Below are 72,089 nucleotides of genomic sequence, written 5' to 3' on the forward strand. Positions count from 1 at the left end.
ATGTTACGGAGATGAAAGAAGGAAATCCTAGAAACCTGTTTAATATGGGATTTAAATGGCATGTCCTGGTCAAAAATAACACCAAGGTTTTTTACTTTATTATCGGAGGTCAATTCAGGTTAAGTGATTGACTAAGCAGTTTCTTTTTTAAAGACTCCGGTTCAAAGACGACAACTTCTGTCTTGTCTGAATTTAGAAGCAGAAAATGTAAAGTCATCCAAGTTTTTATATCTTCAAGACATGCTTGTAGTCTATCTAACTGGTTGGGCTCATCAGGATTTATGGATAAGTAAAGCTGAGTATCATCAGAGTAACAGTGAACATTTATTCTATGCTGCCTGATAATTTGACCTATTGGAAGCATATATAAAGTAAAGAGAATTGGCCCAAGTACTGAACCCTGTGGTACTCCACAATTATCCCTGGAGTTTAAAGATGATTTATCATTTACATGAACAAACTGGAAGCTGTTTCAGTGCTTTGATGAACTCGGAAGCCTGACTGAAACTCTTCAAACAGGTCATTGCAGTGTAAATGCTCATACATTAAAACCATGCCTTAATTGTTCAGGGCTGTTTGGGCAGCATACACAATATTAGACAAGTGGTCATAGTGTTATGCCATATCAGTTTATATTAATTAAGCTTAAATGTGAAAATAATAAAACTAAAAGATAATGGAAGCCTTTTTATGGCATACATTAATACTATATAGTGTAATAATTTGACTAAGGTTTATTAGTAACTAAATGGATTTTGCCCAACGGCCTTTTGATAAATCAATATTCTGTCACAGGCAGCACCAGCATGCCTAAGGTCAACCTCTCATCGTCTGGTAACCCAAAAATGTATGTTTTTGGACTAAAAAAGAGAAAGACAAAAGTCCTAGGAGAAAATAAAAGCATTAAGAGAACAAAAAGCACACAGAAAGGTTGCTTGCAACAAGCAGCTGAGCTTCTCTATAAACTGTAATGTCTAGATAACAAGACACATTGCATATTTTGGTTTATTCCTCTTCTACTGTAGGTTGTACCTGTTCATATAAACCTACAGCCGTCTTCTCTTTTTTCCAGAGAATAACTCAGGAGTTTTATGAATAGTCTTAATGCTTCACTACTCCACGAGTACAAAGAAGGAACAAAATGAGTTGTGAAACTTAATCCCGAAGAAGACTTCTGAGCTTTAGCAAACCATAATTGTGCATCATTCATGTTAGGTAGGTGTGAACATGGGAAACAAACAAGCAATGCAGTGGACAAACTTACTTTGTCGAGTGAGGTTGCACCGAGAATCCTTCATATGGAGCCTATCCATAGTTCAGCTAGTCAGAATAAGCTAACTTACAATTCACACTACAGACTACCTGCTTCCTCTGTGAGCTGACCTGATGTCTGCCACCACCAGATGATGAGGAAGAGGCTGCAATTACTGGAGGCCTTTAAGAAAGCACAAAAAGCCTCCAAAAGAAAGGAGAGATTGTCCCAGACTGCTGATCTTGACAGAGCTTCTATTCAACAACATCTGCTGCATCACTGTGTTTTGTTCCCTGACATATTTAGTAGGCTGGCAAGAAAACAAGATCGTGTCTTTATGTTTTTTCAGTAGATAGAAAACTGGGCACTCAGAGTAAAGTTTTTTTCATGTATTTTTACAATAAATGGCTATGATAAATCACTATTTGATACGAATGCAAGAAAACGTTTCATATTTCTACTCTTCATAATCAATGTCCTGTCAGCATTTAAATATTTGAGATGTATAATGTATAAACCTGTATAAAAAGACAAATGACCTTCACAGACATTAAATCAGACTTAAATTCACAGACAACGTCCTCCTTTGCCCACTCTGGGATGCTGGAGAAAACAAAGTTGTCCCACATGGCCCGAGCTTGTTTATCCAGGTTTGTCTCCCTCATTTTTTTATTTTCTGGTTAGCTGTGTCATTCCATCTTTTTCACTAAGTTTTTTTACCTTATACCTCAGTGTTTAGATCTTGGCTGTGAGCGAAGCTAGTTGTTCCTGGCTGAACTCCAGAGACTGTCAGAGCTTGAAATTCCTTGTGGAGAACCTTCACCAGTACAAGACCATCAACCAGGCTGGTTAGTTCTTGTCAATTGAATCCAGGAGATCAGCATTGGCTACCAGGGGGGGCTGGTTCCTGTGTTTGGCGTGGTGATGTGTGGGAGATGGGGGGACTCTGTGCCCTGTGTTTCACTCTGACTCTTTGGCATGGGGACTAGCTGATCTTGTGCCTTGCTGACAACCTACTTCTTTGGGGGGGGGGGGGGGGGGGGGGGTGCATGGCCGCCCATCTGGGGTGATGCCCTGTGTCTGGTTGCGGTCCTCCGGAGGCAGGTTCATCTGTCCTTTGCTGCTCTTAGGTGCTGTTAGTTGCAGGCCTAACGTTCTTGCCACACTTACACCTATGCACCTCCAGGTGGTAAACTCACTCATATCCACCCATTCAACACAAATGCGCTTATTTCAACATTTGCGTGTACCCATCCACCCATGCACGCACACACGCACGCACACGCACACACATACACACACCGACGCACCACCAGAAAAATAACACAAATGGTTAAATGTCATACATACAGGTTACTATTACCTCAATGTGGCTTGCCTACTTTGATGCTTGATCGAATCTGGATTTAATAAAGTCAATCATGCAAGTAGGATACCGTTTTGAGATATCCTTTTTGTAGGGCAAAACTGCCCTGGCACATGTAGGCAGCCACCTGCTCTATATGCTATACCTGAAATGCCATGACAGGACATGTGAAAAAAAAACTACTTTGAGTTGCACTGTTAGATTTTCTTTTTTTTTTTTTTTTTTTTAACAGAAGAAACAAAAAAAAAATCATTTGTTGAGCAATAATTAACAATACAGCCAGAGCAGGATGCTGTTAGGGGTCCTGGCCGCCTCAGAGACACGCCCTTGCTGTGTGCTGCCTTCAGTTACCATGGTGACAAACAGACCAGAGAACCGATGTGTGCTTCAGGTGTTCTGAAGGTGTCTTCACCTGCACCTCAAAACCAGAGCTTTAGTTGTTTCCTGTGGTGGTGGAGGTCAATTGGAGTAAAGATGACATCATGACCTTGAGAACGTTCATGAAGGACGGCCAATCAGCTCCACTTCAAGTACCAGGATGCACGGCGTGCCAGGAGTGCGCACATCATGACTGGGATACCTTTAGGTGGAGGATGATATTAGATGATATTTGTCCTGCTGAATATTAACAGATGCATAAATGTAATCTGAATGACTAACGTGTGTTAAATGCAGCACCTGTAACACACTTGTAACACACACCTGTAACACACACCTGTAACACACCTGTAACACACACCTGTAACACACATGTAACACACACCTGTAACACACACCTGTAACACACACCTGTAACACACCCCTGTAACACACCCCTGTAACACACGTAAGACAAGCATTTCAGACAGGTGAGTCTCAGCTGAACAATCCTCTGTCTCCCCCTGCAGGACTCAAACAGAACATTAGATTCAAGATTTAACTCTGATAAGCTAAAAGTCCCTGACCAATCATCTGCCAGTGTTTTTCATACTGGAAGCTTTCATTGGTTGTTCTGAATTCGAGGTCTTTTCCTCTGTAACTGCTCTGATTGGTCAGCTTCTCTGAAGCCCTCACACGTGATCTGGTATTGGACAGTGGCATCCATGTGACCTGGGGATTTAACAATGGAGGCCAGCCGCCGTGACTCCTCCCACCGAAGGAGGAGCCTGATGGAGGCCGCGTGCCCCCACATATCTCCTTGGGCGGACACCAGCTGTGACTGGGCTCCCCTCAGCCGCATGCTCATGTGGTTGGTGATTACCACAGCGATGTTGTGACCCGTTGCTGTGGCAATAAGCTGCAGGTCGAGGCCTTGGAGGAGGCGTGTCCTCTGGGACAGATCGTCATGCAGCCGCAGGAACGGAAACGCCACACTGTCAATGACGAGGAGGCGGAGCTTGGGCCTGCCCCTGAAAGTCAGGCAGAAGGTGTAGCTCCGCCAACAGCTCAACATAGTCATGGCAACGCACCAGGAAGATGTTTGAGAGGATTGTCTCCACAGAGAAGGCAGTCATGGCAACGCGCTGCTCCTCATCCTCAGCCAGAAGTGAGCAGTGTCTGACAGCGGCGCCGGCGATGTCCGTGACTCTCTGAAGCTGGAAGCTGCCCTCTGTGTCCACAAAGATCACCTGACCTCCAAGGCCCCCGAAGCACTGCAGCACCTGGACGTCCACGGCCAGCTGCAGGCACAGATTAGATTTTCATCACACATACAGCTAAGCACAAAATTAGTAATAGTCCTGGGAGATTTAAACTAATCTATTAATATGACCAAGATATTTCTTCTGACTACAAGTAATATTAATGCTTTTATAGGGACAGTATTTACCTGCAGAGATGGCCTTTTCAGGTTTATATGCAACAACTTTCCCTTGTGTTGCGCCTTCTTGCCCGTTACTCATCTTCATAATGAAATACACATTTTTCCGACAGGCAGTTGTTTCATTTAAAACGTACAATTTGTTTTTCTTCTTTTTCAGAACAGTGTCTAGTACAGGAGTGAACTTGTCTTTGCTTCCTAGTGGAAAACTGCAGAACAACATGAACACAGACATGACAGTCCAAGACAGAAAGTGACAAGATACAGAATTTGTAGCTGTGCCTTTCAAAGCAAATTATACAGCATGGCCATAAGTAATATATCAAAAGCTCACAAAAAACAAGTTAATATGGGAAAATATTCAAACATTTTGCTACTTTTCATTGCCCGGCCTGTCAGTTTTAGTGGACATCCATGTCTTGGAAGATTTGCAGTTGGCTCATTATCTCTCCATGTTCAGATTATGGATTGAACATAGGTCTGTGAGATGTTCAAAGCTTGGGATATTGTTTTAGAACTAGAGATGGACATGAAGTCCCGAGAATTAATTGGAACAAGGACTAACAATCAGATTCTCCTAGAATTGTTAAAATTTTAAAATTTATATTCCTATTTTCGATACCTGGTCCGCCGATCAGAAAAGGAAGCCGTTGAACACCAACAAAGAAGAATCCACAAAAGTGTGTACTCACCCATGAACGGTGTGTGGTAGCGATGAAAAATGTGGCTTAATTTTAATAAAAGAAATGACCAGTTGACTCAGTGCAACACTTACATTAAGACTGTATTATACAAAGGAGGGTGCATTACCAACATCCAAGATTCAAGATTCTTTATTGTCATTATGTCACCATAATGAAATTTAGCTGAGACCCAGCTCAAAAAATACACATGTAGGTTATAGACACTTACAGAATAAGAAAAAGAGCACATATGTATATGGAATGTGGCATGTAGCATTTTGTTAGGTTTTGTGCAACGGAGGAACCCAGAATGCAGGCAAGCAGGCATCATTACGGTAAGTGAAAAAGGATTTAATAAACAAAAAACTCACTCAAAAGAAGATGCAGGAACCAAAACAATAAACGGGCAGGCAAGACAGGCAAAAACAGACATAGGCAGGCTGGCAAGACAGGCTTGGCATGACGAACAGGACACAGGTGACATGAACTGAAATGTTTTCGCGATGAATACCTGAACAGGTGTGTATATATGGAGTGTGAACCAGGTGGAGCAAGGAGACACATTAGCTTGGAGCAGGTGAACCGAATAAAGATAATTGACAGACAGAACAAAACGTGGCTTGAACAAAACAGAGACTCTTGAATATAAACTAACAGAAACTAGAAACACATGAAACTAAAGCATAACCAGATCCAAAAACCAAACTTGACAAAACATGAACTAGAAGACAAAAACTAAAGCATAACAAGGAAAATAATAAACAGAAGCATGATTCAAAAACTGTGAGAAACATATAAGAAAAAAACCAGAAACCAAACAACCCCAAATCCTAACACATTTAGTATTTACATAAAGTGTAGCTTGTGCTGAAACAGTTTCAGATGGGCTGGTGGTTTGTTAAAACATGTTTAAACACCTCTGGATTTATGGTGCAGAAGTAACAAAGTGCCCCATCTCTGAGGGCACCAGTGCCTGTCTTAGGTAAGTAAGACAATAAAATAAATCTTATGCCAACATTGAGGAAGCTAACAAGTTATACTCGACCTAAAACGGGTACCATCTTAAATGAAAATACCTAGCGAACGTTAGCCCATGTATTCTTTCATAGACAAATAACGGGAAATTGCTCATGTTAACCAGTTGACCAGACCCTGTGATGTGCTACTCCATTGTTTCTGAGGAACCTGTTGCAAGGTGATGGAACAAACAAAAAACTGCTTTCAAGCTTCTTCCGCCCTGTGAATGTGTATTCTCCACTGCAGGATCTGTCCAGAACAGTTACGTAGACAGCCTGAGAAGGCAGATGTGATCATTTTCCTCAATGGTTTTTGATTTTATACTGTACCTGCTGCTAATCTGGACTGGGTTGTACAAGCTGCTCTTTTTTGTTTGTTTGATATTCTGCACCAGGTTAGCCTGTCATTAAGGAGCTCAGTAACAGGTTTAGGTACCTGCAGCATCAAATACTGAATACCTGGAAATGTGTTTAGTGATGTTTTCAGAAATAAATCTCTCCTTTAAATGTATACACCTGTAAAAAGAAAATTCATAACATTTATATGCAAGTTCATTGGTTTGATATTTATATACTGGTTAAAAATTGCCCTGTGGAAAATTCTTTGTCCCTAAAAAGTTCCTAAAAAGTAAAATGTTTATAAAATTAAAATTCATAGACAAGTTCAGACTATTTCATCCAGAAATAACTTTGGTTAGCTAGTTCATTTTAAACATGCAAACTTTTTTAACCCTGTCTCTTAAAAGAATCAAGATCAAGAATCCATAGGAACCAGAATTGAAACAAGGAATTGGGACCGGAATCGTTTCAAATGATGCCCAACCAAGGTTTTAATAGTTTTGCAATTATCATTAGTTTTTACTTTTATTTAGTTTTGACTTCACATTTTTAATTCTATTTTAGTTTTAATTAGGTTTTAGCATTTGTTTGCTAGCTTAGAGATTAAAAGAAATAAATGTTATCAAGATATAATGAAAACATTGGTACAGTTACAGTTTCGTTTATTTTAACAAGTGTCATAGCAGGAAAGTCTATCCACACTGTTGTTAGCATTTCCTAAGAGTAATAAAACAAATAAATAGCAGTAGTAAAGTCTGTCTTCTTTACTCTCCTTTTTCTAACACTCATCTGCTCTTTCCCTGCTCTTAGCTTTACTCTTCTTTCTATCAGTCTTTCTATTTTCCTCCTCTCTCCTCTTCTGTCAGACTTTTACTATTCTAAAAGAGACATAATATAAACACAATCCTCTGCAAAAACATCAGAGCGTATAATATACTGAAAAATTACAATTTAACAAATAAAATTAAATTTTTGATTCAGATACCCTTTAGTAGTTGGATATTTTTAAATACTAGGAAACTATGATAATCCTTTAAATAATAACTTTTCTTTAAATATTTAACTATTTTCCTCAGTTGATGAAATGCCAATAATGCCATATTTAGCTAAAAGAAAAAACAAAAACATTTTTACCTGGAGTTACAGGCTTATACAACAGAAGAAATGCACATTTAACCAGAAGATTCTCTTTCCCTTCTTTTTCAAAAAGCAGTAGGACCACTGGGAGGAACCAGAGGAGCTTTATTATTTTTACAGAATAACTGTCTCATATTGTATTGTCAGGAAATAGTGCCAGTTTTAACTAATTTATATAAAAAAAAACATTTTTCCAAAAGTTACCTGCTGCAGCTTTAAATGCACTTTTTTTAAATGAAAAAACATTATCCTTTCATTCCACAATTAGGCAATATAATGTGTTGGTCTCTCACAAAAGGCCCCAGTAAAATACATTCAGTATTGCAGATGCCATGTGGCAAACTGTATTGGGTATGAATAATTTGGCAAGGAAATATATTACTATATATTATAAGGTCATCTATTAGATACATCGATGAATGTTTCACTGACCATCAAGGACATTTGTTACCATTTACTACTCATCATGGTGTACTTAGAACATGGCTAACCTTTTAAATGAGATTAGAGTAAGGCCATTGTCACTGTGACCTCCAAAACCAGAGTACTAAACAGTAGAAGAATGCACTGACAGATGGTATGAAACAGAGGTTGAGAGAAAAACAGGGAAAGGACAGTGAAAGCCAAAAAGCCCTGGTTATTGAATGAAGTCAAGCCCTTTAAGAGTAGAGATCCTGTCAGACAAACAGACAATTAGTTTGGAAACATAGCCTCAAGTCATACATCTCTGCATCCCTCTCTACTCATTTTATCATACTCCTGGCTGTCCACTGCTTCCTGTGTGTGTGTGTGTGTGTGTGTGTGTGTGCGCCAGATGGAGCCAGGCTCATGTATCTAGAGGCTATAAAGAGGAAAATAGCTGGTGCAGTGAAACAATGAACCTGGCTACATGCTTCTAAACAACTACCTTGGGATGCTGAACTGGACAAGGAAGACAAATGAGAATGAATTTAAGGGAAAACTCAAAAGGATACAGGAGCACTCATGTCTGTTTCTGTCATGTTTGTGGAACCAAAATGAAAATTCCAAGGGCTGTTTTGTGGCTGATGGACAAGAGATGGAGGGTAGGGGTGGGGGCTGATAATAATGATAATTCTACAATTGCTATGATCCTTGGGTGTTTGGGTTTTGTTTTTCATTTCATTTTGTGTTTTCATCATCCCCTTGTTTTCTTATGTTCTATAGGTCTTGCCATATTAAGTTCATTTGTCTATATTCATTATTGTTAGTAAGTTGTTTCCATATTAGTTTATTTCTTTGTCTTTCATTTCTTAGTTTATCCTTGTGTTCTGTTCTTTGCACATTTGGACTTATTTCTCTCAGCTTAGTGATAGGATGATTCTCTTGATTAGTTGTTTGTTTGTGTCTTAGTTCAGCTGCCTTTTGTGTTAAATAGTCTTCATTCCTATTTAGGACATACTGAATAATGGCAGTGTAGAAGATGACCAGTGGCTCCCTTGTATTTCTTGAGTGCCTGGAAGATGTACTGTCTCTGCTGTACATCCTGCAGCACTGGATCTTGATCCACTTCTTGTCTGTATGCAGACTCGTCACTGTCCTGGATCAGACAAATGACATTGGTGTCATCTGCAAACTTCAGGAGTTTCAAAGATGGGTCTGCTGTGGTGCAGTAATTTGTGTACAGGAAGAAAAGGAATGGAAAGAGAACACACCCTGGGGGTCGCCCGTGCTGATGGTTCTTGTGTGGGAGAAGATACTCCCCAGCCTTATCTGCTGCTGCCAATCAGTAAGGAAGCTTGTGATCCACTGACAAGTATACACAGACACTTTGAATTGGGTGAGCTTCTGGTGGAGGATGTCTGGGTTGATTGTACTTCAGGCAGAGATGAAGACCACAAAGAAGATCCGGGCATATGTCCCTGGGTAGTCGAGGTGGTGCAGATGAGTCTTAGGTTGTCTACATCATCTCATGACCTGTTTGCCCAGTAAGCAAACTGCAGGGTGCCCACCAGGGGGCCTGTGATGTCCTTCAGATGTTTCAACACCAGTCGCTCAAATGATTTCGACGTCAGGTCTGTGGTGATGTAATCCATGTCCTGTAATCTTCCAAAACACTCAAATCTGTGCAGTCAAAGCAGACCTTCTCATCATTCCACTTCCTAACAGTGAACCACAGGCTAAGAGGTTTTTAGTTTTTGCCTGTAAGTTGGAAGGAGACAAAGCAGATTGATTAGAGTGTCCTAAAGCTGCATGAGGAACTGTGTGGTATGCATCTTTTAAAACTGTGTAGCAGTGGTCCACTGTGTTTTTATCACCGGTGGGAAACTTAATATGCTGTCTGTATCTTGGAGGTTCATTGGAGAGGTTTGTTCTGTTAAAATCTCCAAGAACAATCATGGGTGAGTCTGGATGATTTTTCTCCATGTTTGTTTTCAGCTCATCGTGCAGTTTTTCAGCCTCTGATGTACAGGCTCGTGGTGGGATGTAGACACTGAGCACCAGTCTCTTCTAGATTAACACGTATTCAAAAGGTGTAAGCTATTAGCACATAGCTCTGTTCATACCTGCACATATAAAATGAAGACTGATAAACAATATTTCTGCATGCTACAATAATCTTTGGACATTTCATATTACATATTAAGAAGAACACATCCATATAACCCTGATATTTTGCTAATTGCTGTGAAATAGGATTTCAAACTCAGCTTGAGGCAGAACATTTAATAGACTGGAACTTTAAGTGAGGCTTATCTAAAAACAAGAGGGAACCAAACCAATCACCAGGATGCAGACATTAGATTGCAGTTATGATGCAATTTGCAGTCATAAATAATATCAAAAATAGATTGTAATGCAGTGCTGTAAATTATTTTTACATAGAAAAATACTACTATGACTTCAGTGACAGAAGTCTGTTGCAGTCAGTTGGAGCTTCTGTTCACAAACAGTTGGGGGAGGTGGGCTATTTAAAGTTATTGAAATTAGCTTTTGTCACTGCCCTGTTTTCAGGCAGAGAAAACAATGAATCTTTCAGTGCTGATTTCTCAGAAAAGTAGTCTGGTGAGTGCAGACATTCAGATAGTCATATCTTCTTCAATTCCTTTTCGATTTCCACAAGTTTGACATCATTGGAAAGCTTAGACCCCACTCTTTCAGGATCTGTAAATAACTCAAAACAACCCCGGGTAGACTTGCTCCTGGTTTTGCCACGGGCTGTCACATATGGTATTGAGTGTAAAGACATAACAATATTTTCTCATAACCCTGTCCTGTCTGACCATTTTTTAATAACCTTTGAGTTTAATTTAACCGAGTACTCCACACCTGAAAGAAAATTTCATCCTAGTAGATCATTATCAGAAAATGCTGTAACAACCTTTAAATAATCTGTTCCACTTTTAATTTCCTCATTATCACAGAAAAACACAGTGGAGGGCAATAATTTTTTTTCTTCCCCTTCTCAAATTGATTTTCTTGTTCATAGTGTTACTTCATCATTGCGTGATGCATTACACAATGCAGCCCCCTTGAAAAAGAAGGTAATTATTCATAGGAGGCTAGCTCTCTGGTTTAATTCAGAACTGCGTACTTTAAAGCACAATGTTAGAAAATTGGAGAAACTGGCGCTCTACACACCTAGAGCATTCCTACTTAATCTGGAAAAATAGCCTACTGTTGTATAAAAAGACACTTTGCCAAGCTAGAACATCTTATTTCTCATCATTAATAGAAGAGAACAAGAATAATCCTAGGTTTCTCTTTAGTAAAGTTGCTAAACTTACACAGAGTCATAGCTCTGTTGAGTCATCCATTCCCTTAGCTCTCAGCAGTCATGACTTTATGGGATTCTTCTTCAATAAAATTGATTCTATTAAAAAGAAAATCTTTGACATACTCCTGAAGATTATTACTTTATCCTCAGCAAGTGAGATAACATTGGAAATAACTGCAGAACCTGATTTGTGTTTGGGCTGTTTTGATCCTGTGAAGCTTCTAGGATTTCCTTCTTTCACCTCCGGAACATTGCCAAAGTTAGAAATATCCTGTCCAGGAGTGACACTAAAAAAATAGTCCATACATTTGTTACTTCAAGGCTGGACTATTGTAATTCTTTACTATCAGGATGTCCACAAAATGCAGTTAAAAGCCTTCAGTTGATTCAAAATGCTGCAGCAAGAGTTCTGATGAAAATTAAAAAGAGAGATCATATTTCTCCTATTTTAGCTTCCCTTCATTGGCTCCCTGTTAAATCCAGAATAGAATTTAAAATTCTCCTCCTCACATATAAAGCCCTTAATGATCTAGCTCCATCATACATCAGAGATCTGATTGGTCCATATGTTCCTAACAGAGCACTTCGTTCTCAGACTGCAGGTTTACTGGTGGTTCCTAGAGTCTCTAGAAGTAGAATGGGAGGCAGATCCTTTAGTTATCAGGCTCCTCTCCTGTGGAACCAGCTCCCAGTTTTAGTCTGTGAGGCAGACACCCTGTCTACTTTTAAGGCTAGGCTTAAAACTTTCCTTTTTGATAAAGCTTATAGTTAGAGTGGCTTAGGTTATCCTGAACTATCTCTGTAGTTATGCTGCTATAGGCTTATGCTGCTGGAGGACATAATGACCACTTTCACCCTCTTTGCTACATTCTCACACAACTCTCCAATTTTGCATTATTTGCTGTTTTTTCAGCTTTTAACTTTGTTCTCTCTCTTTTCTCTTCCCAGAAGCTACACCTGGCCTGACTCTGTGTCTACCTGTGACACCTTTCTGGAGGGGGGCATCGTCCGAGCTTTTGCTGGCAACAACTTAATGCTCACCCTCTACTGATGATCCACATGGCCTGGCCCTGTCTTTCAGTGTTTAACCCTTTCTCTCTCCTATTTGCTTTTAAAGCCCTCCATGGCCTTGCCTCATCCTATCTCTCTAAACTGACAGACTTATACATCTACCTGCTACCTGGAAATCTGTCTTATCTGTCTGTTTTTAAAACTCTTCTGAAAACCCATCTTTTTACCCTGGCATTTGACAGGGTTAAAAGATTTAACTTGTCATAAAGAACTACATAGGTATTTGATATTTATGTTTTGATATTTTATACTTAATTTTATAGAAAGTATATACATAGATAGATTTTTTGCATGATCATACTGTGGTTCTATTTTGCACCTTTTAAATAATAATTTTAAACATACTAATTATTAATACAGATGATTTAGCTTTGTTTGTAAATTTCACCCACATATATCTGGTTTCCCAAAATGTATTTAACACTATATTAAGGGTAAAATTGATTGTTGCACAAGGTACTCGTACTCGTCTTCTTTCGCTTTATCTGGGACTGGGTCGCGGGGGCATCAGACTTAGCAGAGACACCTAGACGTCCCACTCACCAGACACCTCCTCCAGCTCCACCGGGGGAGCCTAAGGCGTTCCCAGGACAGCCGAGAGACATAGTCCCTCCAGCGTGTCCTGGGCCGTTCCCTGGGCCTCCTCCCAGTGGGACGTTCCTGAAACACCTCCCGAGGAAGGCGTCCAGGAGGCATCCGGTATAGATGCCCGAGCCACCTCAACTGGCTCCTCTCGATGTGGAGGAGCAGTGGCTCTACTCCGAGCCCCACCCTATCTCTAAGGGAGTGCCCGGCCACCCTACGGAGGAAGTTTATTTCAGCCGCTTGTATCCGTGATCTCGTTCTTTCGGTCATGACCCAAAGTTCATGGCCATAGGTGAGGGTAGGAAAGTAAACCGACTGGTAAATCGAGAGCTTTGCTTTTTGGCTCAGCTCTCTCTTCACCACAACGGACCGGCAAAGTGCCCCCATTACTGCGGCAGCCGCACCTGTCGGGGTTTTGGAGTCTGTCTTTGTTTTTTGCCTGCTGCTTACACTGTTCCACCACTAGATGCCGTCTGAGCTTCGGAGGTGAGAAGGAACAGGTGCTCGCAATTGCTCATCAGTGAGGAGGAGGATAAGAGAGCAGCTTGCCAGCACTCCTACGCCTGAGTGTTTGCCTATAGTGGTAACAAATGCCTGCCAAACCTACCTTAGCTTTCTGAAGCTCCTTTGTGTTTCCAAGTAACCTGCCTCATCTCTATGTTTTTCTCCAGGCTTAACTCCAGTCCGGTTACGGCTCTGTTGATTCCTAGTTTGTGCTAATTTCCTCGTCTCAAGTTCCAAGTAAAGTTCCTGGATTCCTTTCCAGCTGGCGGCTGCTAAACCTCCTCCTTTCTGGCTCAAGAACCAAGCGAACCCTGTCCACCCTCCAACGTACTTAACTCCGAGCCCTGCACCAATATTCATCTCTCAGTAAGAAAACAAACCTCAGAGAAACCACACCACTGTGTGTTCTGTGTGAAGGAACTAACTCTGTATGCTGTTTGAAGGATGTACTGGAATATAACTTCAAGCAGGCACAGAATTCATCCATCCGGCCTCGCTTTGTCTCTCTCTCATTCAAAGTTCCATCCACCCAACCAGTAAGTCTGAAAGAGTTCATCAAGAAAGTCTGATTACTAATTCCCATCACTTACCAAGCCTTCTCTCCATACAGTGGGTGCAAACCAGTTCCAGTTCCTGTTATCATATCACTTCATCAAAAATAAACTCTTGAACTTTTTCTCTGTCTCCTGAGTGTTCTCTGCATGTGGGTCAGATCCTTAAACAAAAAGATGACAGAACACTCAGGCCAAATTGACCCAGAAGAAACTCTCAGGAGAACAATTTCAGAACACAGCCACCAGATCCAGTCCCACGAATCCACCCTCCGAGCCTTATTTGAGCAACAGAAACAAACTAACCTCCAGCTGAAACAGATGGCCTCTCTCCTACAGCAAACCCAGCTTCCCAAGACTGCCACTCCATCAGGGGGCGCTGTAGGACCTCCTGCGATACAGAAACTTCCTCCGGGACGTGACATAACTCCTCCTAACCCAGATAAGTTCTCTGGAGAGGTGGGTAATTGTCGTGGTTTTTTGCTTCAATACTCTCTTGTGTTCAACCGGTCCCCACACTCATTTCCTCATGACGATGCAAAGATATCTTACTTCTTAGGACTATTGACAGGTAAAGCTCTCCTTTGGGCAGAGGGCAGATTCCCAGATTGTAACCAGTTCGGCAGTTCTTTTGAGAACTTTATCCAAGAGTTTAAGTTAACTTTTTCTTCCGAGTCTGATCCAACTAATGAGAGTCGCCACATGTGGACATTGAAACAGCGAAATAGACCATTAACTGAATTCACAATAGAATTTCAAACAATGGCAGCAGCTTCGGGCTGGGACTCCAATGCCCTTAAAGCTGTGTTTTTTCAATCCTTGGATGAAGCATTAAAAGATGAACTAGCTTTATTGGATGAACCCAAAGAACTCAATGACTTTATTGCTTTGGCAACCCGCATAGACAACCAAAAACGGGACAGAAAAAGATCTCGATCTGAGAGAGTAACCATAAGACCACAAGCCAGCTCTGTGCCTCCTACCCACACCCCTCGTTCTCCGCCTGCTAGCCACTCTGAACCTGAGCCCATGCAACTGGGACATACCAGACTCGCCCCTGAAGAGCGACTGAGACGCAGAGACTCGAAGTTATGTTTATATTGTGGGTCTCCAGATCACTTTATCACCCATTGTCCTGTACAGCCAAAAGATCGGGTCCGTCGGCAGTAGAAGGGGGCCAGGTGGACCGTTCTCACTTAAACCCTTCTTCCAGGTTTACTTTACCTGCTACCTTGTTTAATAATCAAGAAGCCTTAAAACTGTCTGCATTCATTGATTCAGGGTGTGATCAAAATCTAATAGACCAGTCATTGGTCAATTAGGCACACATTAAGGTGGAACCACTCCAAACCCCATTTCTGGTCAGGCATTGGATGGAAGGTCTCTTCACCGCATCACTTATCGCACCAAGAGTATGGAACTTGTCCTTTCAGGCAATCACAGAGAGTACATAACATTTTTTGTTTTTCCTGTCCGTCACAACTCTCTAGTTTTAGGTTTTCCCTGGCTCCAAGTACATAACCCACATTTAAACTGGTCTGAGTTATGTGTTACTTCCTGTTCCGCTAAATGCCTCTTTTCTTGCTTACAGTCTGCTCTTTCCCCCAAGTCATCTCTAGCGGATTCTGTGGAGGAAGAGCTGCCAGACCTGACTCAAATTCCCGAAGAATATCATGACCTGAAAACCTCACCGACATTATGATTGTGCAATCGACCTACTACCTGGAGCACCCCTACCCACAAGTAAACTGTATAACATCTCTCAATCCGAACATCAGACTATGGAGAAATACATCTCTGAATCTCTAGCAGCTGGAACCATTCGACCATCCTCGTCTACAGTAGCAGCTGGATTTTTCTTCATGGGAAAAAAGGACGGATCTCTCTGTCCCTGCATTGATTATAGTGGTTTGAACCAAAAAATAATTGAAAATAAATATCCTCTGCCTTTACTATCCTCTGCTTTTGAACCAGTACAGAATTCAACCATCTTCACAAAATCGGACCTCCGAAACGCCTACCATCTTGTCCAAATCCAAGAGGGAGACAAATGGAAAACCGCCCTCAAGACACCGCTTGGTCACTTCGAGTATCTGGTAATGCTGTTCGGCCTTTTCAATGCACCTGCAGTCTTTCAAGCCCTAGTAAATTATATCCTCCGTGATTTCTTAAACATATTTGTCTTTGTAAATCTTGAGGATATACTAATCTACTCCAAAAATATCTCTGAACACCGCCATCACGTCCGTTTGGTCCTTCAGCGACTTCTGGAAAACCAAATGTTTGTGAAGGCAGAAAAATGCGAGTTTCACAAACCTTCCATCACATTTCTGGGGTTTATTCTCAAGGGTGGACAGGTTCGCTCAGATCTGGAGAAAGTCAAAGCAGTGTTGGGATGGCCTGTCCCTGTCCTTGCTTGCGAGAGGCAAGCAACTTCAACGTTTCTTGGGCTTTACTAATTTTTATATGCATTTTATTCGAAACTACAGTGTTGGAATTATGATTATTGATTAATTAATATTTATCAAGAATTATAATTAACAATCATAATTTGACAAAATACATTTTTTAACCAAAATCCTCATTTATGAATCGAAGAACAGGGATGTTTTCTGGTGTTGTAACTGTTGCTCAATGCCTTTGATAATTTCAACCGTTAAATACTCGGTAATAATTGATAACTATTACCAGAGATGTCACTGTTTAATCAACCGTTTCTACCGAAACGTGTGGAACTTTTAACCTTATTTTGACTGACGAATAACTTTTGCACAAAATAAACACAAAACGCCTTCTCTTATCTATGTGAATATTTATTAAATCACAGCATGATACAATTCGCTCTTCCGATTTAATAATCTTCACCTAATCAAGTTTTACGCAAAAGGGGTAAAATATCTAACTAAACAAAATAAAGCAAAACAGCAGTGGGTGTGTATGGGATCAAACCAGCAGTTATGGCAAAAATGATAATATGACAAAAGGGATGTGGTGGTGAGCAGAGGTTGGGAGCATAGCTCAAACTGTAACTCAGTTATACTCAGTCATAAAACATCCCCCAACTCTGGGCGGGGGTGAGCACACAAAGAGTTATAAAACTTTTGGTGGCAAGATAGTAAGCAGTAAAGTTGAAGACAAAGAAAATGGTGAATTTCCCCATGAGGTTATTATAACAGTTCAGTTTCACAGCGCACCTGTGCACAGGTGTTTGCACGGTAAAGACACACTTGCGAGACACGGCAGCCTCCGAAAGTACCAGCAAGTTTCAAAACATTGGCATGCACATACAATTCAGAACACATTAGACTCTAAATGGTGACTCTAATCGCATTAAATTTCCTCTACCCTGCCCAAGCTATTTCTAGATAAAGAAATGGAAAATAAATAAATAAAATTATGTGTTTTACTTTGTTGAAGTCTTCCTTCTGAGCAGAGTTGAAGAGAGGAAAAAAAAAAGTTGGAAGTTAATGTGCGTCCACAGTTAACTTTGGGAAGAGCGGTCAATTTTCGTCCTTTGTCCTCCTTGGCAAAAAGGAAAAATATGATCTGACCGTCAGCAGTCGACTAGAACCGAGCACGGAGGGAAAGTTGCGTCTCTTTGAAACTCCGTGGTTTTGGTTATGTGTTAAACTCACGTCTTCGATCGACAAAGTGAAATTTCTGGCCTTCTCATTCCAGAAACCTCATTCATGAATTTTTTGTTGGCCAACGAAGTAGAATAAATGAAATCCACTTGGGACTCTTCTCCAGAAATTGATGCGCTTCAGTTGCTGGTCCGGTCTCCAGCTGAATAGCAACTGGTGGGTCCTCTCATCCTCTGTTATATAGTTGACGGTGGCCTCAGGGCTGCGACGCCCCTGTCTTATCGGGGCCACTGGGTTTTGTAGGACAGACTATCCTGCAGGACAAAATGGCCAACAACGTGCAAATGGTCAAATATTTAGCAAACAAGTGGTCCAACAACAGCCAGACTGCAGCTCCCCTGAACACTCTGACCTCTGCCAAGTCTGTCTGGCTTTCTCCTCTTCCAGCGGATCCAACTCACAACCAAGTGGTGATCAGTGGACAGCTCAGCCTCTCTCTTCACCGAGTGTCCAAAAATTCCAAAACAATTGCACAATGTTACTATGAATAATACAGTTTGTTTTGTTTGGTGACAAGGTCAACACATGGAATAGGCTGCCTTAAAATGATGATTTTTCACCTGCTAAAACGTTATTTTAGCATCCAATTTGCAAATGAAGGATTTGATTTGACTTATAATGACTTTATTTCATTCCTATTAATTATATTATTGACGTCCAAGCACAATGTGTTATTTGCATGATGTGCAATTACAGTTACAAAGTGTGGCGGATGATCAGTTATCAGGAGTCCCCAAAAAAGAGCCAGCCTTCTTTATTAGCTTGTTGAGCTTTTTCGAGTCCCTGGCTCTGATGCTGCTTCCCCAGCAGATGATGGCAGAAGAGATCACACTCTCCACAACAGACTAGATAGAAGATATGCAGCATCTTGCTGCAAACACCAAAGGACCTAAGCTTCCTCAAAAAGTACATTCTGCTCTGTCCCTTCTTGTAGACGGTTTCACAGTTACATCTCCACTCCAGTCTGTTGTCCAGGTGAACACCGAGATATTTATTCACCTCCACCACCTCCACTTCTTCTCCCATGATGGAAATAGTGTCTGAGCTCTTGTTTCTCTTAACATCTACAATCATTTGTTGTTGATTTATTGATGTTTATGATGAGATGATTGTTTCTACACCATGCCACAAAGAGGTCCACCACCTTCCTGTACTCAGCTTCTTGTCCATCTCTGATCCACCCCCCAACTGCAGAATAATCTGAGTATTTCTGCAGATGACAGGAGTCTGTCTTGTACTGGAAGTTTGAGGTGTACAGAGTGAAAAGGAAAGGTGAGAGTACAGTCCCCTGTGGTGCTCCTGTGCTGCTGACTACCTGGTTAGACTCACAACCCTTCAGTCTCACAAACTGTGGTCTGTTTATTAGGTAGTCTTTGATCCAGGAGATTGTTGCCAGATTTATGTATACAAACAAGTGTACCGCAGTCATATTCCTTGTTTGTGTGCACAAACTTGGCAATAAAGCTGATTCTGAAAGCTACTCCTAAAAGGACTGTTTTTTGCCAAGATTTTTCCAAAGGTTCACCTCTGTGTGCTGGAGCTTTAGCACTTTATACCTATATTATGTAATATATAATGTATATAATAGGCTTTTATTAACATCTTTTTGTGGTTTACAACATAAGGATGACTGTTAAATGTAAAATATTGGGTGGAGGTTCACCTTCCACCTATTGTTCAGATTAATCAGTAAATTGTTATTAAAAATTATCATTAGTGGGTGTTCTAGTAAGGATTAGGAAAACTGTATGGCTACCTTCTGTAATTCATACCAAATTCTGTAAAACTTTTTACTGCATTCCACAAAAAAGCTTTACAAATTATATTTTAATGCTGCTTTGGAGAAAAATAGAGTTTTTTATTTGGTGATTATGTCACATTTCTCATAGGAAGTGGTAAATTAGTTGTGAAAAATGCATTTATTGTGCTCTGCAGGAGGCAAATCCCTAAAATCTCACATTTCTAAAATTTGCTGTTAACAGTGCTGGGTCTATAGAAAGTGTCAGTATATCATACCCAACTGGAAATTAGTTGGCTTCAGGTGTTACCAATTGTGTTGTTTGCTTTAGAAATCTCGGCTTTCCTTCTGCATTACTCTAAATTCCACTCATGGTAGCAAGTGGCTGGAAGTAATATGAGAGCCTATTTTACTAACTCTGCATTTCACGTAGATGATTGCATTTTCAATTCCTGTCAGCTCACTTCCAATAAATATTCTTAGTGCCACCTGAAAAACACAGACTCACACAAACAATGAGGGTGGTGGTGGGGCGGCACTCAGCCTCACATCCTGTTGTGTCACTGCACGCCTCTAAATTATTCAGTGTCACTCAAATATTGATATGGAAATCACAGCTGACTGAACTGACTGAGAGAATGGCAAGGAACCACTGTCCTTTCCTTTCAAAGCCTTTTGGCTTTCTTTGACTGATACCTTTAGCCAGGAGCTGCTCATTCTTATTTCACATCCATCTTATACAGAATTTAGTCAGTCCTTTTCAATGATTTGCTCACTTGTTTATGAAGTATGGTTATTGTGTGTGCAGCAGAACCAGCAGAGGCACACTCTGCAGCCATGTGTCTAAAACTATATTGATCTGGCACCACCAGGCTCTGATTACAGAATCAGCTTATTCTTTTCACACCTCCTGTCTAAATAAATACTGACACAACACAATCACTGCACAGCCAGAAGCTCCTCCAGTGGCAAAAATCAATGCTGCAATGTGTGAGTTTACTCTAGTTCACACTGTCAGATGTATCTAGTCACAATGCAGACTAATTAGTAATACAAAGGCAGTAAAACAAATCGAGAGTTGTAATATGTGTATATATATATATATATATATATGTGGAGTATATATATATATATATATATATATATATATGGAGTATATATATATGACAGCCCCTGGCAACACCAGGAGCAAGTCTACCCGGGATCGTTTTGAGTTATTTACAGATCCTGAAAGAGTGGGGTCTAAGCTTTCCAATGGTGTCAAACTTGTGGAAATCGAAAAAGAATTGAAGAAGATATGACTATCTGAATGTCTGCACTCACCAGACTACTTTTCTGAGAAATCAGCACTGAAAGATTCATTGTTTTCTCTGCCTGAAAACAGGGCAGTGACAAAAGCTAATTTCAATAACTTTAAATAGCCCACCTCCCCCAACTGTTTGTGAACAGAAGCTCCAACTGACTGCAACAGACTTCTGTCACTGAAGTCATAGTAGTATTTTTCTATGTAAAGATAATTTACAGCACTGCATTACAATTTATTATTTATATTATTTATGTCTGGAACTTGCATCATAACTGCAATCTAATGTCTGCATCCTGGTGATTGGTTTGGTTCCCTCTTGTTTTTAGATAAGCCTCACTTAAAGTTCCAGTCTATTAAATGTTCTGCCTCAAGCTGAGTTTGAAATCCTATCTCACAGCAATTAGCAAAATATCAGGGTTATATGGATGTGTTCTTCTTAATATGTAAAATGAAATGTCCAAAGATTATTGTAGCATGCAGAAATATTGTTTATCAGTCTTCATTTTATATGTGCAGGTATGAATAGAGCTATGAGCTTACACCTTTTGAATACGTGTTAATCTAGAAGAGGCTGGTGCTACAGCTATTTAATCTGTACCCATAAAATTTAATGTCTGCAAACCTCTTCACAAATGTGATTTTTATTTACAACTCTATACACATTACAAATTGGCAAAACGCCAAAGTCACAGTGTCACACCATAATCCTCTTCTGTGTGCTATTCTGTGTTGTGCTTTGTGGTGCTGGGCATGTAACGTCCTTCGCTTCATTGGAACAGAAAGGCCTGATCTTTGAATAAAGAGAAGTCTGCCTGTCCGTGGCCAGTTCAGGTGCAGGCAGGGCAGGAACACAGACGACCGGGGGTAAAACTCCCGGGTCACACAGCAGCTGAAAGCTAACAGGCTCTGCTTCGCTCTGAGTCCTAGCTAGGACCACACCAGGTCTTTTTGCATCAAAGCTGTTGATAAAAGCACACAAAAGACAATTAAAATATTGCATGTCTCTTTGTTATTCACAAATACAGATTGTAGAAGTCTGCATAATAGATACCTGAAGTGTAGATAACTCTTGATCTGTGGGAGCTTTCGGAAGTAGGGACTCAGGTGTGCCATCTTCCAGTCCAACCAGCTGTGGGATGTTGAGGCGACTTTCTGGCGAGCTGTTTTCCACTACCTGTAAACAGAAGGACTATAATAGAAATAAGAATATTAGTTTTTATGCATATGACTGACTTTCTTCTTCGATTTTCTATCAGATGGAATAGACTTACTTTGGCGATGTCTGCCAATGTGCTGACCCTGGTCCTCTTGTATGCTTGTTTGATAATCCCAACATCCGGGGCAAATATGGTGTGGCCAGCAATCAGGAAGTGGATGTTTAGTGTGGAGTGAAGCTTGTGTGCGACCCACCAGGTGCCATACCACAACATAAAATTGTTTTTGTCTTGCCCAGTGAAGTTGTCACAATGAAGATCCACATCAGTTTCTCCAACCCCGAAATGAGTGAAGAAGTGGTGCACGTAGCTAATGACTTCATTGCTCCCCTTCCCTGATGACATGCCTTCATCATTCAGGAAATTCACCTGTTTCTGCAGGCCTTCACAAGAGACACCAAAAAGTCCACATTTCCGTGGTGTCAGGAAGTACATTGGCCCAGGCTGCAGTGGGTTCGAGAGGAAGTGCATCTGATGAAGACAGAGGACAGAAAAAACAAGGATTAGATTAAACAAAAGCTGTGTATAGTTAAAGCAGTCTTATGTTTATACTTTATAAGAAAAAAAAGTGCAATGTGGAATAAATACCTGCTGTGCAATGTCAAAGCTGTAGGGCATCCTGATCTTCTTACTTGAAGGTGGGGAGGGGCTGATGGACAATTGATAGTTGTAGCAGGTCTTTTTGCAGGCAGCAGTCATCTTGTTGTAGACGACCCCCTCGTTTTGAACAAGCTGACGATGATCCTGTTGCTACTTGATTGCTGCAGTCTTCCTCTCCTCTGGAAGGTTTGCACTTCTCATAAGCTGGTCATTATTCTGTTGGCACTGCCAGCAGAGGTTGGTGCGGGGCCTACAGCTTCTTATGTGTGGGAATAGCTGGGTTCAAAGTGCCTTGAAGCTTGATTTGCAAATTGCATGCTCATCTGAAAGAAAAATATCACAGGGTTATTAATTTTTGATGAAGTTTTACATCACTGGTTTTTAGAAGAATTTCACTGTTCTATAGAAATATTTTTTTTATACATACCAAGCTCCTTAGCAGACTTCATATAGAGACGCCACAATGAGGCCTTTGAGACATGTGTTGGCAGTAGTTTCACATGCCAATCCCTGTTGCCAGGATGTCGACCAGGCAGCATGATGGCATGATCCTCTGCGTAGTTCATTATGAACTCCAAACTCTGCGGAGTTGCTCACTGCTGATAAACTGGGGATCCTGTGGACGCTGTCTCTTCTTCCTCAAGTGGGGTCTTGCACTGTTCTCATCAAAGTGTCTGATGATGTCAGTCAACGTGGCTTTACAAATTCTGAGCAGGGGAAACAAAGGAAATATTTACCTTATGGTTTACATCGACGAGAGTTGACAAAATTGGTACGACAATATACTACATATTTTCTGCATATAGGTGTGTTTATAGAAATAAACATCCAACACAAAACATAAAAATTCGTATTTGTTTCAACTTCAAACTTAAAAATACAATTTTTGTTGTTCCAGTCGACTAGTGACGGTCCGTCATATTTTTCACCTTTCTGCCAAGGAGGCAGAAAAGGACGAAGACAGACTGATCTCCTGAGTTACCCATGGACGCATGGAAACTCTCCCCCCCCCCTCCTTCTCTCTCCTTCTGCTCAGAGGAGACAACATCAAGTAAAATCCGTTCTTTTATTTTTATTTCTTTATCAGAAATAGCTTGGGCAGGATAGAGTAGAATTTTAGGGCGATTTAGAATCGCCACTTATAGTCTTATGTGTTCAAAGTGTATTTGCATGCCAAGTGTTATTGAATGTTGATTATCGCTGGACTCTGAAGCTGCTGAGCTTCTCAAGTTGTGTTTTTACTGTGTGACACCTGACGCAGGTGCGCTGTAAAACTGAACTGCTATAATAACCTCATAGTGAAATTCACCATTTTCTTTGTCTTCAACTTTACTGGTTTTACTGGTTTGCCACCGAAAAGTTTATGATCCTTTGTCCACTGAGTTTACAACTTTGGGGGAGGGTTTATGACCCTGTGTGAGTGTTACACTGACCTACATTCTGGCGGGCCGTTCCCAAAGCTTCATTCAACACCATATTCCTCTTGTATTTTTGCCATAACTGCCATTACTGCTCGTTTGATTTCGTACACATGCAATGCTGTTTTATTTTGTTTAGTTAGATATTTTACCCTTTTGTGTAGAACTTTGCATGTTTGATTAGGTGAAGATTATTGAATCGGAAGAGCGAGTTGTATCATGGCTGTTGATTTAATAAATATTCACGTAGATAAAGAGAAGGCGTTTGTGTTTATTTTGTGCAAGTGATTTGTCAGTCAAAATAAGGTTAAAGTTCCTCACGTTTCGGCAGTGTTGGACCACTTGTTTGCTGAGTATTGGACTATCTGCACGTTGTTGGACGTCACTGTGCCCCTCCAATGGCATCGGCAATTTTGTACCCAGGACAGCCCGCTCCTACATATCCCATCGAGCATTGCGACTGATATGACTGGGCGTCCCAAGTCTGACGTCACAAGACGCTATATAGGAAGTTGCCCATTTTGAAAACTCGCCTTCTACTAGGACCGGACTAGTGATCGAAGTGCGCCACTTCAAGAGGGCAAATCTTTGCAGAGTTCATTCATTCTCTCTCGTTGGACAACGAACAATTCCTAACTGAGGTTTCTGGAATAAGAAGGCCAGAAATTTCACTTTGCCGATCGAAGACGTGAGTTGAACACGTAACTGAGAACACGGAGTTTCGGAGAGACGAACCGCTATCGTGTTTCATTTCCAAGTCGACTTTGATGGTCAGATCATATTTTTCCTTTTGTCAAGAAGACCAAAGGACGAAGACTGACCGCTTTCCCTGAAGTTAATTGTGGACGCACAATTAACTTACCCCCACTTTTCCTTGCTCGAATTCCCTCGCTCAGGAAGAAGACGACACCAAGTAAAACTCATCTTTTATTTAATCTTTTATTTCTTTATTAGAAGGCCTGGGCAGGGTCAGAAGTTGTAGAAGCGATCAGAATTGCTGGTTAGGATCTCATGTGTTCTGAATGATATGTGCATGTAACCTTGCTTATTGAAACTTTGATGTGTTATTTTGATATCGGGATCCGCCGCGGTCCTGGAGCTGTTTGTGTTTTTACTATCTGAGAGTCAACGCGGGTGCGTTGTAAGACTGGACTGTTAAACGACCTCATGGTAAAATTCTCCATTTCCCCTTTGTCTTCAATCTCACTGTGATAGATTGCCGCCAAAAGTTAGAATGCTTTGTGCTCAGGAGTTAGGGGGAAGTTTTATGATCAGAAGATCATAAAGGACAGTCGAAACAATCGAAACGGTCGATTAAACAGTGACATCTCCGGCAATAGTTATTAATTATTACGGAGTATTTAACGGTTGTAATTGTCAGAGGCGCTGAGCCACAATTACAACACCAGAAACATCTCTGGTCTCGATTCATAAATGAGGATTTTGGTTAGGAAGTTGATTTTGTCAGGTTATGATCTGTAATTATAATTATTGATCAAGATTAATCAATCAATAATCATAAACCCAACAGCAGAAACGGTTGATTAAACAGTGACAACTAATAATAGTTATCAACTATTACTGAGAATTTAATAATTGTAACTATCAAGGGCTTTGAGCCACAATTACAACACGAGAGGACATCTCTGGTTCCGATTCATAAATGAGGATTTTTGGTTAAGAAATAAATTTTCTCAAATTATGATTTTTAATTATAATTCTTGATAAATATTACTTAATCAATAATCATAATCCCAATATTCACATGTCCTGCCACACCCTTTCTGCTGCTAAAGAATCCATCCGTATTTTGTACATGAGCTCTGGAGAAAGTTTGCGGCTACAGGACTATGTCCCAAGTGAAGAGTTCTCCTTTCTTCTTCCGTAGCATTTACAGTCAAAGTTACGTATCTTCTCCATTTCACTGTCTCTTTTTTCCTCAAATGTTGTGATAGCAATAGCTTCTGATATCTTACGTTCTAGCTCCTCAGCCGCCAGTCTAAAGCTTTCTTCGTCATCCTCGTCTTGGGTTGAAGACAGCTGCAAACTAGGAATGTTCTCCAAAGTAATGCAGTCGCTAACATCTTCCGCTTCATCTCCTTCTGATTCAGAATCTAAAGAGAATCCGGCAACGGCGGTAATGCTGAACATGTACTCACACAGCAAAGCGCTGTAACAGCTGTGATTCAGTTCGTTTGCAACAGGTTGAGCTTGGTCCATTGTGAAAAAATATATTATTTTTCATAGGAGCTGTTAAGTAGCCACGAGGTTTCTTGAAGCACGCTGGTTATTGGTCGACAAGCAGAACAAAAGCCAGCGCGGAGCCAAACAAAACCGCTACAGAAATGAGCTGAGGCTTTTCCCCTCCTGAAAATGTAAAAAAAATGTGGCTGAGTTTTAGCCTGAAAACAAGCCAAGTTTAAACATAAAATTTACAATTTTAAAACCTCTGAAACTGTCATTTAAAGAACTGAGTAGATACTACATAATTTCAACTTGCACATTTTGCAATAAAACGAAAATCACTATTTGCCCAACTACTTGTTCCTGGATTTCTCGTGGCGTGTCACATACATATATATATATACAGGGGTTGGACAATGAAACTGAAACACCTGTCATTTTAGTGTGGGAGGTTTCATGGCTAAATTGGACCAGCCTGGTAGCCAGTCTTCATTGATGGCACATAGCACCAGTAAGAGCAGAGTGTGAAGGTTCAATTAGCAGGGTAAGAGCACAGTTTTGCATACCACCAAGAAGGACCAACCACATCCAACAGGATTAACTGTGGACACAAGAGGAAGCTGTCTGAAAGGGATGTTCGGGTGCTAACCCGGATTGTATCCAAAAAACATAAAACCACGGCTGCCCAAATCACGGCAGAATTAAATGTGCACCTCAACTCTCCTGTTTCCACCAGAACTGTCCGTCGGGAGCTCCACAGGGTCAATATACACGGCCGGGCTGCTATAGCCAAACCTTTGGTCACTCATGCCAATGCCAAACGTTGGTTTCAATGGTGCAAGGAGCACAAATCTTGGGCTGTGGACAATGTGAAACATGTATTGTTCTCTGATGAGTCCACCTTTACTGTTTTCCCCACATCCAGGAGAGTTACGGTGTGGAGAAGCCCCAAAGAAGCGTACCACCCAGACTGTTGCATGCCCAGAGTGAAGCAAGGGGGTGGATCAGTGATGGTTTGGGCATATCATGGCATTCCCTTGCCCCAATACTTGTGCTAGATGGGCGCGTCACTGCCAAGGACTACCGAACCATTCTTGAGGACCATGTGCATCCAATGGTTCAAACATTGTATGTTGAAGGCGGTGCCGTGTATCAGGATGACAATGCACCAATACACACAGCAAGACTGGTGAAAGATTGGTTTGATGAACATGAAAGTGAAGTTGAACATCTCCCATGGCCTGCACTGTCACCAGATCTAAATATTATTGAGCCACTTTGGGGTGTTTTGGAGGAGCAAGTCAGGAAACGTTTTCCTCCACCAGTATCACGTAGTGACCTGGCCACTATCCTGCAAGAAGATTGGCTTAAAATCCCTCTGACCACTGTGCAGGACTTGTATATGTCATTCCCATGACGAATTGACGCTGTATTGGCCGCAAAAGGAGGCCCTACACCCTACTAATAAATTATTGTGGTCTAAAACCAGATGTTTCAGTTTCATTGTCCAACCCCTGTATACATATATATATACATATATATATATATATATATATATATATATATATATATATATATATATATATATATATATATATATATATATATATATAAATACATACATGCTTGTTTTGTGTAAGTAAGTACTAAAAACACCATCTGAATATGACTTTTGTTTAATCTGTCTCTGCAGGACAACTTTTACGGCAGTTCAAGGTATGTTTTAAATATGCAGATCAAGTGTAATTATGAACTACTAACAAAGTATAACGGATCGAGAATAAGTTTAATTATTATGACAAATCAATCTTAGTTGCCTATGTTGATGGTTGTCTGAATGTTTGTTTACAAAATGTATTCCATTTATAGGGAGCAGCAATAAATGGAATGGAAGTACAAGCTGTGCCCTGTATGCTTGGACACTAATGCAGAGTTATTTAGGCATTATTGATTGCACCATAGCCTGTACTCAAGATTCAGCCCTGTACCCTGTCCCTACAGTGACTGCAATTGTACTTTCCAGTGCTTTAATGCAGTTAAAGCTAATTTGTCATGGTCTCATAGTGATACAGGCAGAGTAAATGCAACTGACAGACCATAGAGTGCATGTTTACATGTTCCATTTGAGGCCTTCAGCAGCCATTTTCTAAGCCATCACCATTTTATCATTTATGGACTCATTTGGGAATTCATGAAGTGATATTATGTCCGTACAGTCACCACAGTTACAGTACAAATTGAACGGTAATTTTATGAGCCACTAAGATGGTTCATATTATAAGGAAAATGTGTTATTCTCTACCGCAGACGGTCAAAGGCTACCACCCCTTTTGTACATAGATGATCTTGCAATAGCAAACCCACTTTGAACATCACGGAAAGTCCATAAACTATGTTCAGTCTACTGGGGATTTGCTGATCTGCCCAGTAAATGAAGATCATCATTGCATGTGCTTCAGGTAGCAGCCTTACATAAGATGTCTGACATTCAGAAGTTTGGCTACAAAATATTTTTTGGTGCTCTGTTACAAGATCCAAACTCTTGAGCAACACTGTATTTATTAAGTCCATTGGTAAAGCAATAAAGGACATTGTCTTGTGTTTTGTGGCTGATAATCTTGCAGCTAATGCATTTGCAGGATTTACAAATTCAGGCTCATGATGTTGGGGTGGAGAATTCAGTCTGAGGACAAAGTCCCACCATCCATCATAAATACTTCACCCTGGATTATTTGAATAGAAAGATTGTGTCAATCCCATACAAGCACACAGACAAGATCAACCTATCCCAAAGACATTCACGGTAAAGAAAACGATTGATGGGAATGGCCATGAAAATGCTACTTTGCTCCGACTACTCCCATTTATTATTGGTGGTAAGGTTCCAGAGGAGGATGGAGCATGGACAGTGCTCATAGATTGAAAGGAGGTAGTAGAGCTCATGCTTTGCCCAGTATTTACAGATGAATCATTCCAGTATTTGCAGATGAAAGTAGACACATAGACACATGCTGCGAGATATTTTTCATGATTTTGCTTTGCTCAGAGCTAAGCAACACTAAGCATTTCCCCCCCAACCTCATTCGTGGTTTTGGACCCCTTGTCCACATGTGGACAATGAGATCTGAGGGAAAGTTACATATTGAACACATAACTGACAGCAGCATGATTTACAACACATCAAGTCTCAAAGTGTACTGAACTAATTATTGTGTGGAGATGTTTTTGTCTGTGGGATGGAGGAGGATTGCCTTAGTTTTGTATAATTGAACAGATTCTTCTTGTTGATAGCAAGATCATCTTTCTTTGCAAGAGACATACATTTCGCTAGGAAAATTAACTGTCCATATTTTAACAGATCTCAATGACACAATGCCTCTCTCTGCATAATAAAGTAAGTAAGTAAACTGATTTCAAAACTGATGAAAGACTGCTTTCAACACCAAAACAATTCTACACTACTATACTAAAAATTCTGCTTATCTATAGGTAATGGCTCTTAACTTTGTTCAAAGATGGAGCAGATGTTGCCATTAAGCTCATTGTGACCAAGCGACCTGTCAGTAGAAGACCTCAAGAATATAATGCAAGAGAAGTTTAACCCAAGGCTGGACTGTGACTTTACCCTTTAATATAAAGATCCTGACTTTAATGGACAGTTTAGTGTTATTGTAGATATTCAGGAGGTCCATGATAAAGGAACATTGATAGTGGTAAGGTCTTAAAATTATTCATCCCTCATTGGAAGCTCTGACACGACATATTGCTGAATCCAAGCCAAACATAGAAATGTGTAAAATACTAACCACTGTCTCATATTTTCCCAATAAAACAGGAGAGCTACGTGGATGAATTTTTTGATAACATTGTAATGGGCAAGTCACAAAAAACTCCACCTATGGCCACGGCAACATCAAAATGCACCCGTTCAGAGTGCTCGACATGCCCTTCCACTATATCTCCAGAAAAAAGCTACGCAGATGTCCTGGACAAGAAGCTAATAAAATAAAAAAATGAAGGAGACCATCCTGGACATAGAAGCTCGGGGCATGCGGGACAACCTTGTCTTCTCCGGCATCCCAGAACTTTGTCTTATTGCAAGAGATTCATAAATCTGCCACAGCTGCAAATGACCTTAAATCACCTGAGTTTTCTGCCTGCTTTAACTATAGGCAGAGGGGAGTAGCAATTTGCAAATAGAAAAAAAAACCTAAATGCACCTTAATAAGCTCACTTAACAAGGAGATCAGTGAAAATCAAAGTGGTACTTAAATAAATTCCTGCAAGAATTGAGAATGGACATAGAATACAAGCAAGTTTCTTGGATTGCCCGTTCTGCCCCAGACAGGGAGTTATAATCCTTTTATATTTCTCACACAGCTGAAAATGTAATTCACAACACAGGAAAAAGAAAATAAAACAGTCCATGAACATCAGATGTTTAAAGGGGGTCAGCACAATGTGAAGCCCTGGAGAGATGAGAGGTATCTTCTCTTGGGAGAACAAAACCTCAATATCAGGGGAAGGCCCTGCATTTCAGGCGCCTTTAAGTGTGGAATGCTGACCTGACAAGAGTAGATCTGGTCTAAACTGGACATTTCATAGACAATGATTCAGGGCACACATAAGAAGAACAGATGATATCCCGATATATAATACAAAAATACCCGTACTCGTACTCGTATATCAGTGCGAGTATGAGTAAAAGATATGTATTGTCTGTATATATGCCCCAAATGTTGACTATCCTTCCCGTTACTAAAAACGGGAAGGATAGTGCGGTACCATCGTCTTTGAGGAAGAGATGTGCCCAGAAAAAAAATCCTGAATGATTGTGATCGGCGATCACTTCAACATTTGGTGAAATCAAATCGAAGAAAAACAACAGTAGAACTCCGGCCTATGTTTAATAGTGAAAGTAAGAGCATTTCCACACGCACATGTGAACAGCTGAACAGGTATTTAGCCTTAAGAAAACCACTAATCAGTGAGGCTAACAGGAAAAAAGGCTTCAATGTGCTAGGGAGCATAAATATTGGACTCTGGAGCAATGGAAGAAGGTCATATGGTCTGATGAGTCCAGATTTACCCTGTTCCAGAGTGATTAGCGCATCAGGGTAAGAAGAGAGGCAGGTGAAGTGATGCACCCATCATGCCTAGTGTCATGGAGTGACATTTTGGACTTGTTGGTTTATTTTGTAATTTTGATTCTCCTTATGGCTCTTTGTTTATTTCTTAAGTTATTGTTTATATGTTCCCCTCTAGTTTCTCTGTTTACTTTAGTTCATAGTTATTCTAGTTCTTTATTTCCTCCTCTGATTTATTCTCTTGCTTAGTTTGTGTTTTCTGTTTCAGTCCTTTCACCCATCCTCAGCCTTTGTATTTGTTTCACCTGTTCCTTGTCACACCTGTTCCCTGTTTCTTTGATTACCTGCCTTTTGTTCCCCTCTCTGTGCTCTGTGTATATTAGTTGTTCTGTTTGTTTAGTTCCTCGCTGGTTCCTTGTTTCTATGTCGGTGATGTCTATGCTTCGTTTATGCTACGTTTCTATGCTACGTTTCTATGTCTATGCTTTGTTCATGCTTCGTTTATGCTACGCTTTGGATACCTATGCTTCGTTTGGACTATGCTATGCCTTGCTATGAGTACCTGCAGGTTTGCGCAAGTTTTGATCTAGTCCTTGTTTAATCCCTGCAGTGTGTTTTGTTACCTTTTGGACTTTTTTATGAATAAACAAGGAAGTAACTATGATGCGGCTACCGAGCTCTTGTCTGCGCTTTGGTCCGACCCTCAGTCCTTACCTGACACCTAGTGCCTACTCTACAAGCCTGTGGGGGCAGTGCTATGATCTGGGGTTGCTGCAGTTGGTCAAGTCTGGGTTCAGCAACAGTATGTTTTCAAAGAATGAGGTCAGCTGACTACCTGAATATACTGAATGACCAGGTTATTCCATCAATGGATTTTTTCTTCCCTGATGACACGGGCATATCCCAAGATGACAATGCTAGGATTCATTGGGCTCGAATTGTGAAAGAGAGGTTCAAGGAGCATGAGACATCATTCTCACACATGGATTGGCCACCACAGAGTCCAGACCTTAACCACATTGAGAATCTTTGAGATGTGCTGGAGAAGGCTTTGCACAGCGGTCAGACTCTACCATCATCAATGCAAGATCTTGGTGAAAGATTAATGGAACAATGGGTGGAAATAAATCTTGTGACATTGCAGAAACTTATTGAAACAATAACAGCGAATGCGTGCCATAATCAAAGCTAAAGGCGGTCCAACAAAATATTAGTGTGTGACCTTTTTTTTTTTGGTGGTGATTTTTTTTTGGCCAGGCAGTGTAAGAAAGAAAACCCACAAAGCAATGCCAGGAGGTTTAATACATCTTTGCTTAAGGATGAAGACTTTATCAAATATTTTAAAGAAGATTGGACTTCATATTTGGAGTTTAATGACCTCCCGGGGACATCAACATCTGTTCTCTGGGAGGCAGGGAAAACAGTGATGAGAGGTAAAATAATCTCATTCTCATCACATAAGAAGAAAAAAGAAAACAAACGTATTCAGGAATTAGAAGAAACCATTAAACTGTTAGAAGCTTCACAGGAAGAGGAACTGCTGTGCAAACTACATAAAGCAAAACTAGAATTAAAATAAATTATTGACAAAATCTTTTTACCAGCTAAAAATAAATAAAGAAAAGACAACTATATCAATCCCAGAACCCAGTGGTGGACACCGGCAGTAAGGGATGCAGTTAAGCTGAAGAAGGAGTCCTATCGGCTGTGGTTGGCTTGTGGGACTCCTGAGGCGGCTGACGGGTACCGTGAGGCCAAGCGTGCTGAGGCCCGGGCTGTGGCAGAGGCAAAAACTCAGGCCTGGGAGGACTTCGGTGAGGCCATGGAGAAGGACTACTGGTTGGCCTCGAAGCGATTCTGGCAAACTGTCCATCGCCTCAGGAGGGGGAAGCAGTGCTTCGCCAACACTGTTTATAGTGGGGGCGGGAGACTGCTGACCTCGACTGTAGACATTATCGGGCGGTGGAAGGAGTACTTCGAGGATCTCCTCAATCCTGCCATCACGCATTCCGTGGTGGAAACAGAGGCTTGGGACTTGGGGATGGACTCTTTCATCACCCAGCACCCAGGTAAGGCCTACGCCAGGGTATTGGAGAGGAGAGTCTGACCGATAGTCGAACCTCGGCTTCAGGAGGAACAGTGTGGTTTTCGTCCCAGCCGTGGAACACTGGACCAGCTCTATACCCTCTACAGGGTGCTCGAGGGTTCATGGGAGTTTGCCCAACCGGTTCACATGTGTTTTGTGGACCTGGAGAAGGCATTCGACTGTGTCCCTCGTGATGCCCTGTGGGGGGTGCTCCAGGAGTATGGAATCGGGGGCCCTTTACTAGGGGCCATCCGGTCCCTGTACGAGCGGAGTAGGAGTTTGGTCCGCATTGCCGGCACTAAGTCGGACCTGTTCCCAGTGCATGTTGGACTCCGGCAGGGCTGCCCTTTGTCACCGGTCCACTTCATAACTTTTATGGACAGGATTTCTAGACGCAGCCAAGGGCCGGAGGGGGTCGGGTTTGGGGACCAGTGGATTTCGTCTCTTCTTTTTGCAGATGACGTGGTCCTGCTGGCCCCCTCTAGCCAAGACCTACAGCATGCGCTGTGGCGGTTCGCAGCCGAGTGTGAAGCGGCTGGGATGAAGATCAGTTCCTCCAAGTCCGAGGCCATGGTACTCGACCGGAAAAGGGTGGCTTGTCCTCTTCAGGTTGGAGGGGAGTTCTTGCCTCAAGTGGAGGAGTTTAAGTATCTCGGGGTCTTGTTCACGAGTGAGGGAAGAATGGAGCGGGAGATCGACAGACGGATCGGTGCGGCTGCCACAGTAATGGGGGCGCTGTGCCGGTCCGTTGTGGTGAAGAGAGAGCTGAGCCGAAAAGCAAAGCTCTCAATTTACTGGTCGGTCTACGTTCCTACCCTCACCTATGGCCATGAACTTTGGGTCATGACCGAAAGAACGAGATCCCGGATACAAGCGGCTGAAATGAGCTTCCTCCGTAGGGTGGCCGGGCACTCCCTTAGAAATAGGGTGAGGAGCTCGGCCATCCGGGAGGGTCTCGGAGTAGAGCCGCTGCTCCTCCACATCGAGAGGAGCCAGTTGAGGTGGCTCGGGCATCTATACCTCCTGGACGCCTTCCTCGGGAGGTGTTCCAGGCACGTCCAACCGGGAGGAGGCCCAGGGGACGGCCCAGGACACGCTGGAGGGACTATGTCTCTCGGCTGGCCTGGGAACGCCTTGGGCTCCCCCTGGAGGAACTGGAGGAGGTGTCTGGAGAGAGGGACGTCTGGGCGTCTCTGTTGAGTCTGTTGCCCCCGCGACCCGGTCCCGGATAAGCGGAAGACAACGAGTACGAGTACAACTATATCTACTGTTAAAGACTCGACAGGGAATACAGTTTAGGATCCTGAAAGAATAAACAGCACTTTCAGAGATTTCTACGATGCTTTATACTCACCACAGATAGACCTGTCAGATAACATTGATCAATTTCTGGATAAAGCAACACTTCCTAAATTATCAGATAATCAAGCGATGGTCCTGGATGTACCACTGAGTTCAGCCGAAATCCAAGAAGCTCTCACAAGTATGCCCAATAAAAAGGCTCCAGGCCCAGGTGGATTGCTAACAGAGTTCAACAAATAATTCTGGAATATTGTAGCTCCGACATTCCACAGAATGTTGCAGGAAAAAGAAGAAAATGGCAGACTTCCGCCAAATATAAATTCTGCCAACATTACTCTTCTGTTAAAACCAAGAAAAGGCCCAGTAGTTCCTACCAGCTACCATCCCATATCCCCTATTAACGTTGATCTCACAATAATCCGTAAAGCCTTCACAAAAAGACTATAAAAAGTAACTCCTTTCATAATACATCCTGACCAAAGTTGTTTTTTAAAAAGGAGGCATTCATCCAGAAATTCCTGCAGATTACTTAATTTAATAGACTATTCCTACAGTAAAAATATTGAGACTAATATATTATCTCTAGATGCAGAGAAAGCATTTGATAGAGTTAAATGGAAATTCTTGTTTGCAACCTTGACTAAATTTGGTTTTGGAAACTCTTTCATAAATTGGTTAAAAACATTATACAGTTCCCCAGCAGCATGTTTCAGGACAAATAACCAAATATCTTCCAGCTTCTATCTTCAGAGGGGCACCAGGCAGGGATGCCCCCTTTCCCCCTCATTATGTGCTATTTTTATTGAACCACTAGGGGCACATTCAGACAAACTAAAGATATTAAAGGCATTAAATACATGAATATTGAACATAAAATCAGTCTTTATGCAAATGATATATTACTTTTTCTCCAGCATTCGCAAACCTCTGTCTCTCAGGTAATTGGATTGATAAATTCTTTCTCAAGAATTTTGTATTAATCTATAAATTGGTTAAAATCTAGAGTTCTTCCAATTAATTGTTCTTTCCACAATTCCCTTTATACACAACTACAGTCAGGGAATATTACATATTTGGGTATTAATGTTTCTCCTAGATTGGCAGATTTAACTAAATTAAACCATATCCCGCTTTTAAAAAAGTGGAAGATGATCTCGCTAGATGAAAATGTCTACCAATATGACTCATGTCCAGGTCTGCCTTAATAAAAGTGATGGTTTTGCCACAAATCAATTAATTATTCTCAATGATACCAAATAAACCATCATTAAATCTCTGAACTCTTTCTGGAACTTTGGACTTTGAAAAGATAAACCCTTGCGTATTAGCTTAAAAACAATGCAAAGGACCAAAGATAAAGGAGGACTAGATCTAACTAACTTTCATCATTACTTCGTAGCCAACAGGCTACAATACATCTCAAAATAGTTTACAATCACTTTGCAATAATATTAAGATTTCAGATCTACCATTTATTAGCTCAAATATAAAATAACATGTACAGTATGCTTTAAAAGCCTCATTATCAGCACCTCTCTGACGGCATGGTGGGAATATCTAAAAATGACAGGGTCTTCACTAATCCTATGCAGACGTACACCCATCTGGAACAACCCTGAAATCTTACAAAAAAATATTATGATAAACTTTCCAGATTGGAGGACTAAAGGAACTGAATACCTGGAACATATACTTGAAGGAATTCAGTTCATCCCATTTAACAGATTAATTATACAATATGCAATGGACAAGAATATATTTTTACAATATAAACAAATTAAATCTATAATAAAAAATAAATGTAGGCTTAAAAACCTTGGGTTACAAATGCCATCAAGTGTGCTAGAGTTCCTAAAACTCAACCCCCTGAAATTAATGTCTAAAATACACAGGACACTGTCTTATATAGATGAATTAATTTTCCTTCCTATTACGAAATGGGAGGTTGACTTATAAGTCAATTTTGACCAGACAGTCTGGTCTCAGATATGTTCCAGACGTTTTAAAATGACTAGTAACCCCAGTTTACAATTAATACAATATCAAATCATTCATAGGGTATACAGGTTATTCTCAAAATATTAGCATATTGTGATAAAGTTCATTATTTTCCATAATGTCATGATGAAAATTGAACATTCATATATTTTAGATTCATTGCACACTAACTGAAATATTTCAGGTCTTTTATTGTCTTAATATGGATGATTTTGGCATACAGCTCATGAAAACCCCAAATTCCTATCTCACAAAATTAGCATATTTCATCCGACCAATAAAAGAAAAGTGTTTTTCATACAAAAACGTCAACCTTCAAATAATCATGTACAGTTATGCACTCAATACTTGGTCGGGAATCCTTTGGCAGAAATTACTGCTTCAATGCGGCGTGGCATGGAGGCAATCAGCCTGTGGCACTGCTGAGGTCTTATGGAGGCCCAGGATGCTTTGATAGCGGCCTTTAGCTCATCCAGAGTGTTGGGTCTTGAGTCTCTCAACGTTCTCTTCACAATATCCAACAGATTCTCTATGGGGTTCAGGTCAGGAGAGTTGGCAGGCCAATTGAGCACAGTGATACCATGGTCAGTAAACCATTTACCAGTGGTTTTGGCACTGTGAGCAGGTGCCAGGTTGTGCTGAAAAATGAAATCTTCATCTCCATAAAGCTTTTCAGCAGATGGAAGCATGAAGTGCTCCAAAATCTCCTGATAGCTAGCTGCATTGACCCTGCCCTTGATAAAACACAGTGGACCAACACCAGCAGCTGACACGGCACCCCAGACCATCACTGACTGTGGGTACTTGACACTGGACTTCTGGCATTTCCTTCTCCCCAGTCTTCCTCCAGACTCTGGCACCTTGATTTCCGAATGACATGCAGAATTTGCTTTCATCCGAAAAAAGTACCTTGGACCACTGAGCAACAGTCCAGTGCTGCTTCTCTGTAGCCCAGGTCAGGCGCTTCTGCTGCTGTTTCTGGTTCAAAAGTGGCTTGACCTGGGGAATGCGGCACCTGTAGCCCATTTCCTGCACACGCCTGTGCACAGTGGCTCTGGATGTTTCTACTCCAGACTCAGTCCACTGCTTCCGCAGGTCCCCCAAGGTCTGGAATCGGCCCTTCTCCACAATCTTCCTCAGGGTCCGGTCACCTCTTCTCGTTGTGCAGCGTTTTCTGCCACAATTTTTCCTTCCCACAGACTTCCCACTGAGGTGCCTTGATACAGCACTCTGGGAACAGCCTATTCGTTCAGAAATTTATTTGTGTCTTACCCTCTTGCTTGAGAGTGTCAATAGTGGCCTTCTGGACAACAGTCAGGTCGGCAGTCTTACCCATGATTGGGGTTTTGAGTGATGAACCAGGCTGGGAGTTTTAAAGGCCTCAGGAATCTTTTGCAGGTGTTTAGAGTTAACTCGTTGATTCAGATGATTAGGTTCATAGCTCGTTTAGAGACCTTTTTAATGATATGCTAATTTAGTGAGATAGGAATTTTGGGTTTTCATGAGCTGTATGCCAAAATCATCTGTATTAAGACAATGAAAGACCTGAAATATTTCAGTTAGTGTGCAATGAATCTAAAATATATGAATGTTAAATTTTCATCATGACATTATGGAAAATAATGAACTTTATCACAATATGCTAATATTTTGAGAAGGACCTGTATATGTGAAAACACTCAAATTCGATTGAAAGTTCGGCCTTGTTTCTTTAAAGATAAACATTCTCCCACTGTTTGTGGGAACCTGTAAACCCCTCATTGACCACTGACAGGCTTTTATCCCAGTTCAATCATCCCTGCTTGAAGTTTTTAATTACAAGAAGTTGCCAAAGGATCTAACACAGTTGGTCTATACATATGTTGTGATTTGGGGTTGTTTGGTTTTTGGTTTCGGGTTTTTTCTTATGTTTTTCACAGTTAAGGTTTTGACTCGTTCTTTTGTTTATTATTATTTTTTATTCTTCGTAGATTTTGAATCATGCTTCTGTTTATTATTTTTCTGGTCATGTTTTAGTCTTGTTCATGTTTTGTCAAGTTTGGTTTTGTTTGTATATTAGTCTCTGTTTTTGCCGCAGCCACAATTTGTTCTGTCTGTTAATTAAGTTTATTCGGTTCACCTGCTCAAAGTTAATCTGTCTCCTTGCTCCACCTGGTTTTCACTCCATATATACACACCTGTTCAGTTAGTCATCATGGAAACATTTCTCATATCATGTCTTGTTCTCAAACCAAGTCTTGTTTTATGATCATGCCATGCCTGTCTCGTCTGCCCGTTTGTTGTTTTGTTCCTGCCTCCTGCTGTGAGTGAGTTTTTGATATTAAACCTTTTTCACTTACCATCACGTTGCCTGCTCGTCTGCATTTTGGGGTCCTATCTTGCAAGCCTTAACAACATATACAACAAAGGTGGTACCAGCAGCCTCTCTCTGTGCATCAAGGCATGTATTTGCAGACCCAGAGTGCAGATATCATGGCATACAGGAAGGTTTTTAGTTACATAAGCTCTTTCAAAAATGTAGGTATTTTTGTGCTGCTCTCAGCTTCGAACTACAGAAACAATCATGCACATAGAGCAGAAAATTAGGTGATCCAGACAGTTTTCTGTTGGATAACTGTTAACATATTTAAGGGAACCACTGAAGAGCACAGCAGAAGGCAGGGAAAACCAGCATCATATCAATTAACTAATTCAGGAAGATTTAGCTGGATAACAGACTCTGTTCAATGTGTTTTATCTAGCTCTTTGTGTTTCTAATACAGTCATCTTTTGCCTTCGAAGGATCTGGAGCCAGCCAACTGTTTTAAATTTACATAGTTTCATCTTTTCAGCTACACTATTCAAAGTGTTGGTAAGGTGCTTCAAGTTAAGTTTGACAAGTTAATGTTTACAATTCATGTTTAATATTTAAAGTTTTTTTTAATTAAAAATGTTGTGCAAAAACAGGTTTGGTTTCGAAATTAGCAACTAATTATAAATAATGATTAACAAAATGATGAATATTGTTAGAATATTTAATTTTTAGTCAGACTAACAAATTAGTGCATTACTGTTGGGCAAAAATGATTGCTTTAACAATTAGCAACTATTAATATTTATTATTGGCAATTAAATATTAACAGAATTTATAATAAAATTAGAATATAAAAGTTTTAGTCAGACTAACAGATCAGGGCGCCACCTTATCAAGAATCATTAGCCAAACAATTTTCAGTCTGTTAGGTAATGTCTTGTTAAACGCCAGCCCAATGTGGGGTAATATTATTGAACAATAAATGAAAGAGACTTGAGCACTGACATTTGAAAGAGCAAGCCTTGAACACAAATATAAAATAGACACAACATACCTTCGTTCCAAAATATAAAAAGTTATTTTACAGAGTGATCCATCTCCAAGTAAAACTATTTTAGTCAACTGTTTGATTAGGCTAGTAACACTTAACTAACACTCCGAAGCAAAGATGAAGATAATAAGGATTTAACTACAAAAAAAAAGAAATGAGGACAAACTGAAACAAATAACTAATAAAATAATTTAATAATATCACAGTTCAGTGTGGATATTTATGTTTAGGAACTAAGTGTTTTAACTAATTGTCAGTGTCTGAACTGCTGATCATGTCAGTAATCGGTTTCCTCACTAGGCGTCGCAGGATTCCTGGAATCTGGAGGCTGACAGGTGCAGCCTATCTGGTCATCAGCCACGGTGCTATAAGAAGGAGGACTTCAGCGGCTGACTGTTTTGCCCCCTGTGGTATTACACCCAGCTCTCCTCAAATCTTGTGTTTTCAAGTGTTTGTCAAAGCTAAGCTCCTTAGTAACTCTACGCCTTCCACACAGGTCTTACTCTATGCATCGTTACCTTGGTTTCGAAGAATCTTTGGAAAGTCCCACAGACTGTGAACCTCATCGGACATCTTACCTTGGCTGGCAGTCCGACCGGATCAGAGTACCGTTTCAGTTGCGAACCTTGTCCACCCTCCTCGAAGGATTACCTCCGTGGCTCCTGTCGGCACCTCACTCTGGATCAGCACTCAGTCCCGACGCGTTCTCTCCCTGGCGGATACCGACGCCCCATCAGTAAGCATATCTGCAAACTGCGTTTTGTTTCCATTATCTATTACTTACCCTTGTTCCTCCCCATCACAGTTCAGCCTGGCTTCCTTGTCACCGGACACTCGTTCCAGTCTTTAAATAAAATAACTAAAACGTTCTTGGTTTCTGAGTGTTCTCTGCATGTGGGTCAAGCTGGCAGTCAGAACTATGACACTAATAAGTACCAGCAATTTGTATGTGTTCAAACCAGTTCATATTCACTTATACTCATCTGGAACACCACGTTGGAGAGCAGGAGTGGTGAAAAGTTGTGGTCTGGCTGATTAACAGGCAATACACTCTGTCATGTTATTGCTTTTAGCGTAAATGTTATCCATTCTAACCAGGTGTTCTTCTGAGAAAATCCAGTTTCAACCTGTAACATTACTTCAGGTGATGAGACATTTAAGTAAGTGACCAATGATTGAGGAGGTGTGGTTGGGCTAGGAGAAGGGCTAACACCAGTAATATCTAGAACTTCATCAGGAGGTTTAGGTTGATCCACAAACTGAATCAAAACAATCCCAGTGGGTCTCTTCCAGAGACATCAGCTCCTAAAACCTAAATTAATTCATTAAGTTCTGCATGATTAACAGTAGGCCAGGGATTCTTCCACCTTTCTCTGACTGTTTTTACCAGTGGATTATATCTAGTGGTGTCAGCTCGTTGGGTGGACTTGTCTCTAATCAAACTGATGTGTTGCCGCAGGCCCGGTGGAATATAGGTAGAGTTCGGGTTGACATAACCTTTTGGATTTGAATTCCAGTACACAAATCTACACATCTGCATTATGAAACCAACTGTCATAACCTCTGCGGGGTACCACGTCACAGAGGTCAATCCTCGCTGCCACTTTGGTATTCTTAGGGTTACCTTTACGGTTACCTGTCTCAGTTGTTCTGATGTGGAGACAGCTCTGTCAGACCTGATAAGCTTTGATTAAAAAAAAAAACATGGAAAGAATAAACCAACATAACATAACAATGATGAAGACAGAGAACAAACATGCAAAAAGTCCCATCTTCTGTACATCTTCAATTTGGGAGACTTGAGGTAGATAAAAGACATCTTCTCATTTAAAGGAAACGTTGCACTGCCCAAGGGATTATTAAGCCTATTGTAAAACCACTGTTCTTCACCAACCTCTTCAATCACTCTCCAGTGATTAGCTTACAGTTCTTTGGCTTGTGGTGGGCTGTTGTCCTTCATGGGGTGATCTCCTTTCTTTACATATTGTGATTGTTGGAGCAGGCCTAGTGCTCTAGCCCGTTGGCTTGGGCAGACGTCCCTCAGGAGTGGAGTTGTCTGGTGGATTAGGAAACCGTCTGCGGTAAGCAGCCACTGTTCAAGCCACCAGCAGCACCTTGGAATGGACTCTGTTTGTGTTTGGACCTTCGATGTCTCTTCCTTGGCTGGTCCATTAACGCTTGCTGCAGTTGGTGTAATATGACTGCATCCTGCTAATGGCAGACAACTCCACCTGGAGAGAAGGCTCCATTTACGGTTGCAGACAAACTTCTACAGTAATAGCTGTTTTCAGTGGCCTTCAACAGTTCTAGAATAAATAAACTATTCTGTGTTATGTCTACCTTATTTTGCATGAAATTCAAATGCAGTGGTTCATTATTACCCCAGGTGCTTAACTCAGTTTACATCATATTAAAGCTCAAAAATCTTCAAATAGGGATATTTCCTTTGATAAGTAAGACTATTTTATAATTGCGCTAGCTTCAGTTTGTGTAGGTAATGTGGCATTTTCCTTTAAATTTCATTTGAAGTCATGCATATAATGTTTACCTAGTTAGAACCACATAGAATTGATGTATTTAAAATATTTGTAGCTTTTGTTAGCTCTATGTTTTAGCCATTTACATCATTAGAATTATTAATTAAGAATTAATTAATTTATCATCATGTATTTCAAATGAATTAGTATTAATTAAATTGGTCTCAGAGTTAACCACTGTGAATTTACCTAAATACATTTTTGGAAAAAAACAACCTGCTTGTTTCTATTTGCAGTCACCTCAGTTTTAACAATAAAACATTAAATGTTATGAAGTTCATTTTAATGTTTCAATTATAAATGAGTCACATCATCTTGATTTGTCTTGGTTTAAGATGAGTAAATTTAAATCATGCAGATTTAATGCATAAATCCTAGCAATTGAACCTAATCATTAGTTATAGTATAGGATCATGACTCAGGTTTGTTATCAAATATATTCCTTATTTGTGGCATATCTTGAACTTTCAGCTAGTTTAATTTATCGGCACCAGGATAAAGTTTTCAGTCCAATAAATCCCCAATGGTTCTGCAAGCAAAACTAATTATTTGAAGAAGTTTAAACTATTTCATTAACATTTTAATTATAAAACACATATGTAAATTTCATGCTTTATCCTAACTCAGTCATTTTATAAACATGCATTTTAACGCAGTTCTCACAACAAGCCCCCTTTATTATTCTCACTTTCTTTCAAACACTGTTGAACTCAGGAAGGGAGGGGTGAGCGTTTCCATGGAAGTTAAGGTGTGTTAAAACCTGGTAGGTGGGCGGAGCCAGGCAGAACCAACCTCTGATAGGCTGTCTGTAGGTGGGCTGTGGGCGGTCCCCACGGTTCTGTCCTTCCAACCCATCTTAGTGGACCTTAGACTGCAGAACTGTTAACATCAACTTACATCAAAAACACGCTGCTTCTTAGGAGTTAAGAAGCTTTCCTGAAAACTGAAGGTTTTAATCAGTCTGGGTTAGAAAACATTATTCCAAACATGAATTATTATAGAATGCAACATATGAACAAACACTCATTCATTCCAATGAAACAAAAACAAACATCACAGACAGAGACACAGTCGGCCAAAATTATTATTTTTTTCCCGATTAAATCGTAAATATCAAATTTAATAAATGTTTTAATGACGTCAAATCTACTCAGTGACTTAATGAAGTGTTGGGATTATGAATCTGAGAATATCATTTAATATTTAATGTTAATATTTTATCAAATAATATTTCGGTCTGTTAAGGGTTGTCCTGTGAATACCAGCCCAGTAAGGCGATGGTATTAGGACAAAATAGAAAGGTGTGAGACAAATTCATTCCATATATGTGCAGAGTTTATGCTGTTCAATAATGTCAGAGCTCGTCTCACACCTTTCTATTTTGTCCTAATACCATCTCCTTACTGGGCTGGTATTCACAGGACAACCCTTAACAGACCGAAATATTATTTGATAAAATATTAAAATATTAATATTAAATATTAAATGATAGTCTCAGATTCATAATCACAACAGAAGCGTCAGTAATTTAAAGACATTTTCAACAATCTCTTTTCAAAAATGTTTTTCTTAGCATATCTCCAGATGCGTTGATTGATAATAATCAGGATCCTGTTTAAAGATAAGTGCACACCATTCAAAGAGATTTCAAATAATTTAGAAGCACAGCAGCAGTCTTCTCTTACATGAATCCAAATGCTTTGCTGCTGAAACTCTTTGCTAATTCTTCATACTTTAAACATTGTAATGACAGCAGAGTTGCTGTTAAATTTCTCTTTTTGTTAAGTTTAATTTGATCACAGCTATATTTCAGAATTCTCTGCTTAGGTTAAATGCAGACAATTATTTTTAGGCTGGCATTGACATTTTATGGTTTTACCTAGACACTAAACAAACACAAACACTGCAGTGTTAAAACTTAAACAGAAAAATTAGCAATTAAGTTTAATCCCAAACTAGATTTTATTTCATTATAGTGCTTCAAAAGGGACTGGACATAATAAACTTTGAATCGGGTTATTAAAGTTTTGTAAGTTTTGGAAGAAAGTTATTCTCAGGACTCCTCTGTTATAATTCAAATGCTAGAAAATGTTCCATTATTTGAAATATTGGTAATTTGAAATGATCTTTTGTGCTAATTTAAAAATATATTTTGTACTAATTTGAAATTTGTTTGTTACTCCTAGGTAGTGAAGGATTTAATTATTCTTTTACCCTATAAGTCCCCAAAAATGAAACCTTTATTTGAACATTTTCAATCTCATCCAAGTTGTCATGAAATCAAATATTTCTCCCTGGGGCGGAGACTGAAGTTTGAGCCGCTCTTTCTCTTTAATGTTAAAAGAGGAGCCTTTATTTATCCCTAAAATAAAGGATTTTACCTGCATTTATGCCCCATAAAGGTCTTTCCTAGGATTTTAATTCCTGAACCCTAATTACTTCTGCCTTTATTCTGTTATAAAGGACTTTAGTCACTATGAGTTTTAATTTCCTGAATCCTAACCCTGGCTCCAAAACAACCTTCAGCCTCAATCTGTGTTCCCCAGAGTAGAAACCTAATTTGAGTATTAATAGATTTTAAAGCCAGAACCCATCATTGGCTTAGATCTTTTATTTAATAAGTGTAGTATTTTGGGTTATTTTTTTTTATTTGAATGTACTCTGTTCAGTTAAATGGCATATCTTTAACCTTTATTGATTTATTAAATTTTCTTCACTGACCCACAATCTATGGCTCACGGGCCTCAGGTGTCCAGGAACCACAGGTTGAGGACCACTGCTTTAGACACTGATGCCAGCTTTCTGCAGAGATTAAAGAAAATGGATTAAATACCTTAAATATTTTCAGACTAAAGGGTTTATTATTTCTGGCATCAACAATAACAGATTTAGGAGTTTCAATCACTAGTTCACAGCTCTAAATTAGCCCCACGTCATATTTTTTTTTTAACCCAGAGTTCATAAGGAGCTTCAGACATTATAATAAAACAACACAGATCTGTTTTGGATTAAAGGAAAAGCATGCTTCAAAATCTGGTTCTGTGGTGGGAAATAGCTCCACAGTTTCTGGAAGAAGGCCTTTCTAAGCAGAGTCTTTAGAGAACATGAAATTAGAGTTTTTGTGGTACCACTTGTCTAATTAGATTCTTTCTTACCTTCAGAACCAAAAATAAATCTTTCCATTCTCATTGTACAGGTTTTTGCCAGGGAAGATGTGTTCAGCTGAACCCATTACTCTGGAACATTTTGCTGTTGGGGTGTTAGAGAAAATAACAAGTTAGTTTACATTCCAATGCAACACAGAAGTGATTAGATTTTCTTTCTTTTGCCAGAGGAGAAAATGCAGAACCAAGCTTTTCATAGTTTTGTCAGGACCAGATATGAGGTACATTGTAAGTCAGCAGGCTTCATAAAATCAGAAGAGTGGGAAAATCAGCTAATTTAATCTCTTCCCAGCAGCTGCAGTGAAAACAATGAATTTGCACCTTTCATTTAAGCTTCAGTTAACGCTTGTGGACAAAGCTGTACCCCACAGGAAGTACTGTGTCAGACTGTAGGGAGACCCTCTGCAGTAAAACTAACCCTATTCTCAGAGGTCTCTACCCGTTAGATTAACAGGGTTCACTCTGACAACAGGAAACAATGCCTGAAGGAGAGTCCATCAGGTGTTGCACATGCGATGGACTTTAAAATGTTCCGCCATGGGATCTGTCCTGAGGCTGACATAGAAAACACATGGTTACTGTTTTTGAGGAGTTTAAAGTTCCTCTTTCTGTTAAGGACTTTTAGTAGCAATATTTGACCCTGAATCTACCATGATGAGAGAGAGAACTTGTTTCTCTACAACATTTACTTTTACTTTTGGAAAATAATCTCTTTAACACAAGAATAACATTTAACCTCTTGTTACGTCTGTCAACGTCAAAACCACATCAGCTGCAGTTAAGCTTTCTTCATTGCAGAAAAACAGAAAATATATTTGCAAATGTGTGTGTTTGTACGTTACCCTCCTCAGTTTCTTGACTGCTCCAGAGTCGGACAGTTGTGGCATACAGTCCCCTATCAGTCCAAAAACCCAGGCCTTCCCCTGGCCTGTTGGTGGACATTTGCTCTTTCCTTGTCCACTTTAACTTCTTCAGAAGGGTGGGAAAACTTTGCTCCAGCTTGTTTCTCCTCTGCCTGCATAAGATGTGCTCTCAAGATGAGTCCAGAGTAACGCTCTTCTGGCTCTGGCAAACAGTGTGGGTTGTTTCCCATCTCAATGGGTTTTGGGCTTTTTACCAGACTTCTTTTGAGTTTTGCTCTGGTGGAAACTCTCACGCTGTCATCTGCAGCAGGCAGGCAGGACCTCTCCCTTTCAGGTCATGCCGAAGAAGCGTCTCTGGTGGAGAGAAGCCGTGGGGAGGGCAGGTGTCTAATGTCCAGGGAGCGCTCAAATCCCCATGTGTATGTGTGTGTGTGTGTGTGTGTGTGTGTAAGAGGCAGAGAAAAAAGTTTAGTACATGGTTCAGATTTTGCACAAACAGAAGTATTGTCATCAGTCAGTTAGTTTTTCACATACCTGTCATCCATTGTCTTTTTTCCTATTTTTCTCTTTTGTTGCTTCCTCAGTCCTTTTTAATATTGTAGAGCTGCAAAAGTTTTAACCCATATATTGATGCACTTGGTGCGTTGTGGTCCATACTTTTTCACACGTTTCTCCCTGGGGAGGAGGAGGTAATCCCTTAGAACTGAACTACTGTTCCATACTGACAGCCTTGCCACACCCTTTACTTACTGGTAAATGGGGGAATATTCCTTTAAAACATGCAGATGTCTCCACAAGAGTTTAGAGCTTTATGGCACCCTAATCGCCTTCCCCCTAACTTACTCGTTAGGGGAGCCTCACTCAACCGTTCAGGGAGGGGTCTCTACTGGTGAATTACTGTTCACCCGTGAACAGCGTGGCATCATCCACGCCAGCGAGGTCCGTACACCTCGCTCCTGTCCTAAGGCGGGAAAAATCCCAGATCCCCTTTGTCCCCAGTAGAAAACTGATAGTTTTAATGTTTTAGTTAAAATTTAAGAAGTCAATATTATTAACCCTTATTTTCTCTATTTCTGCTTTTTGTTTTAAATATTTAGTAAATTAATTTATAGGCCTTTGGTTATAATTATCAAACTATTAAGCAAATTAATATTGATGATAATTAATTAAATTATGCTGATTCATTGTTTCTCACCGTCTCTGGAAGAAAAATAATGTGGTTCTTTTGGATTCCAGTGCTGAGTCTCCAAGAACACCAAGTCAGCAGTCCTCCTCCCCTTAACACTAAAAGGGTTTGTGGCAGGGAAGCTCTTCCTAGGTTGTTCAGACACTCCTGTTGATGTCCTCGGAAGAACCCAGTCAAGGAATCCCATCCTCGTCGCCATTTGTTGTAGAAACATTTGACCAAGACAGAGACCGATGATTGTCACTCAGAGTCAGCTTTATTTTAATCTTGCAAGAGAGAAGGATTTTTTACAGAATTAGAGATGTGCTCAGTAGTGCTGCCAAATCGTTCTGTCCAGACAAAGCAAAAGTTATCCTATAAGCTACAACAGTTTTCAAGGTGACTCTCATGGGACCTGTTGTCCTAGACATAATCTTAAGAGTGTGGCGTACATATTATCTCACACAGCTGCAAGCAGAAGGCTGAGAAACCATTACTCTAAGAGGACAAAAGAGAAGAATGGAACAACACTGAAGAGTTCTAATACTTTTGTCAGTTCCTGTAGATTATCAAAGAGCAAATCAAGCAAGGCACTAAAAATTTCCATAACTGTGATGCGGGTAAATGACTAGAGACCTGTCATTATGTCGTCATTGGTCAAGAAGTCCTGTGAGCGTCTGGTTTTGAAACATCTTAAGGATGTAACACACCCCCTTGATGGACTCCCTAAAGTTTGCTTACCAGACAAACAGGTCATGACATGATGTAGTCAATTTGGAACTACACTTCATTCTGCACCACCATCTAGGGAAGTATACCAAGTTCCTGGAGGTGTTGTCATAAAATAGAATGCCTGCAAATAACGTTGCTGATTTAAGGTTGAGCATTTCTCCCTTACCCTCGCTCTATAAGGAATATAGCGTGGGTTCTGTCATTTATACATGGTCACTTTTTGATCCTTTCATTTTGCAGGACATCAAAACATCAGGTGCACTAATTTAACCCACATTTAGTTTCCTGAGACCATTCCTTGGTCCACCTCCAAGGTCCACAAAAATGTCAACATCTATTCAGCTGGGCAAGGAAAATCTAGTAAAACAATGTTTAGATGCCAACATTTTTGAGCATCCCTTTTAATAAACTCTTTGGTTTGACCAGCTACACTGTTCCATAATGTTAACTGTATTAGTTGCCGGTGGGATGTACTTATTTTCTATGCTGTGTAAAGAACAACACTCGTGTCATTCTGGGTCTTAAGTCTTTAAGTTTGTGTGACTCAGTCACACAACCATGTAAGCATATGTCAGCATGTCTCTGTGTTGCCTTGTTCCAGTTAATGGTAGCCAAGATATATGCTTTGCATTTCTCCTGCTCCCACAAAATGTGTATCTAAAAAATTTAAAGAAACTTTTGTTCTAACATTAAGGGAATTATAACTGTAGTTGTTCATTTATATTCATTAATCTCACACTTTGGTTGCAATTTGAAAAAGTAATTTCAATCAAACTTTGCTGTCTGGTCTGTTTTCATACAAAAGCAAACACTAATTTAGAAGTGTAGATGTCAAGTTTATATCTAATGCATTCCTCATGCATAAAATACCCAAAAACCCATTCTTACTCTTTCTAAGACTATATACAGATAAGACAGATATAAAAAACAACATTGACACACTTACCAACTGGCCAGTGATCAACATTAGATATTTTTTACTGTTTGATTTTGTAGGTCTGTAAATGCTTCACTAAACAGCATGGCCTTTGATGCACTTGTTTTAGAGTTTAGTTAAATCAAATATATTGGTTTATGCTGTTATGGAAATAAACACCTTTTATAAATGACAATTATCAAGGACGAATTCACTCAAGCAGGTTTAATGAATCTTTGCACAAAGACAGAAGAGCAGAGTGCAGTTTAACAGAGCCGCTTTTACTGACAGAGCCAGCACAGTTCTTTTTATCCTCAAGAGGGAGTGAGAAAAATATTTACCAAACCGTGGGTAAGCATTATCTGGTGTTAATGGACTGCACTGTTAATTTAAGAACAGCAGCAAGAACTTTCTGACATTTGTAAAAAATTCTGGCTCCAAAAAGTAATAAGTCATTTAATCTGCATGTTGTAATTATAGCTGCAACATGTAATAAAATAATTTAACACATTTTATTACAAAATGCAGAGATTTTCTATTTAACCCATTATGACCTACCATAGAACAAGTTCGCCAGAGCATATTTTTATATTTGTGTATGCTGTAGAGCCATTTTTTGGAGCATTTCAATTTGCTATACATCAATACAACCCTTACATCCTAAATTTTAATATTTTGTATATAATAACTCAATTTTAAGTAAGTAAATTGCAAAAAAGTGCAATTAACCACCAGAAAAATAAAAATCTTTTTTTTTTTTTCCACATATTTTCCCAAATACAGAAATATCATAGCTGTATCCGTCAAATATTGCAATATAAAAAAGTTGCACAAAACCCTTTCAAACCTCAGGAAATTTGTTTCCATAACTTCATTTTTGAAATACACTAGTTTTTATGAACAGAGACAAAAACAAACATAAAATGTACATTGTGAACAGTTTGAGAAAAGATAATATGTACATCAAAATAAACTATTTACAGAAGTGTAATTAAATCTCTAAGTGTCCCAGATACCTATGAGCACACATAGGAAAGGTCCTTAAGAAATAGAATAAATGGTCAAATCAATTCCATTCAGAAAGAACATTCTTTGAAATGGTTCTCTTAAGTTTTGGGCCGTTGGACCCAGGTCCAGCCTCCACATCAACAAAGGGTAACATTCTGTAGGTCAATTTGGTTCACTCTCAGCACATGCAAAGAGGCCGCTGATAAAGAGATAGGAACTTCTCCTTTTAGCAGTGATACTCAATTTTATTCGCTCAGGGTTTTAATGCAACAGAAAGAAACTGAAGTTAGGAAGGAGAGTTTAAGCAATCACCTTTTTCCACTGGAAGCATGTGCCATTCTACTTTACCATTCTACCCTAACTTCTAGTGCGCACAACAAAAGTTCATCTATTTTTTTTAAAATAACAAATGAAACCTAGAAAGCAATTATGGTTATCAAAATCAGAACATGCATTTTTGGTTTCTCATCACATGCAACTCACTTCAAATGTCACATTCACACAGATTTCAGTCTGTCATCGTGTACAGCTCACATGAATTGCAAAACACCACCGTTCATACGTCATTCAGATAATAACCCATTCATCCATCTGTCATACACTGGGGATCTAGTCCTTTTCATTCATACATTTCATCCACACTTTTCATCCACATTTTTTATCCTTTTTCCTCCCCCCAGGGGTTCACTTACCTAATTAATAGTTTGTTGATGCTCTACCGAGTCAATTTTAAAATTTTATGTGTGCATAAATTTTTAATTATTATATTATTGACTCCAATACTTTTAAAAGGACTAAATTAATATTTCTGCAGAACACCAAACTCCACTGACCACAGAGATCTCAGAAAACCAAAACACTGCAGGTATATCAATTTCAGGCTTCAAATGCCCAAGGGGTCATCCTCGAATGCCTCTTAAATTACTTGTGATAGATTTAAAAATAGCTGGCTAACGGTGTCTGCTCTTATGTCAAACGAGCCACCAGTATTATCAGCCACACAGAAGAGGAGTGTTATCTGGACCGACTTCATCCTATTACTCATTTTTTTGCCCTTCAGGCAACAATCTCTGCCCCCTGTTTTAACCTGCCACAACAGGTCTGCAATTAACCATTGTCGTGACCTATGGACAGCACCAGGCAATGACTGAAGATGTCTACAATGTAATACTCAAAAACCTAAAGGGAATGGTCAATGTCCCTGTCAATGAATGTACCAGAATGCAATGAAATGCAATATTGAAGTTGTAGAGAAATAGACATCTCTATTCTATAAGTCAGGATGTAGAAGCATTATTGTGTGCTGGGAAGCTAATTACTGTTATGGCAAAAGTGGCTGGCATTTCAAAGGGTCTGGATCAAACCAAAGACTCTGGCGCAAGAAAGCTGAATAAGAAGCTAAATTACCAATACTCTGGAATCAGTGAAAGAAAGGTTCCAATAATCCTGGACAGCTCTAAAAATGATCAACTCCACAAGGCTAGATTTGGAAGAATAAACCTATTAAACAGGTCATGACATGATGTAGTCAATTTGGAACTACACTTCATTCTGCACCACCATCTAGGGAAATATACCAAGTTCCTGGAGGTGTTGTCATAAAATAGAATGCCTGCAAATAACCATAATATTCTCTTAAAAAGGCTGGAATATGCTGTAGGGATCAGGGGAACAGCGCTAGGCTGGTTTAAATCTTATCTGTCTGACAGATTCCAGTTTGTTCATGTAAATGATAAATCATCTTTAAACTCCAGAGTTAATTGTGGAGTATCACAGGGTTCAGTACTTGGGCCAATTCTCTTTACTATATATATGCATCCAATAGGTCAAATTATCAGGCAGCATAGGATACATTTTCATTGTTATGCTGATGATACTCAGCTTTACTTTTCCATAAATCCTGATGAACCCAACCAGTTAGACTACAAGCATGTCTTGAAGATATAAAAACTTGGATGACTTTAAATTTTCTGCTTCTAAATTCAGACAAGACAGAAGTTGTCGTCTTTGGACCGGAGTCTTTAAAAAAGAAACTGCTTAGTCAATCACTTAACCTGGATGGCATTAAATTGAGTTTTTCCTCTCCGCTGTCCTCTCCGCTGTTGCTACATGCATGCTCAGTATGAGGGATTGCTGCAAAGTCAATGCCAGTGACTATCCACTGTCTCTACATGCTCATCCAGGAGGAGTGAATGCTGCAGTCACTGACTGGATGCAATCTGCTGGGTTTCCTTAGACAGAAAAACTTTTTATCCAATTTGAATAAATAACTAACTTTGACTGCACTGTTCAATGGTTAGGATTAATTGGAATGTATGTACCTGACTGTTGTGAAGTGCCTTGAGACATGTGTTGTGAATTGGCGCTATATAAATAAAACTGAATTGAATTGAATTACATAGCTGGCACAATGAAAGACTAAGAAAAACAAAGACGTTGCAAAGCATCTTCATGAAATCTATAATCAACATGGCCCACATGAGTTCTGCAGCATGATCAAGGAAGACAGTTTAACGGAGCAGTGAGAAAGCTAATGCATTCCATGCATGTCAGAATAATTAAGAGTTCACCATACCATCCCCAGAGTCAAAGAAAACTAGAGAGGATCCATAGAGGTCTCAGGAAAAGGTTATGTATGACCTTATGAGTTGTCATCAGAGAGGGGTAAACTGTGTTGAGCATCTGCCATCTTATTTCGGAGTGCTGAATGAGAATATCACAAACGTTTTTAAGTATTAGGATACACCCTTTGGTGGGTTTGCCATTCAGTGTCAGAAAAATTATTTTCTGAGTTGTATTGTGCTGTGCATATGTCATCAAGTCCTGACAAAGACTTTAAAAAAGTTTGGTAACACATGCCTTATGAAAAACTAACCAGTTCTGTGCTGTACTAGGATTCAGATACAGGTGGGCTTGCAATGTCACTAACACCACAACAGCTGCTACTATGCCAGTTAAGGGGTTTTGTCCCATGCATCCCATTGGCTAAACCCTTAAGGTGGAAATGGGACCATGTGGGTCCTCTCAAGAGGACAGTGGTACAACAAATTCCTCATCTCATATTTTCCAAACAAAAGGTCTTTCCTCAGTACAGTCTATTGTCAAAGAATCGTTCAAATAGTTTGCAGAAATTGGCACCACAGCACAGCACTTGTTCTCCCGAGTTTCCTTCGGCTGTTGGTTAAAAAGTAAGTATAATGTGGACCTCATTAAAGGTTATGAACCTGTTGATGTGACCCTGAAGTCAGATTACAGACCTTGCATGAACCAGTATCTACTCAAACCGGAAGCTGTGGAAGGAATCAAACCTATTTTCCAATCCCTTTTAAAAGAGGGGGTTATAATCTCATGTGAAAATTCAGAGAAAGGGTAACTTGCAGAATTGAAATTTATGGAGGATTTATAAGCTGTGAATGTTGAAGTGATTCCCAAGGCCCAGAGAGTCCCGAACCCTCACACTATTTTGTCACAAGTTCCTCCAGAAGTTTTTTTTTCTGACATTGACCTGTCAAATGCTTTCTTTAACAAATCAATTGATAAAAAATCCCAATTTTGGTTTTGTTTTCAATTTGAAGAGAAACCTTACGCTTTCACTTGTTTGTGTCAAGGTTTTTGAAACCCTGAAACCGGTGTGAATCAAGTGTCCAAACATTTTTAGCTCAAACTACAGAGTTTATTGCTCTGACTGAAACCTGTAAATAAGCTGTGTTTATTGACTCGAGGTACACATTTGGTGTTGTACACAACTTTGGTGCTCCGTGGAAACACCAGAAATTCCTTAAATCTGAAAAAAAAGAAACTGGACTGAAGGTTTTCTCTCCTCTTCAGCTGAGTCAAGCATTTCCCAGAGCAGGCTACAAATAGCATTATAAGACTGCCCTGTTATGACTAAGCTGCTGAGTCATACAGTATCAGACAGACCACTTTCCCTTTTGGCTGTTTATTTTAAATAGATATATGAAATCTAAACCATTCACACAGTGAGGGAATGTAAAATTTTCAATGGATTTTATAAAGTCTAAAGCTGTTGTTGCACCTAAACCTGACAGCTCAGCATAAATGTTTGAAAGGTTTCTGTCTAAAAGGTTTTTCGCTCACATAGCGAATTACTGTGTTTTTCTGACTTTTTTTTGTTTGTGATGCATTGTTTTTAATGGGTCACATTATTTTCAATTTCTGAAAAAATTCTATGTATTTTCAAACTCATAAATTGCTAATGTTAATCATGGGGATTTTGATTATCGTTATTTTTCATTTTATCGTATTACTCATTTTGTAATCATTGTCGATCACTTATGAAACAAGTTTCACTTGTTTACAAGGCCACCTCTTGTAAACAAGATTGTTCTAAAGGTTCTGCTTATCTCTGACTGGCAGAGCAGATGCAGAAGATCTTCTGGACATGTTCTGTTACTGTTCATTCTTGCAAGAATCAATGATTGGTGTTTAAGCAATGACCACTGATCTCAGTCTTATTAATGAAGAGCAGTAATTTTTTTTTCCATCAACACTATTCTGCTGGTAGGGAGCACCAAGTGAGCAGAGATTCTCCAACATGTAGCTCCGATTTCAAATCTTCTCATGCCTGCGGCAAGGAAATGTGCCAAGTGTACGAGTGAGTGGGGTGAAGCCAGTGGTAGCAATATTTAGAGGGACAAAGCAAATCGAAAAAGGTAGTATTCAGGAGAAACCTGTGTGATGGGGGGTATGAAGATAAGGCAAGGTGCCCTTGAAGCCTTATGAGGAGTCCACCACTCCTGCACCGCCTCCTGTGATGATGACTACTGCAGGTAACCACTCCAAGAGTATGCCATAGAAACAAAGGTACTGATGCCAGATAAGGTGGTTGAGGCATCTTTGAATGGCCATTTAAAACATGGATTGGTAAAGTTTCCACTGTTTAGTGAATTTTTAAGAGGGCGTGGCGATCATTCACACGTAGCGATGACAACATTCTGGGAAAAAAAAACAAAGAGAACTGCACAAAAAGCAACAATTTGAACAGAGACTGTGAGCCACATACAAGGGCGCCATCTTAGTTGATCTATCATAAACTTTTATGACAGTAACAAACCCATCGATCCTCTGATCGGGGGCAATAAATCACCTTTTGACACAATTTTCTTATTTGTCTCAGCTATTGTGATTTGTAAGACAGCGATTGTAGTTTCAGCTATGGTCCAGCATCTACATCCCGGCACTAAAACTCATTACAAAGAAATTACATGAGTGGTCTCATCATAATTCAGGTGACTATGTAAACAAATCACACCCAAGAACAGACTCTAATTACCCAGTGGAGGGCTTGTTATTCTCCTTGGAGGATGGGTCTCCATGTGCTTAAAAACAGCAGCTCCCTAACTCGAGGTTGCTGGGCTGGAAGCCTCCAGAATTGACAAAGACTCCTAGATAGGTGTAAAAATGTTTTCAGAATGACAAAGCAAAAGTTCGGTTGCCTTTGATTTCAGTCTGTTGTAGTTGTGATGACTGAGAATTCGCTCAGCAAGCAATAACAATGCTCTCACTGCTTATGAATCCTCCTCGCTTAGTATTCTTCTCTCCTGCTCACAGCCAAACAGATATCCCACCCTCCTTTGACCCACAGGACCCACAGCTGTCCAGTAACACCTGAAATGTTTTATCTTCCACCTCAGCCATAGACCCTCCTGCTTCTACATGTTTACCTTCAACCATATCAGAAGACGCTGATGCTCCTCCCTTTGCTTCCCCCTTCCACCTGTGTGTCTCAAGAAGTCAGGTGAAGCTGCAACTGGAGAGACTGAATCAGAATAAGACTGCAGGTCTAGATGGTGCCAGCCCTAGAGTCTTGAAGGCCTGTGCAGAGCAGCTCTGTGGGATTCTGCAGCACCTCTTCAATCTTAGCCTGGCCCAGAAGTGGTTGCTGCCTCTTCAGTATTGCCTGTGCATCTGTGTACTTCCCTGCAATGGTCGTGGCACAATCATAAGTCTGCCCACGTAAACCAAACATTGGCAGATTAAGGCTCAGCAAAACATCTGCTGCCACCTTTGCAATGGCTTGACCTGTTGTCTCAGTAACCCTGTTTAGCCCAACAAAAATTTCATTGTGCAATTTGTGGCTTGTGTACACTAATTTATGCTCTGTTAATCACTTAATCAAAATGGGATCATCCTCGTCTGCCTTAAGTTTCAGGAGCTGATGCAGATTACCTCCTTCATCAGTGAAGCTTCTTAAAACTTCTCCCTGTCTGGCCACATGCCGCACAGAACTAAAAATCGTCCTTGAGTAATGCCTAACCACCTCCTGCTATTTACCCCATGTGCTAGACAAGCTGGCACTGATTGGATTCAAACGATGTGCATACACACTTACATAGTGGTGGTGGGCTTGAGAGCTTTGGTGTCCTATGAAATTTTTAATGGCTTTTTTTCCAATTCCTGATGTCTGAACTAATGAAAGCAACATCAGCTCTTTGTCCATAAGAGGCCTGATGTAAGAACCCTTTCCTGCAGTAAAAGCACAAGACTCTCACCGATGAACTGTAATGTAGCCATGGGAAATCCTGAAACCATTTCTGCTGGCATGTCAATGCCCGTTTAGCGAGAGTTTTTGTTTTTATATGCTGAGGACGTGGTTGGTATGGTTATAATCAGAAGATGCTGATGCTCCCTTTGCCTCCCCTTTCCACCTGTGTGTCTTAAGAAGTCTGGTGAAGAGACAACTGGAAAGACTGAACCGGAATAAGGCTGCAGATCCAGATCGTGTCAGCCCTAGAGTCCTGAAGGCCTGTGCTGAGGAGCTCTGTGGGATTCTGCAGCACCTCTTCAACCTTAGCCTGGCCCAGAAGAAGGTTCCAGTGTTGTGGAAGACCTCCTGTCTTGTTCCAGTACCAAAGACAACTCACCCTTTAGCCCTCAATGATGATAGACTTGTTGCCCTGACATCCCATATCATGAAGGTCCTAGAGAGACTCCTGTTGGCCCACCTGAGTAAGCAAACAATAAACTATCAGGACCCCCTTCAGTTTGCTTATCGCTGTGGAGTTGGAGTTGAAGATGCCATCATACACCTGCTTCAACAAACCCACTGTCATCTGGACAAAGCCAGCAGCACTGTGAAGATCATTTCTCCAGTGCTTTTAACACAATCCAACCTGATTTGCTTTGTCAGAAACTCCAGAAGACTCCGGTGGAGGCCTCAACAAACTCCTGGATCAAAGACTACCTGACAAACAGATCACAGTTTTTGAGACTGAAGGGTTGTATGTCTAACCAGGTAGTCAGCAGCACAGGAGCACCACAGGGAACTGTACTCTCACCATTCCTTTTCATTCTGTACACCTCAGACTTCCAGTACAAGACAGACTCTTGTCATGTGCAGAAATACTCGGATGGTTCTGCAGTTGTGGGGTGGATCAGAGATGGACAAGAAGATGAGTACAGGAAGGTGTTGGACCGCTTTTTGGCAGGGTGTGGAAACAATCATCTCATCTTGAACGTGAATAAAACAAAGGAGATGATTGTAGATTTTAAGAGAAACAGGAATAAGTCAAAAACTATTTCCATCATGGGAGAAGAGGTGGAGGTGGTGGAGGAGTATGAATACCTCCGTGTTCACCTGGACAACAGACTGGAGTGGAGATGCAACTGTGAAGCCGTCTACAAGAAGGGACAGAGCAGACTGTACTTATTGAGGAAGCTTAGGTCCTTTGGTGTTTGCACCAAGATGCTGCATATCTTCTATTAGTCTGTTGTGGAGAGTCTGATCTCTTCTGCCATCAGTGCCAGGTACTTAAAAAAGCTCAACAAGCTGATAAAGTAGGCTGGCTTTGTGCTGGGGACTCTTCTGGAACCTCTGGAGATCCTGCATAGACGGATTCTTCATAAAATGAAGAACATTGTGGAGAACCCTGAGCATCCTCTTCATGAGATAACATTTAATTTCCCTTCGGGATTAATAAAGTATTTTTGAATTTGACTTGAATTGAATTGAATGAGTCAAACTACCTACATATAGCAAAGTCATGGCTATGTACTATTTCTCATTGACAGAGCAAACTGATAAATGGGGGAAATGGTTTGTTGGATATTGTTTTCTACATTTTACTATTTATTTCTTTATTTGATTTACCATTTTCTATATTTGTGGTAGAATACAACTAGGAAATACAGCAGGGAAAACAAATATTTGATACATTGCCGATTTTGCAGGTTTTCCCACTTGCAAAGCATGTAGAAGTCTTTAAATTTTATCATAGGTACCCTCAACTGCAGGTGATGGAATCTAAAGCAAAAATCCAGAAAATCACATTTTGTGATTTTTAAGTAATTAATGAGCATTTCCTTGAATGACATTAGAATTTGATCACCTAACAACGAGTAACAATTTTGGCTCTCACAAGTCTGCTAGTTCCTCTTTAAGGAACCCTCCTTTTCTCCACTTATTACCTGTAAAAACTGCACCTGTTTTAAGTTGTTATCTGTATAAAAGACACCTGTCCATACACTCAATCAAACAAACTCCAACCTCTCCACAATGGCCAAGACCAGAGAGCTGTGTAGGGACATCAGGGATAAAATAGGAGACATCCACAAGGCTGGGATGGACTACAGGAAAATAGCCAAGCAGCTTGATGAGTAGGGAACAATTGTTGGCACAATTATAAAAAAAATGGAAGAAGTTCAGGATGAAGGTTAATTCCCCTCAGTGTGGAGCTCCATGCAAGATTTCACCTTGTGGGGCATCAATGATCATGAGAAAGGTGAGGGATCAGCCAAGAACTACATGGCAGGACCTAGCCAATGACCTGAAGAGAGCTGGGACCACATTCTCAAATAAAAACATTAGTAACACGCTACAGCGCCATGGATTAAAATCTTGCAGCGCATGCAAGGTCCCCCTGCTCAGACCAGTGCATGTCCAGGCCCGTCTGAAGTTTGCTTTTCTGCAAAGTGGACAGGACAACTGCACCTGTTATGTTTGACAAGTACAAGTCCCTATCAGCTACTCAGTCACTTTTATTAAGGTAGCTCTGCTCAGGGTGTGTCCAAACAAATCACTTTACAGGTATCTCAAGTCTCTTACTCTATTGTCTATACATCACATTTATGCATTCACATAAACTCAGGCTTGCCATCTAGTGGACACCAGCATAATGCATTCAATCATCACATCCTCCTTTCTTTAAAGTCAGAATGTTGCCTAAAGACTCCTGTCACAACATCCTGCACATGCTGCAGATATAGCATAATACAATAAAGTTACCTTAATCTTTTCATATACCTACACAAAAAAACTGAAATGTCACTATTGTTGGCTATACAACATAGTATTGTAGTTTAATTACTCAAAAACCATGAGTTTTTTGTATGAACCTGTGTTAGTTGTAATGTTTGAAAGTAACAATATGCAATGACAGGTTTACTTGGCTGTGTTAAGTTTCCCCAACTCAACTCTGTAAAGTAAAAATTATGTAAAATGGAAAGCAAATATTTAATAAAGTAGTTTGTGCTTTTCAGGACACAGTATATTTTCTTTCATCTCGTTCACAATCCCGCGATTTTCCTTGTCATTGCACATGGAGATGCACGTAATGGATAAATCAGCCATCCTCTAAATAAATGTAAGTGAACATCTTTTAAATTCCACTATTTCATGAAGCAACTAGTGTTAAGTAATTAGTATATATTATATTGTGGCGGAGGCTGAGGTGAGGAGACGTGAGGGGAACTAAGCCCGAGTAACTCTTCCTCTGTTTTGCTAACCACTCCCGGGTGTCAAATCAATACATGAAGTGGTGGATTATCACATACGCTTTACAATGTATGTATTTGTATAAATTTTCAGAGACGTCGATAGCAGTAGCCTCTGATACTAGCAATAAACGCTGTTAGCTCCGTTAGCGTCTTTAAAGGCAGTTGATTGATATGTTGCATATGACCGTCTTCAATGTTTTGACGCTAATCTCGCTTTCTTTTTCCAACAGACATGAATGTGGTCTTGTAAAGACTGTGGCAAAACTGTGTCAACTAGAGTCCAACTACTAAAACATTACAGGTTAGCTCATGGCAATTTTGGCCACAGACACCCATACCCATGCACTTATTCTGATTGCCCTTGTGTATTCAAAACTTGGAATGCTCTTCATAGTCATTTAAGCAGGTCACATACTAATGTAAGTGTTGAAAAAAAATGTGTTACTTCAGCTACAACTGTTGGTTGTGTCCAAGCACCTGCATACCATAAGCAAAGGAGTATTTTTGTCACATAAATAACCATCTCAAGAGCCATGAAATGGTGAATTGTGTGTTTTAGGGCTGCTCTTTCCAAATGTTTGTGGTACTTTCAAGTCCCACAGAAATCGAAAACACACCCCCTATTCTCTTCAAGATTTTAAAGAAGGTATCATAAAAACTGCTGCAGCAGAATATTCAGCTGTTGGTGACATCAATAATTCAGTTCATAGTGGTGAGTGTAATGTCGATTCTGATAGTGATATAGAAATTGAAACAAAAGAACATGATTTATCTAAGACTATAGAACTGAAATTAGGATCTATTTTATTAAAACTTGAAAACTATTTCCATGTTCCACGCACAGCAATAGATGAATTGCTTGCTGAAAGTCATTATTTGATAGGATCTGCATCTGTGCCTTCATCAAACAAAACAATTCAAGAAACCTTCAGAAATCACAATGTTTGTGTGGACCAGATAGTGATTGAAGAATTGACCGCTGCATTATCTTCATGTAATCCTTTGTTAAAGGGTATAGCAAAGGATGGCCCTCTAGTGACTGCTCATAAATGCAGAAAATATTACAAGGAAAATTTTGACGTTGTCGATCCAGTAGAGTACCTACTTGAGTCAAAGAGGACGGACCTTCCAGTATATTCCTCTTCTGAAAACCTTAGAGCAGCTACTCTATCAACAACTTTGTCATGTATATTCTGTTTGTCATTCAGACCAGCATTCTGTAAATAGGGAGATGTTATCAAGATTGTTGTCACTTTAAAAGTAATGAGTTATTCTCAGGTGAGGAATTAAGACTGTTGTTGTGTGTTTACATAGATGAATTTGAAATTTGTAATCCTTTAGGGACGTCTCGTAAAAAGCATAAACTTTGAGGAGTTTATTGGATTTTAGGGAACTTGCTGCCAGTTTGTCAGTCATCTCTGAAATCAATTTATCTTGCATTACTTTGTAAAAGTGAAGATGTAAAAACATTTGGCTACAAAAAAATATTTGAACCTTTACTCTGTGATCTTTTCACATTAGAGCAACGGGGAATCTTCATTAATCATTTAGGAACACTCATCAGAGGTACTGTTCAACCTTGGAGCGCACGGACTAGCTGGATTTGTGGAGAGTTTCTCTGGAGATTTTGTCTCTCCGTTTTGTACTGCTACACGTAGTGAAATTCAGTCACAGGAGGTCAAACAGGGTGACTTCAGTCTCAGAACTAAAGAGCTACATCATGCACATGTAGAAAGCGCATGTGAACAAAGTAAACCGTGTTGTGGAGTCAAAGCTAAATGTGTTTTAGCTGAGAGCCTTTCATTCTTTGAGGTCACAGCAGGATCTTGCTCATGACCTTTTTGAGGGGATAGTACCCATTGAACTTGCTGAATGCTTTGGATTGCTGTTAGCTAAGAAGTACTTCACTTTTGATGGTTTAAATGAAATAATTCAGGCTTTCCCATACAAGTGGGGGGACATAACAAACCGCCCTCATTTATTGCCACGTTCTTTCCTAAGTAAAAAAAATAGTGGTGGCAACTCACACGAGAATTGGTGTTTATTAAGACTAATACCACTGATTGTTGGAAAACTGATTCCAGAAGACAAACAAGCTTGGCAGCTAATATTAGATTTGAAGGATATTGTTGATCTGGTTGTTTACCCTGTACATACCAGTTAGTCAATTGCATACTTGGAGACTAAAATGTCAGAACACAGTCACAGGTATTGCACACTTTTCCCACAAAGAAAACTGTTACCAAAGCACCACTACCTGGAACATTATCCAGCACTGATTCTTCTATTTGGCCCACTTGTTTCTTTCTGGACTCTTAGGTTTGAATCCAATGAATCCATGTCTTTGGCCACTAAACATCAGCTAATGATTGGCCATAGTATGTTTTCATCAAGCTGTGAAAAAAACTCTCTTGAGGTTGCACGAGTCTCCACAGTCCCTCTTGATGTCCTTAAAGAGGAGGTAGCAGTTAGCCTCCGTCAGAAATACCCAGATCTTACTGTTGTCAATCTAGCACAGAATGTATCTGCCGATGGCATCAATTTCAGAGGTGGCATGATAATAGTGCATGGATTTGTTGGTGGATTGCCAGGCTTGGCTGAAATTGTGCAGATGTGTGTTTTGAAAGATGGACTTACATAGTAAAGAAATTAAACTCATGGTACAGAGAACACTACAGATCCTTCGAGTTGGATCCTTCTCCAAATGATGTTTCTGTGATCGAACTATGTCAACTTGTGGACCGCTACCCCCTCTGTTATTACAAAGTTGGCAGTCTACGGATGGTTACTTTGAAAAGATACATACATTGTTCAGGTAATATTAAAGGAATTCTTGGATGTTTATGGCAAAATAAAGTTTATTTGACTAACCCAAACTTGCATGAAATATTTAGATACCATTTTATCCTCTACATCCACAGGTTCTTTTGATACTGGGTAGCATTTTCTGCGACCTGGCATAAATACATTAAATATAAGTGGCAGTAACATACTTCTGTCATAGTGAAAAAATAAATCCTACAGTTTAAAAGCTGTCTTATTTGCAGTGCGTTATGTGTATTTGAAATATTTTGATACAGAAATCACAAGGACAGTTATTTTTAAATGGCTTACAGAAACAATAGTCTGACTTGCCGTGTCTGGGCAGTACCAGCGCTGTCTGCCTGCCTCTGCCCCAGGAGGGAAGGGGACCACCTCCTGGGTCCGGTCCGGGGGCTGGATGCCCCGAGGGAGTACCGGCGCCTGGACCTGGGAGTATAGAGTATGCATGGGGAGTGTGAGTGAGTGTATGACGTCCATTGTTGTTTATCTTTACGTTGGGTGTAAGGGATTTTATGTGTATGCATGAGGATGGGAGTGGGTGATTGTGACTGTGTGTGCCTGTTTTGTTTTTTGTTTTTTTTTGCGACAGGTTGGGTCTTGAACTGCTCCCTCTCTTGGATCAGCTTCCTCCCCGCCACACCGCCTGCCGGTGGTTGGAGTCTCTGCCCGCTGGTGTACTTGTGGTTCTCGGTGTCCGCGTCCGTGTGCTTTGTTGTGGGCTGGCTCACTCCCGGTGGCTGCTTGCTGGGGCCTTGCCCCCTGGGCTCTGTCGGGCCTCTGCTTGGGGGGTGGTGTGTCCCGGGGTCTTGGGCCTCTGGGTCCATGGCTGGATCTGCTCGGGCGTGGATGGCTGCCGGCGGGGCCTGTGGACTTGTCGCTGCGGCTCCCTGTCACACTGTCGCTGCTGGGTGGTTCCCCTGGGAATCTCCACTGCTCTTCTCTGGGGGGGGTTGCGGTAGTCCCGGCGGTGGTTAAATGAGTCAATTAAAACACAGAGGTGTGTTTAAGGGTGTTACGGGGAAGGCCTTAAATGAACCAATTAAAACACACAGGGGTGTGTTTAAGGGTGTTATTAATAATCTGTATGTTTTTTCAGGCGTTAATACATCTAAAAACAAAAAAAAAAGACATGCATCCTTTTATATTTTAAAGGTATAATCAACTTAATGTTGACCTATCACATGAAATCCTAATAAAATGAACTGTGTAACCTGACAGAAATTGTAAGTTCATTTTGCTTTTACAGCAGGACCTATTTTGTTGAATATATGAGCCAGTCTAAATCAGTTCAAAATAGAAAAGACCTAAAAAGTAAATTAAAAGATTGTGCTTCACTACATTGATGGAACGACAAAAACCTTCAGCTTCTGTGTCAACATACTGGAAAAGCAGCTGAAAGAGGTAAGACGAATATGAGATTAATAGAAAAAAAAAAAAAGAACTTCAGTATACTGTTTCCAAGTTACAAATGGACTAGCAATGATGTGTTTGTTATTGAATCATGAGAGACTCCATTTTAGGAAAAAGGAATGATAATTTTAGTTACCTGTAGCTTTTCTAAAACATTTACTTTTTCATCTTAGAGTAAAAGGTTATTCAGGGGGGTTACAGTTATACTATATCCAACTGTTAGGGGCGATGTCAGGAAGGGCAGTTAGGTCTGTTCCTTAGATAACCATATCACCTTTGAACTCAAGAAAGGGTTTTGGTCTTAAAAACATAGTCTTTGCTGTTGAGATAACACTGTCATGTTCTGGTATAAATACTGTGAGTAAATGTTGTCCGGGGGCTCTGTTTCATTGGCTAACCTCAGTGTCAGGGTCTTCAAATGCTGAATGTCTTTGAACCATAACACTTGTTACATTGAAAATACCAGTACTGACAAGAAAAAATGTCGGTAAATATTTCAGGAAACCCGGAAATTGTGGAATCTACTTCTGATAATTCACAAAAGCACAATGACATCTTTAAACGTAAGTAAGTAAGTAAGTATTCATCTTTAAGAAATCATTAAATGCATGTGAATGTTCTCTAATTTTGTTTATATATGTTGTTTATATATATATATATATATATATATATATATATATATATATATATATATATATATATATATATATATATATATTAGTTTCTTTGTCATAGAACCCACCGCTGATGACCTTGATGATTTCATCTTGACACAATCAGATTATGGTAAGTAAATGTTAAATGCAGAGAATGTTCTCTGCATCTATTGTCGATACTGCTGCCCATAGCTGCGGCCGTAAGGTCTGCGGTGCCTGTCGTGGCGGCAATCCCAGAACCCGGTGGTGGACACCGGCAGTAAGGGAGGCCGTTAAGCTGAAGAAGGAGTCCTATCGGCTGTGGTTGGCTTGTGGGACTCCTGAGGCGGCTGACGGGTACCGTGAGGCCAAGCGTGCTGCGGCCCGGGCTGTGGCAGAGGCAAAAACTCGGGCCTGGGAAGAGTTCGGTGAGGCCATGGAGAAGGACTACCGGTTGGCCTCGAAGCGATTCTGGCAAACCGTCCGGCGCCTCAGGAGGGGGAAGCAGTGCTTTGCCAACACTGTTTATAGTGGGGGCGGGAGACTGCTGACCTCGACTGAGGACATTATCGGGCGGTGGAAGGAGTACTTCGAGGATCTCCTCAATCCTGCCATCACGCATTCCGTGGTGGAAACAGAGGCTGGGGACTCGGGGTTGGATTCTTTCATCACCCAGGCTGAAGTCACCGAGGTGGTTAAAAAGCTCCGCAGTGGCAAGGCTTCGGGGGTGGATGAGATCCGCCCTGAGTACCTCAAGTGTCTGGATGTTGTAGGGCTGTCATGGTTGACACGCCTCTTCAACATTGCGTGGCGGTCGGGGACAGTGCCTCTGGACTGGCAGAGTGGGGTGGTGGTCCCCCTTTATAAGAAGGGGGACCGGAGGGTGTGTTCCAACTACAGGGGGATCACACTCCTCAGCCTCCCTGGTAAGGCCTACGCCAGGGTATTGGAGAGGAGAGTCCGACCGATAGTCGAACCTCGGCTTCAGGAGGAACAGTGTGGTTTTCGTCCCAGCCGTGGAACACTGGACCAGCTCTATACCCTCTACAGGGTGCTCGAGGGTTCATGGGAGTTTGCCCAACCGGTTCACATGTGTTTTGTGGACCTGGAGAAGGCATTCGACTGTGTTCCTCGTGATGCCCTGTGGGGGGTGCTCCAGGAGTATGGAATCGGGGGCCCTTTATTAGGGGCCATCCGGTCCCTGTACGAGCGGAGCAGGAGTTTGGTCCGCATTGCCGGCACTAAGTCGGACCTGTTCCCAGTGCATGTTGGACTCCGGCAGGGCTGCCTTTTGTCGCCGGTCCTGTTCATAACTTTTATGGACAGGATTTCTAGACGCAGCCAAGGGCCGGAGGGGGTCTGGTTTGGGGACCAGTGGATTTCGTCTCTTCTTTTTGCGGATGACGTGGTCCTGCTGGCCCCTCTAGCCAAGACCTACAGCATGCGCTGTGGCGGTTCGCAGCCGAGTGTGAAGCGGCTGGGATGAGGATCAGCTCCTCCAAGTCCGAGGCCATGGTACTCGACCGGAAAAGGGTGGCTTGTCCTCTTCAGGTTGGAGGGGAGTTCCTGCCTCAAGTGGAGGAGTTTAAGTATCTCGGGGTTTTGTTCACGAGTGAGGGAAGAATGGAGCGGGAGATCGACAGACGGATCGGTGCAGCTGCCACAGTAATGGGGGCGCTGTGCCGGTCCATTGTGGTGAAGAGAGAGCTGAGCCGAAAAGCAAAGCTCTCAATTTACTGGTCGGTCTACGTTCCTACCCTCACCTATGGCCATGAACTTTGGGTCATGACCGAAAGAACGAGATCACGGATACAAGCGGCTGAAATGAGCTTCCTCCGTAGGGTGGCCGGGCACTCCCTTAGAGATAGGGTGAGGAGCTCGGCCATCCGGGAGGAGCTCGGAGTAGAGCCGCTGCTCCTCCACATTGAGAGGAGCCAGTTGAGGTGGCTCGGGCATCTATACCGGATGCCTCCTGGACGCCTTCCTCGGGAGGTGTTCCAGGCACGTCCCACCGGGAGGAGGCCCAGGGGACGGCCCAGGACACGCTGGAGGGACTATGTCTCTCGGCTGGCCTGGGAACGCCTTGGGCTCCCCCTGGAGGAGCTGGAGGAGGTGTCTGGAGAGAGGGACGTCTGGGCGTCTCTGCTGAGTCTGCTGCCCCCGCGACCCGGTCCTGGATAAGCGGAAGACAACGAACGAACGAACGAATGTTAAATGCAATAAAATATATATATATACATATATATATTATAGTTAACCCTTGACAATCTTTCAATTTATAGATTTGATGAGAGAGGTAAACCCGAATGATCAAGTTGGAGGGTTCAGCGGCTGGAATCGACAGTCAAAATTGAGAAGGCGAATTATTTCCAAACAAGAAAAAACCCCAACAACATCTGAACTTTCTTCTAACACAGAAATTAAAACTGATTCTTTGAATACTCCTCCGTCAATTATCATCATTTCCCCTGAAGACACACCGGATAAGTTACCGGCACCTCCAGAAAGTAAGTCCTAAGAACTAACTATTTTTCTTTGAGAGTGAATGTATTTTAAACCTCAGATAAAACTGTTTACAGATTCGACTGAGAGCTCTGTGGAAGACACAGCTGTCGAGCAGCAGCAGCAGCAGCAGCAGGGTAGAAAAAAAAAAAAAAAGTTAAATAAAAACAATATATATATATATATATATGTATTTTAAGCATAGTTCAATAAAATGTCATATAAACCTGTTTACAGATACATCCAAAGATGCCACATTGAATCCGCCCACCAGAAGGTCGCTTTTCAAAGATCAAGACAGCTTTCAGCAGAGAGGCACCGTTTCAGTTCAACAAGAAGTGAAATCTGGAGGTTTTACCGCAAAGAATCGGAGTAAGATTAAAAAAAAAAACTTGTGTATTTTAAAAACTATTCGTTGTATTTATGAACGCTGTGCTGCGCAGCGTAAGATAACTTTTATTGTCTTCTGTTTTTACAGAATATTTAACCCCGGCCAAAAGACAGCGACTCTCTGCGCTACAAAGCAGAGCAACGCTAGTGAGTGGTTTAATGAACGGTACGTTTTAATTCATACATACATACTGAATTAATTTGAATTCCTTTGTTTTTTTTGTTTTTTTTTTTTCAGCTTTAATGTGATTATTTCAATATATATAGATATATACATATTGTTATTTATTTTTTTATTTTTTTGTTCATTCTCCTTACAGAGGTAACGTTGATGGTAGGACAGATTGGCCACAGAAACGGACAACGCAGGAAGACAGTCTCTACAGCCTCACGGGATCTTCGTAATAAGGCCTCATCGTTAACGCTTCTGGCAGCATGTCAGATTCTGTTAAAGAAGCATTTTGGTGACATCAAGGTGATTTTAAACTGAACTGATCACTGTGTTTTGTTTTTTTTTCTTTTTTCTGTAGGTTAGTTTTATTTTATTTTGTTTTTCTTATGTTCATAGAAATGGATAACCGAATCAGACTTGCCCTGGATGAAATAAGAAATTTAGTTAATGAACTTAACAAAATTTCCGTTAATGCAGAAGTAGCAGATAATATCGTTTTAAATGCATCTCCTGCTAACAGTGAAAATGTAATAAATGAAGATCAGCACGGTGACGTTTTAAACGTAATCAATCAGGCTCTTGAAGATTTAAATAGAGCATCGTCTCCACACAGCATTGAGGAAAATGATCCACCTGACAGTCATCAGAATCCTTCTACGTCACACGCCGCAGATCAGCACAGGGGTCATTTCAATACGGACGTAGCAGTTAGTTCTGATCAAATAGGACGAAACCCTCCAGCCGTGGTTAAACGTGAACATTTTAATAACCATGAAATAAGGAGACCTTTTACCATACCGCTGCCCTGTCCAAGTAACGTTCCAGATTTAGCCGCATTCTATACAGACATCATGCGTATTATCATTGAATTAGCCGACGCTGCGAGATCGTTAACCAGACGTAACGACGTTGTGCAGCTGGAATTAGTGGGTGAAAATCTCAATCGTCACATCACATTTACTGTTACAGATGATGGAAATATGATCCTGCCTGCTTTCGAAAACTTCCTCGACGATTTAGTACAATCGAATGCAAATATACCTGTAGATAATAACATGGAATTTGTTCTTCAGGTTGTTAATGACCCAGCAGGAGGTTCTAAGCGTAAAGCTGCAGGAACGTTAGACTGTGAACTGTTTAATAAGAAAATGCGTCATTTGTATATTATAAACAACACCGGTAATCCGTTATGTTTTGCAATCAGCCTCGCACACGTCTCTGATCCTGAGCTCACGGATCACCGTGCTGTAGAACTGGGGAGGAGATGGCAGCATCAGGCAGGCCTCGACGAGCAAACAGCAGTTACTTTTAGTGATATTGGTAAATTTGAAACCATTCTGAAGAGAAAAATTGTAGTGTTTCACAGAACCACGGGCTCTACTGCTCTGTGTAAATTTGAGACCAGTTTCCCTGATCGTTCAAACCCTCTGTTTTTGCTGTTATTTCAAGGTCATTACTATGGGATAAAAAATCTCAAAGGTTTTATGGGGTGCAGATATATTTGTAATTACTGTTACGCCAGCTATGAGAATGCAAATACACACCATTGTGAAGGTTATTGTCCAGTGTGTCGAACATATAAATGTATGCAAGAGATTAGCAATCCTGTAAGCTGTGCAGGCTGTCAAAGAATCTGTCGTAATTCCTCATGTTTCAGTAGACACAGGGAACCGCGCATCAGAAATAGTGCTGAAAGGCCTATGAGTGACTGTGAGTTGGTAAAACTGTGTAAAGTATGCAAACGGATATACGTTATTCCAATCAGTAAACCGAATAAACCACACGTGTAATGTAAAATGCAGTATTTGCGGTGAAAATGTACCCCCCAGCCTAGACATTACATGCGATGATCATAAGTGTTACATTCAGCCTTGCAGTGCAATTAATCAGCTTGATGATAAACTGATTTTTTATGATTTCGAATGCCTCGTCAATGAGAGCGGCGTGCATACCCCCTTTCTGGTCTGTGCTAAAACGTTGAAAGGTGATGAATGGTACGCTTATGGACTGAATTGCACCCAAAAATTTATCCTGCATTTCAGGAGGCCGAAGTACAGAGGCTTCACCTTAATAGCGCACAATGCGCGGGGGTACGATGATTACCTGATCCTCAATGCAATGCTGCAGTTAGGCATTAAACCTCATCTCGTCATGGTAGGAAGTAAACTTCTCTGTTTAACCGACCCTGATTACAGGTTAAAATACATTGATAGCCTGTCATTTATGTGCATAAAGCTTAGCGCCATGCCGAAAGCGTTAGGCTTTACCGATCAAAGCAAGGGTTTTTTTCCCCACCTATTTTCCTCTGAACAACGTCTCCAGTGTGTGGGGCCTTTTCCTCCTCCATCCTGCTACGCTGTAGAACGCATGAGTCTTCAAGAACAACAGGTGTTTAGCAGCTGGTACAGAGAATCGAGCAAAGAGGTCTTTGACTTTAAGAAAGAAGCTATTCGTTATTGTAAAAATGACGTTGAAATTCTTTTTCAAGGATGCTTAAAATTCAGAGACGAGTTCTTTAAGGAGACAAGTGTGGATCCGTTTAAAAGTATCACAATAGCATCAGCCTGCATGAAGGTTTTTGTAACCAATTTCCTTCCTCCTCAAACCTTAGCCATTCCATCACCTCTGAATGGACGCGCTGCAATCCAGCGCGTCCATTCAATGGCTCGGCTGGATTGCAGACAGCAGAGCCATATTTATCGAGCATGCATTAAATAGGGGTGAAAAGAAAATCGGGCCATATTCAGTGGATGGGTATGCAGAGATTAACGGTGTCAAAGTTGCGTTTGAATTTTACGGCTGTTTTTTCCACGGCTGTAAAAAGTGTTACATGCCTCATGACAAGTGTCCGTTGAGAGGGGTCACATTTGAACAGTTTTACGCAGCCACTGTTGAGAGAAGAAAGGTGTTACAAACTGTGTACGGCCTTCGTCTCGAAGTCATATGGGAGCATGAGTGGATTGAAATGAAAAAATCAGACCAAGGGGTGATCAGCTTTCTTGAGAAAGTTAATGCACCCGAACCGCTATCCCCCCGGGATGCTCTGTATGGTGGACACACCTGTCCTATGAAGTTGAGGTACACAGCGGAACCGGATGAAACTGTACACTATGTGGATTACACATCTCTGTACCCTTATGTAAACGCCAACTGCGTTTTTCCCCTCGGACACCCCACCATTATTTACAAAGATTTTGATGACCCCAGCAGCTACTTCGGTATAATCAAAGCTGTGGTCTACCCACCACGTAACCTGTTGTTCCCTGTTTTACCTTACAGAACATCCCAAGGTAAACTTGTGTTCACTCTCTGCCGCTCATGCGCTGAAATAAATAACCAGTCAGGTCCCTGCATGCATAATGATGAGGACAGAGCTCTGACGGGAGTTTGGGTGAGTGTAGAACTCTGTAAAGCGTTGGAGTGTAGTTATCGTCTTGCTAAAATCACAGAGGTGTGGCATTTTGAAAAGAGAAGTGATACAATTTTTAAAGGTTACATTCATTGCTTTTTAAAGGGTAAGCAGAAGGCTTCAGGCTATCCGTCTGAAGCAGTGGATCAGGAGAGTAAGTCAAAGTATATAAGCGACTACAAACTGCATCAGGGCATCCAATTAGACCCTGAGAAAATCGAGATGAATCCTGCCAAAAGGCAGGTTGCAAAATTGTGTTTAAACAGTTTTTGGGGGAAATTTGCGCAAAGAAGTGATCTGTCTCAGACCACAGTCATCACTAACCCTGAAGACTTTTTCAGCTTCATGTTCTCGAGTAAATACAGGGTTAACTATTTTCATTTTTTCAACCCTGAAATGTGTGTAGTGCAGTGGAATTTCAGTAAACGTGTCATATATCCACCAAGTAAGACAAATAATGTGTTTATTGCAGCATTCACCACTGCTTATGCACGTTTAAAACTTCGCAGCAGCATGGAGAAGTTACAGGACAGATTGATTTATATTGACACGGACAGTTTGATTTATGTGACAAAAAGTGGTGAAACTCCTCTGGAATTGGGGAATTATCTGGGTGATCTTACTGACGAGTTAGATGGTGACAGCATTTCAGAGTTTGCATCGACAGGA

At 40.7% G+C, this 72,089-nt stretch overlaps 1 protein-coding gene, 1 long non-coding RNA gene and 1 pseudogene across 3 annotated transcripts; all 3 read right to left on the minus strand.

Moving 5' to 3' along the window:
- Positions 1 to 3,476: 3,476 nt before the first annotated feature.
- On the minus strand, positions 3,477 to 4,291 carry LOC124878772 (annotated as a pseudogene).
- A 17,060-nt stretch (positions 4,292 to 21,351) lies between these two features.
- On the minus strand, positions 21,352 to 40,775 carry LOC124878920. Of its 2 annotated transcripts, none has more exons than XM_047383110.1 (6): positions 40,538 to 40,775; positions 22,968 to 23,247; positions 22,529 to 22,863; positions 21,998 to 22,411; positions 21,778 to 21,915; positions 21,352 to 21,685 (listed from the first exon to the last, which is right to left on the minus strand). In XM_047383110.1, the coding sequence occupies exons 3-6, from the start codon at positions 22,637 to 22,639 to the stop codon at positions 21,680 to 21,682; spliced, it is 669 nt and encodes a 222-aa protein (XP_047239066.1). In that variant the 5' UTR covers positions 22,640 to 22,863; positions 22,968 to 23,247; positions 40,538 to 40,775; the 3' UTR covers positions 21,352 to 21,679. The 2 variants fall into 2 exon arrangements, with proteins under 2 accessions (XP_047239066.1, XP_047239065.1); XM_047383109.1 differs by lacking the exon at positions 40,538 to 40,775 and adding an exon at positions 23,470 to 24,196.
- Positions 40,776 to 43,973: 3,198 nt separating this feature from the next.
- LOC124879867 lies at positions 43,974 to 47,479 on the minus strand. The gene is made up of 3 exons (XR_007041147.1): positions 46,503 to 47,479; positions 45,652 to 45,745; positions 43,974 to 45,298 (listed from the first exon to the last, which is right to left on the minus strand). It is a non-coding gene; the product is annotated as an uncharacterized LOC124879867 (long non-coding RNA).
- Between the last annotated feature and the right edge of the window lie 24,610 nt (positions 47,480 to 72,089).

The sequence above is a fragment of the Girardinichthys multiradiatus genome, chromosome 13 (genome assembly GCF_021462225.1).
Source record: "Girardinichthys multiradiatus isolate DD_20200921_A chromosome 13, DD_fGirMul_XY1, whole genome shotgun sequence".
In the NCBI taxonomy this organism is placed as follows: Eukaryota; Metazoa; Chordata; class Actinopteri; order Cyprinodontiformes; family Goodeidae; genus Girardinichthys; species Girardinichthys multiradiatus.

What these genes read in the sequence shown, in the direction of transcription:
- LOC124878920 (XM_047383110.1), bottom strand. Translation starts at nt 22,639, where the DNA reads ATGACTGCTGCCTGCAAAAAGACCTGCTACAACTATCAATTGTCCATC. An exon ending in GCTTTGACATTGCACAGCAG is followed by an intron (nt 22,412 to 22,528) that starts GTATTTATTCCA and finishes TGTCTTCATCAG; the next exon opens with ATGCACTTCCTCTCGAACCC. An exon ending in CATTGGCAGACATCGCCAAA is followed by an intron (nt 21,916 to 21,997) that starts GTAAGTCTATTC and finishes TTTCTATTATAG; the next exon opens with TCCTTCTGTTTACAGGTAGT.